Source organism: Ambystoma mexicanum, chromosome 3p (assembly GCF_040938575.1).
Source record: "Ambystoma mexicanum isolate Mex_15411 chromosome 3p, UKY_AmexF1_1, whole genome shotgun sequence".
Lineage (NCBI taxonomy): Eukaryota > Metazoa > Chordata > Amphibia > Caudata > Ambystomatidae > Ambystoma > Ambystoma mexicanum.
This window is the reverse complement of record NC_090925.1, coordinates 495,063,633-495,135,721: the sequence shown is the minus strand read 5'-3', so window position 1 is coordinate 495,135,721 and position 72,089 is coordinate 495,063,633.

The window sequence follows — 72,089 nt, the reverse complement described above, 5'->3', positions numbered from 1 at the left end:
CATGGCAAGCCCTCCTTGGTTATATCCTCCCTGCACACTCTGGCTCTCATTTTGATTATTTTGAAATCCACCTTGGTTGTTCTGAAATCCACCTCCTCTTCCCCTAAAACACATATCTCTGACTCGTGGCACAAACCCGTACCCACCTTGATCCATCGGGCGTGAATTATTCGCCTGTGATGTACCTATTGCTTCCTGCATTCCCAGTCCTCCACTTGTCAATACTGCGACTTGTATGGCAAATTTTGCCATTTTTTTGGGAACTAATTTGGCTTCCTCAATTTTTCTACTTCCATTTTTCTTTGTGTTTTTCTGTTGTAATAACCGACATTGATGTACTATAGTCAACAGTATCTCAGCCCACGTCTTCGCTACCATCCCCACTTGTTTTTGCACTGGTTCTGCTAACCCCAGGCATAAAATATGGTAGAATAGTGCCAGTGTCTTTTCCCATGGCTCACAAGTTTCCAGCTGCCATTTCCCCTGAATATCCTGAATATAAGCAATACATTTTACATGTCATAATTGCACCCATATCTGATGTGTCGGGATATTACACCCTAAGAGCCATCCAAACATATGTCCTACAGTTATTAAAAGGCGCTCGATCATGCTATGTGTTCTGTGCAGTCACACTTGAGTATTCCGCTCTCCTCCACATGTCAACAGCCCTCTCCTCAAGAATGGCTGTCAGGAGACCTTTCAGGCCTCCTATGGCTAGCGTGTTTCCTCCTGTCATTTTTCTAGCTTGTATATCCATTTCCCACCCCCCGATGTCAAACGAGTGAGCTTACATTTTAAGTTATCCTTATCCATCTGTGGTCATGGAATGTATTGCTGTCTTGCACCTCCCCTGCTCTAGCAGGGGGAACTATGTGAATCCCATCCTGTAGTCAGATCCCACTATTAGTCTATCTATGGCAGGGGTAATCGTTCCTATCTACCTTCTTGCTGGTAGCAACCTCAACCTACTTACATATGGTGGAGAATATCCCTTCTCACTATATGATTGTCCTCGAGAGAGCAGAGGATATGCAATGGGATCTGGCGTTATTTCTTTAGGATGTTCCAGATCTGTCTATCTTACTTTGTGATCTATCGGTTGGCTTCCCATGGGGGGGCCCACGCACCCTCTAGTTCTGCCTTACGACTTGATTCTTTCCCCATCTAACATTTCCAGACCCCAACTAGTGTGCCTATCGTCACCCTCACCTTTATCTAGATTTAAACTGTGCAAAGATAGTGCTCGGCATTCATCACTAAACATGTTTTCTTCCTCAATTCGTGGTTGTGATACTGGGGATCGATTACCGCTCCCTCGAGTTCCATACTCGATAGCTCTTCTTAATTGCTCATAGACCTTATTGATCCTTTCTCCAATACCTTCTGCATCATATCTTTCTTCATCTAGCACTACTCTCTGTGTTTCTGGCATTACCTTCTTTGTCTGGATAATCTCTTTTACTCTATCCCACTGTATTTCTGCGCTCGGCTTCATTTGTTCCATGAGGAGGTGGCTACCATCCAGACCTCATTGCCTCTTATTTTGTTCTATTTCTTGATGTACTTCCCTTCACCTTCTTGCATCCCTTCTAGCTTTTTCTTCCTCCTACTTTTGTTCTTCCCTCCTTACTTCTTCTCTTCATTCCTCTTCTTCTCTTGTTCTCTGTAACCTTTTGTGCTTCACTATTTGTGCTTCTTCCTCCTCTCTCCTTCTTTCCTTCCTGTTCTCTTCTTCTATCGCTCTTTGCCTATTGTTGTACTTTCTTAGTTCCTCTGCCTGTTTTTTGCCCTTTTCTCGTTCCTCCCTGTATTTCTGTTCCCGTCGATCCCTGTCTTTCCTTCCTTACTAATCCTCCTTTCATCTCTTTTCTCGTTCCCTGTCCTTCTTTTCTTGCTCATCCTTTTATTCTCTTTGCCTCACTTCCTCAACGATTTTCCCATCTAACTTGATTAGTGTCTGTCTTCCCATCCATTCATTCTTACGAGGATTACCTCATCAGCCCTGTCGGTTTCTCCTTTCCATCGCTTGATTTCTCTATCTATGTCTGTTGATAAATTCAACCTGTCACCTCTGTCTTACTTATCTTGTATAAACTTACAAGCGTCTTCCTTTATTTTACTCTCTTCTGGACTGTCGTCACTACTGTTAGTGGGTGGTTCATGTCCCGGGTTTGTATACCCCCCTGCTGCCTTCAACTCCTTTAAAGGATAAACTTTATCTCTTCTAGATTTACACTTTTACTTTCGGGCAAGGTATGAGGAGCTGAGGGCTCAACGCCCTCTCCCTTATGCTGATTAAGCATCCACTCCTCCAGTGGCAGGTCCTTTCTTTTCTCTAATTTCTTTCTTGTGTATGCAGCGTGCACATATGTGGTCATGTGTTGCAATACTGCTTTTGACAATGATCCCCCTTGTGGCCATGGCATGAACATTTTATCCGCTGTGCCCTTTACCCATTCTGCACTGTACTTTTGTCGATAGTTACCAAACCATTAACAATAGCCTTTTTAATTCAACTGAAATCCCCACCTTTATCTTTTAAAACAACACAAATGAGCATGCACCACCAATCACTGCTCAATCCTTTTCTTCATTTTTTTTACCCTCAATGATCTATCTATCTTTTAATTGGTGCCAATCATTTACTACACCTTAAATTCAAGCACTGTTAGTTCTATTACTCCTTGATACTTTATACAACAAATAATAGTTTAGACTAATCACACACTACAGATTATTAACCCCCGTGATCACCTTCTCATAATCATTAACCATTTATAATAAGGGGTATACTTCTCTCGCCTCTACTTATTTTACCCTATACAGTGTTTAAGACATCAACTTTCATGGTCCTGACTGTGCATTTTCTCTTATTATCTCTACTCCCGTTGGAATTTTAAATGTCTTCTTCCAATTCCATTCAACTAGGATTTCTAGGTGCTATCTTTGTCTACACACCAGTTCCTTTTACTCAAAATATCACAATCCCGTCCCTTTATATTGCCATATCCCTTAATCTACTTACATTTGTTAATCGACTCGAGGCCTTCGGTATCGACTCCTCCTTCAATCCGACCACTTCGCCTTCCATCCGCAGATTGCCTGCTGAAACCGAGCATGGAGTTCTTCAAAGAGGGTCTTGCCCACCGTCTCAATTCTTCCTACACGTTTATTTCTATTGGCCACTCTCAACAGGAAACTGCACAATCTTCCAGCTAATGGCAGAGGATGCCTGATCTACCGAAATTCTGGAGACAAACTGGTTTGGATCTTGAAACCACCCACACTGCTACCACGTGAGATTATGGCCCTTAGGAATGTATATATGGAATGGATGGGATCACACCAGAGTAATTCTGAATCCAAATAATGGAACCAACTCAGGAAGATGGCAAATTACTATTTTATTAACAATTATCTAAAACAGGGAGGTTACAACAAACATCAACAGACGTACGCTCAGTCTCTCAATGATCTTCACACAAAATGCAGCCCTTATACTAGGTAATGTGTCAGAATTATGTCATACTTTGTGGCAATACAAAAATAAACCTATCAAGGGCTGGGATTGTTTAAGGAAAACAGCTAAATATACATTCTGTAGGAGATAAGATTGTTATTGGCTGCCCATTATCAGGTGGACAATTTATGCCTACCTCCCAAAACATGTCATTTCAGAAACATTAAATACACCGTTTCTCATTGGTTTTCATACTATAAGGTCCTTATTTACATGGCCTGATAGAATTGGTTGGCATGCTTATGCTATGTCTGGAAAATTTGGTTCATCTAGCAGCACGGAAGTCCAGATCCAGGTGCAGGGAGATAGGACATGGAACTACCTCACCACCCAATAAGGCCAGCATCTCTCATCACCCATGACTTCTGCCATGAAAGTGTCTTTGAACTTGGCCTTGCAGAGTATCCTTGTCTTTGAGAATGCACAGGAATAAGTTTGACATCCTTTGTGGTCTATCTTACACCTTAATGTGAGAAGGTTCATCCTCTGCATACTCGTTCTTCTTCAGAATAGATAGTTGTCCTTGCTTCTTGAATCTAGACCCCAGGCCAGGCATCCTTGCCATGCAGCTTCACAAGCCTATTATTCTTGCTGCGACACAGTTTTCTATTCCAGCTCCGCAGGTTCTGGCCTACTAAATTCATGATAGCAATGTCCAGTTTCTATAAAATGGCGGCTTTGCCTACATTCTATACATTACTCACAGCTAGCTTCTATGGTGACTTAATCTTTCTTGTGTTTCAGCATCTGTACATTTGTTGAACGGTTGGTTTTCTGTGGCACTTCATGCACGTGTTATCGTCTTTCTTTATGTTGGAAAGCTCACTCAGTTCATTACTTCGTCATTCGTTTCTTTAGGATCTATACAACATCTTCAACCAGTATCACAAGACGTTGTGCGCACTTCTTTATGCCATCATCAATTCATTGGTTAGCTTTTGTTCATACTCCTTCAGGTTTTTACTACTGTATGTTATCACTTGGAGGGTACATTTGGTAGGGTTGTCTCAATTAGTATCTTCTTCCAAACATTAGCTGCGGTATTGGTATTATAGCCGGTGTTAGGCACGGCACGATTCCTTGTCTCCAATACAAGGGATGTAGGGGGGACGGAACTCCTGCAGATGCACACAGCTGCTCCTCTACAACAAAATGTTGATAATGCTGCTGATGGCATTACCACATGTGTTAATTGCACCGCTCCCTAATGCAATCCTATGTAACTTCAGAATGGTGAGTAACAAACACATGATCATTTGGGAAATTACCACTACCAGTGGCTGTAACAGTAATTCAGGCTGACAGTAGTTGAACTGCTAATAATACCAATCTCTTAATGATGCCCAAAGTCTTCCTCAATGCAATTCTCCAATGGTCGAGGAATTTGATATGATGTGGGTAAGGTTTGGATTCCATCAGGAGGTCCGTTCGCCAATGCTTAAACCTCCAACTGTTTATAAATAAGTGACTGGCTACAAAGAAGGGAAACGCACATATGACTCCATGTATCTCTGCACAAACCTAATCTCTGGGTGCACGACCGAATTGTACAATAAACTCTGATCAGTGGGCATCGAGTTAGGCTCACAGTAGTAGTGCAGCCTCATCATCATCAATCGACTTTATTTCGATGTACAAAATCATAAAAGCAACATACATAACATCAAGCAATGCAAATAGGCAGTTAATACAAATAAGCAATAAATACATGCATAATTACAACATGTTACATATAAGATAAGGAAACTATTCCAAAAATCTGTTGTCTCATATATAATTCAGTCAACCACTATATATGCTAGTCATTATTTATGCTAAAAGGAATAAAAACAGAATAAATAACAATTGTAATTCATAACAAAAATTTGACAGTCAGGAAGATGCTAAAATGTGAAAGCTAAAATCCCAGCTCTAATTTCTTGTAACCATTATATAAGTTGCCCACTGCTACGCAACACAGACCTCCTTCTGAGCCACTCTCTATGAATATACTTAGCAATATAATGTAGCATATTGTAATCTACACTTCCTCTGCAACAATCTAATGCCTCTGACACCCTCCTGTGACCCTGTTCTCTACATAATGGCAGTAGGTACCTAGCCCTAAGATCGTTATACCTCTGGCAGAGCATCATAAAATGAAGAACAGTTTAATTCTGAGCGCCATAACACCGCCAAACAGGGCTACTTGCGTTATTCCAATGTTTCGCAAAGAAGGCCACGCCCAAGGTCACTGTTGTCAAGTCGAACAGTAATGAGCGAGACAAGCACGGGCTGATATCACACAGACATCATTTAAAGCCAAGTGTACCCTTAACCTGTAGATAAGACCAGCCACTAGATAGCCTTGCACAGGATGACACCAGTGCCTGTCTATAGTGTTCTCTGCAGGCACCTTTCATTTCTTCCTTGCTGTGAGGGTTAAGACGTGTTTGTTGCTCCCAATAATGTTCAAGGCCCAGGGTTGTAAACATACTTTTAACATGCCTAATCCAAGGAGTCGTACGGCTTCCTTCTATAGCCAAGAAGTTATCTAATAACTCCTTAAACATGCGCATCCCGGATGTTGACCGTATAAGTGACCATAAAAACAGAGGTTTGAATACGGAAATATATATATATATATATATATCAGATCCTATACTTTATCCACTGTTATAGGCCCTCATTACAACACCGGCGGTAACCAATGGCGCTATTAGCACCATGGTTGCTGCCGGTATTGTAACGAGTCCGCCAATGGTAAATGGGGAAATACCGCCCCATTCCAAGGTTGGCGGGGCGGTAATTCCCCATTTACCATTGGCCCTTCCCTATTCCCATTTTTGCCCCATAGGGCTCAATGGGACTGGGGAAGGCGGTAATTACGGTACTGCAAATTGAGGTACCGTAATTACCTCAAAAGTCCCTTTGCAGGTCCCTACTTTAACGGCTGGTCCAAACCAGCCGTTAAGGTCGGGAGCAGCAAAGGGACCTCGTAATCAGGCGTTAAGGGTTTAACGGCGCCGACACCTTTTACGGCGCCGTTAACCCCTTAACGCCAGGGTGCTAATGAGGGCCATAATGTAGTTATAGTACCCGAGGAGAAATGTTTGTTGCAGGCTAGCTACATATGGTGTAACTTTATTTCCTTTTATTGGAGTTGTTTATTTTGTATCCTACAGTGGTTCCACGTGCTTTCCACAATCTAATTTTTCAGACAGAACACAAATTCTTATGTTTGCCACAATTACTCTTTAAATACAACACAACTCCCTCAGCACGTGTTTTGTTTGTTTGCCTGCAGCATCTCTAGCCCCTGCTCTTAAACTCAAATTGAGCGCAGTAATATCAGCCTGGTTCAAGCACTGGCGACTCCAGGTAGAAGCACGGAATCTGTTGCCTGTTTACCCTGGCACAGTCATTGCTTCTCTTCACGCAGAATCTGGCATAGCACTTGAAAATTAAATACAATATAAGCCCTCCTGCTGTGGATGTGGATGTGTGCCTGCGACTGTGACACATTACTTAAACATTGCAAGATGTTCTTCCCTCAGAATACAGACAAACAACCTTCGTTACATAATCTTCCAATTGCATAGCATTTGCTTAATTTAGAGCATTATTGGCTGCACCCAAACTTATTAAACTGTGGGCAAAAGTACGGTGCAGATGAAACACAAAACTGCTAGAAAGGCTAAGTACAACATTGCAAAATATGAACATATGTAAGGTAGGTATTAGGTTCATTGGTGCGTGTCTGTATGCATGCAAACATACAATTCATATTTAAACAAGTTGGCTGGGCACTATGTATTGCCTCACCACAGAGTCAAACAGATCTGACTTGCAACATGTATTTCAGATTAGCGCATGGGTAGAGGGGCTGCCCAATGCTGGCCCGAAACGGAGGTGCAAATCCACGAGTAACTGCCCACTTTTTCTCTTGACCACCTGTGCATCTGGCCTTGTCTGCCATTTTCTGTTCAGCCTGAGTCCTGGGCCTGCCTTCTCCTCTCGTCATGACCCTCCCCGGAACTTCGCATTCACTGTCCACACACATGGCTCTCTCTCCACCACCATCTCACTTAGCTGGCCACCATGCTCTGGAGCCCAGCGCTGCATCCCAGCTGCTGGTGTCCCGCCAATGGTAAAGGGACTAGCTCACCTTTTTATTTCTTCGTCCATTTTTTGGTACTTTTTTATTTTAGGGAAATCGGGTATGCACGATAAGTGAGCTGCTGACTTCACTAAAAAAGACACCATTTGCATGTCGGATGAGCGCCGGAATGCAGAGCAGCAACAACTCCCAGTTATTAAACAAAGATTGAGAGATTTGGCTTAGGGCAGCTCAGGTCTCAACAATACTACACCCCTGTCCCGAACCCCCTTTATTTGTATTTTAAAGGGCAGGCTGCTGATGCGTCTGTACTAAGTGAAGGGTCAAACGCCTTGGCTTGGAATCAGCAGGTTCGCCGGGTCCATTGGAGACAATAGCCACACCACTTTTCCTAAGCGTTGCTCTTAATCCGTATATGATTGTTTTTATTGAAGTTAGTGTAAGGCCGGGTGTTTGTGTATTGGGCTAACTGAAGTAAAGTAACAACGAAAACCTCTGCACAATTTAGATGCAACCTCTCACCAAACTAATTCCATATTTGAAAGATTCATATCAAAATATGTGCAACTTCTAAATGTATTTACGGTCTACCACTCTGGTATTCTGAAAACGACCCCTTTCGAACCCCCCGCCCCCGCTACACACACACAGATAGAGGAGCACACAGATGGAGGAGCACACACACACAGATGGAGAACAGCCAGATGGACGACCCTCTCAAGCCCAAAGTAACGAGGACAGTGACAGCAAATCCATTTCATAATGTCTGTATGTGTCAGGCACACCCTACTGCTTCTGGGACCCTGACCTCCGAAAAATGTTTGGGGTGACCAAACATTTACTTTTGTATCCTGCACCCTCCCAATCCTAACTCTTAGTCACCCCTTCCCATGCACCCACATTCCTCTCGCCTGTGGTAGTAACGGAAACTGTTTAAGCCCTCAGCAGTGTTTTGACTTTCAGCGCCTATATATGGGGCTCCAGTGATGGTGCCTAACATCAATACTCTGACAAGGCTTCTCAGCCATCATGTAGTGTTTCTTCCCTCTCTCCAAAGACCACACCAAGGTCCACGAAGGGTCTTTCACAGATGTTAGGCAACAGAGCAGACTTGATACTTTAGCAGAGTATGCTGTTCAGAGTCGTGTAAACTGGATTAGGAACTGTGCACTATACTGAGGTCTGCACAGCCCATTTGTATAGTATTCTCAACCATATGCATGTACATTGCATGTGAAGTATAGCAGAGCCCTCACGTGCAGACAGGTGTCCTAGGGCTTTATACACGTCTAGTTCCGGTATATTCCCCTGATAGCGTGATGACCTAGAGCATACAATTCAGCTGTCAAAGAGTCTCTGTCATCATCAGTACATTCTCTGCCTCTTCTCTATCACCTCTTCGGCTTCCAACGTCTCTACACTAAAGATCTTTGCTTTCCATATAGTGCCTAAATTACAATTTCTGCTGAATGCACTGTGGTGTTCCTCCCGCTCGTCTTTCAGACCACCGTCTGCTGAAGGGCCTTGCATCCTACAGCATGTCGAAGCCATTGCAAATGTCAGGAGGCGCTATACAATTATAACATAACTATGCCGTGGCAGTGTTGGACCTAAGGAAGGTGGAAATTAATTTCCTAAACAAGGCTGTGTTTATGCCTTAACTACATTTGCACTGCACAAGTATTTTCAAGTACCTCCACTTTTTGAGAGAGCATGGAGGGCGCAGTAGCCTTGATATGATATGGCATTTGTAACGTGCCTATACACAAGTGTTTCAAGGCGCGAGACCTTCCTTCTGACTAGTATAGTCCGTGGCAAGAGCTGGGCAGGAGCCCTTTAAATTTGGATGAGCCCTCTGTTGCAGCGACAGTATTGGAGGGTGGAACTAAGAAAGGTAGAACTGCATCCCCTTACTGGCGCTGTGTTCATCCTCAAAATAGATTTGGATTCCTCAAGAAATGTAAATGACCAAGAGTTGGGGAGTGTTACCCGGGTGAGAGAGGACCCGTGGCCTTGTAGCACCGCAGACATCAGCTTGGCAGAAGGCCTTTCCATTTGCGAGAATGTACTGCCACAGCAGCAGCGTTGCTCCGGAAGTGGGAACTGAATTCCCAAACCAATGCTATGTTTATACTCAAACTATATTGGTACTCCGCAAGCTCCCCTGACTAGCGCCACCTGTGGCATCAGCTGGGCTGGACTCCTTAATATTTTGAAAGAAAATCTGGCTACTTTGTGATGGCGGTTTGCCCGGCACGCATGATCTGACCTCATGCCATCTGGCCAGTGGGAAGGTGTTCGTGTAAAGCTACTCTGTCTGCTGGTGATTGAATGAAAAATCATTGGGCACGCAGCTTATCTTATATATATATATTGCTGTTTGATTTTATTATATTTGTGATTTTGTAGCTGTGACTGGAGAGTCAAATCCCTGATGTAAGAAGGTATTGGCTTGCATCTGTATTTCTTAAAGAGGTCAAGCTTCAACTTTTCCTTTAAGGAAAAAAGAACAAAGTGCCCACTCCATTGCCGGGCTGTTGGATCAAAATCAACCGATATATTATTGCTTAATGTGGTGGGGGCTGAAGGGAATAAAATGAGCCATGTTATGAGCAACTTGAATGAAGAAAGGCGTCATGGCAGAGCATTCAAGATCAACATCAACACTGTTGAACTAGTAGGAGTCAATCAATTTGATTATTTGGCGTGCATATTTCGTTCACTTGTTCATGGAAATACCAAATTCAAAAGTCCATTTTGCAGAAGACCCATTTTAATCGAGGCATTTGCAGATTTTCCAGTCAATATTGGAGGCGTCTGATTCAATAGATTATGAACATGTCCTGGCTCAAACTGAAACTTACAACCATGTTTATATGCAGCCAGCTTCTGGAGACTATGGAAATTCAGAATGTAGAACATATATTCCTAGAATTGATCCTGTAGATCCGAGAGGTGCCAAGTGTAGGTATAGTTCACAAAGGATTGGGTATTATGTATGTGACTTTGCTGAATCCCCTAAATTTATGGGGTTCAGTATGGCTCAATCCCGAAACCAAATTAAACCAGGTCATTCTACGTAATTTAACAAATCACAATACTTTGCTCATCATCCCATTATCATTATTCATAAAACAGGGACTGACCAGTTTGGGCCATGTGATTTGGTATGCACTCCATGTTTTTATGCTGATAGGGGCCAAACATAAATGAAAAACCTATATAAGAAACACACAGATTTTATGTTGGGTCTGGATGCAAAGGTGAAGAAACTTTACATAGAATTCCTAACATATACGTCTATGAATACTATGGGGAATTTACCTTTAGGTTGTTGCTGGTCTGATGAGGAGATTAATAACTAAATTGAGGTTTCAGCAACTGTCTCTGGCCCACAAAGTTTCTAGATGGGTAGTGGGCATAGGGATGGGGTGTTATTCTAGCAACAGCCCTAACCAAGTATAGTGGGTATATTATGTTGGCTGGAAACCAATCACATCAATCGCATCATATTGTCAAATGAGAAATTATATCGTGCCTCCTATCGCAATAAATATATGTATATTGGCCTACGCCAAGCTGCTCACAAGTCGCTTGCGAAGGAATCCATGTTGCAAGGTCCTGACCTTAGAATCAATGTAAGCCGCCATTTTAGATCAATCCGCCATTTTAGGTTCACTTTGTAAAGTCACCCTGTGAGTTAAAATGGTGGACGATGTCATTCCAAAATACAACATGGCCGTCTTGATCTCTGTATGGAGCTAATATGTAACTTGCCTCCAGGCCACTTGTTGAGGTCGTGAACTGAGACCTTGTCCTTCGTTGACCTATGTATGAAGGATTACTCGTGCAATGAAACTAATCCACGAGCATACGATAAGAACAATGTATCCAAATACTGAACGTAGAACACCTGTTTAACTACATTTTATTAATGTTTGAGAAGACCTGCATGGAAATTCTTAGAATACACAGTTGCTGTATAGGCTTGTTGATATATTAATTAAAAGCAAACCAGTTATATGCGGATGTGCGAGACTTGGCATGAACCCTAGATCGGTGATGTATTAATGGAATATTAACCGGAAGTGGGGCGGGACATCGTGCTCACAAAAAGTATAAAAACCAATGCATTCTAATGTATAGTGTCTCTCACTGAATACACTGAACCACGCTGGAGTTCGTTCTGTTTCACTGAGAACCGATAGCTATCTGATTTTTGCTCTGTTCTTAGTAACTGGATTCAGTATAAAATAAAGTACTTTGTATGTTCCTTTGTAACCCGTGTTCAGTGTATTTCCTTTTGGGGTACTCAGCCTCAATATTTTGATTTTGTTTTAACAATATGATCAACATCGCAAACACAGATTCATCAAGCACAACTACAGTATAACCACATGGCATCCATCTTGTGTAACATCTGCCATTTTGCTTCTTTTTCCTTTCTGTCAAAATGCTTTGCAAAGTGTATTATATTTTGAAAGGTCATACACGGTGCAAGGCCACAGCCTACATGTTGAAAGACCAAACCCAGACAGGAATGCCAAACAGTACAGAAATACATTGTTTTCCTCCCTCACAAAGTCTTTGGAAGCTAGCTGAAATGGCATTTAATCAGTGACCCAGGTGCCGGCCTGTCTCACTAGAACTGTAGCACAGGGCAGCTAAAGCATGAATTATACTTTTCTAGTGGCCCTCCTTTGTGGATCTTCCTTAGAACAGGCTGACCCCTAGTTCAGGAATAGAAACTGATAGATAATGTGCTTTGGAATGTGCCTCTCCGGCGAACACGATATCCTAGCTAAACGAGTGCTTTATGTTCTCTATAACAAAGAACTAAGTCTGCAACTGTTGCAAAATATAATAGAGTAAGAAACTTGTCATAATCTGTCATATTTGTCATAATTGTCAATCACCGAACCCTAGCTCAAGAAGATGCATTATGGGTGGTTTTGATATGCCTTAAAAGATTGCATGTTTGTATATATATTACTGCTTGACTGATGTTCACTCTCTTGCATCTCACGAGTTCTGGGTGACACGCACGTTGCTAGACGTTAGACCCAGTCGGCAGACTGAGCATATTTTGTAATAAACCATAATACTTGGAAAATCGAACCTCGCGTCTGTCGTATCATTGGTATATGGTGATTGTGCCTTAGTTTCCATATGCGCAGGGTCTTCAGGGCCTAGCAAAAAATGGCGCCCGAATAGGGACCCTCCCCCTTTTTGCTCCATTGTATACGTTAAGTTTGAAGAAGGCCAAAATGAATCGAGGACGAAGCTGTCGAGCCGGGATCGAAAGGTGTTCGGCGCGCCCCTGTATATGTGATGAGAGACTCCTTTGCAGATCTGTACACAGCCGGTCCCTGATCGACGAGCAGCATCCAGAGAGCATCGAGGTGAGGGTCCCTCAACGAGGCAGATTGAGCCAGAATCGCAGTCACAACTATTCTTGGTTGCGTCTGTATATGGATGAATTGCGTCTTGTGTGACAAATTGATTGATCAGGTGAGTCGTGCCCCGATTCTTAATCATCCTGATATTGATTGAGTGTTGCTCTTGCAAGATCAAATGCCCAGGGTAAGAAACAAGTAAGGATCAATTATGCCTGTGAGACTGTCTTCCTGCCTAGTGGGATTTTTCCGCTGCGGTAGACAATCTTTGGAAACTGGCTAGGTCGCGCCACCCGTAGGGCCACCGGCATTTGAAATGTATGTGAAGAATGGAATAGGGGCAGTAATGTTCAATGCAATTTGGCATAGGCAGACCAGACATGTATCAGACTTGCAGTGGTCAAATGATGGGACTTTTGAATTATAACATATAAAACACTTAGAATCGGTATTGTTATGCAAGAAAGCATGCCCAGTGACATCCGATGTCATGAGAGACTGGAGGAAGGAAGCTAATCTCCGTCTGAGGAGTAGGGAGAAACATGCACGTAGACACAAATCAAACACAGAGAAAGCACTAGAACTTGATGAGCTCAAAGTGACAGAGGATCTTAGAAGAATGGACAGGGCTTTTTAAGTAGGCGTACCAAAAATATATCCACAAAAAGATTTGCATACACCAGATGAACAAATAAACACAATTCTGAATGAACAAAGAAATGAACGTCCTCAAAATAGTATTGATCCTCCCTATTGCACCTCTACCCATTGCTCCTTCACCTCAGTTGGCACCTCCCACTCATGTTGTTCCATTTGCACCATTTCCTCCACTGCCGACAGAGAGAGAGTTAGCAGCAACCACAGGAGGCAGTTCTATAGAGGCGGGGCCTGCACTAAAAGAAGCACTCGTTCATTGAAGGTAACGATGAGGTAGCCATGCAGAGTTCCATGTATGACTACAAGAAGCTTGGCGAACAACAGGTATTGTTTGAATGCATGGGGGAATATTTTGTGGAGAAATGGAAAAAAGTGACCGGTACTTTGGCACTGCAGGAGTTGCAGGATTTAAATGTCTTTTCTCGGTTGCAGGATAAGGCGTCGGAAGTGCAAGAACATATAGGCAGGCTATTCGTGTTTAAATATGAGCTTGATCGTTTGAATGAAGAAATGAGAAAAAGGAAACAGCAAGTAGTGCCGCATGTCCAGCAACGATTCCTGCCGTCATGAAAACCTGTTAGTGAAGAGATGAAAATTTGTATGCGAGAGCCGCTTAGATGGATTACGGATGTCACCATTTCCCCAATAGACATGCATGATATGTTTAGTGAATATACACTAGAGATGCAGAGAAAGGTATTGCAGGTAATTGTTGAGTATTTGCAAGATGAGTGTTTAAAGAATAAAGTTGTTGATCCCAATGTCCATTAGTCCCAGATGTGACTACAATTTTGACTATGATTCCAGCATCAGCATCATATTTTAGTGTTGTAGATTTGAAAAATGTGTTTTTTAGCATTCCAGTACATCCAGATAGCAGATATTTGTTTGCTTTTACTCTAGGAGGACGTTCATTCACATTCACACGAAATCCACAGGGTTACACTGAAATCCTGAGTATTTACAGTAGAGCATTGAATGAACAACTAGACATGCTAGAACTACCAGCAAGCTGTGTATTATTGCAGTACACTGATGACTTACTGATTGCAGCAGATATAGAAGAAATTTGTAAAGAGAGTACAGTTACATTATTGACACATTTAGCAGCACATGGGAACAAAGCTTAATTAAAGAAAATCCAGTATTGTCAAAAGGAAGTGGCCTACTTAGGCTACCTCCTTTCAAAGGAGGGAGGAAGACTGACACCAGAAAGAATATAAAGTATCTCTGGTATGCCTATTCCAAAAACGCAGAAGGACGTCAGAGCCATAATTGGCATGGCTTCATATTGTAGGCAGTGGATCGCGAACTTCGCCATGATTGTGAAACCATTGGTGGCATTGACAAAAAAGGATGTTGCTCTGCCCTTGCCATGGGACATGGAATGTCAAGAAGCATTTGACCTGCTCAAAGCTGCATTGTGTTCAGCTCCAGGTTTGGGCACACCAAATTATGACAAGAATTTTAAGTTATTCGTGCATGAAAACAATGGTTGTGCTTCGGCTGTCCTGACGCAGGAACAGGGAGGGAGAAATAGACCATGCAGTTATTTTTCTTCCACGCTGGATCCTGTTGCATGCGCTTGGCTGCGCTGTTTGCTAGCTGTTGCTGCGGCTGCCGTGTCAGTAAAACAAACAGAGGGGATGGGTTTTGGTCACCCTTTAACCATCATGGTGCCTCACCCAGTAGACGTTCTTTTAACAGAACGCAGACTCAACACCTTACATCAGCCAGGCTGATGAGATATGAAATAGTTCTATTTGCACTGCATATTCAAATTAAGAGGTATTGTGCTTTGAATCCGGCTGAGTTAATGCCTCCTCCTAATGAAAGAATGGGTGAGAAAGAATTCCCCGATGATTGTTTAATGGTTACTGAACAAGAGACAAAAGGAAGAATTGATCTGACGGATAACCCTCAGAAAGAGCCAGATGGAGAGCTGTTTTGTGTTGGTTATTGTTTTAAATTACCCGATGGTACATCAACTGCTGCATATGCCATCATGACACTAAAGACTATTGTAGAAAGCAAAAGGATCCTATACAATTCAGCACAGGCTGCAGAAATAATAGCGTTAACAAGAACATGTAAAATTTCTGAAAACCTAAATGTAAACATATATACTGACAGTCAGTACGCATTTGGGGTGGTACACAATTTTGGTCGACTATGGGCTGAAAGGGGTTTTCTGACATCACACGGAACCAAGATCCAACATGGCACTTTGATAGTAAAATTGTTGTCCGCCCTTGTGCTCCCCAAACAATTAGCAATAATGTAATGCGAAGCACATAAAAAGGTAACATTTAATGTCGGGAAGGGAAACGCATTTGTGGACAAAATTGTGAAACAAACTTCCACTGATGTGCATGCAAAAATGTATATTGAGAAGTAAAGAGTGGTGCCCTGCACGATCGAAAATGGAATTGCCACAGTTAAAGAGATGCAAGCAGAAGCAACTGCAGACGAAATAAAAGCTTGGTCTGAGAGCACAGCAGAATTAGACGTAGACAGTTGCTGGGTGGACAAGAAAAATAAGAAATGGATGTTGTCAAATGCCTATGTAACAGCGATGGTCACTATGGCCCATAGCCCAAAACTCATATGTGCTAAGAAAATGATTCAGCATCTAGGCACTGTATGGCAGAATCCACACATTAAAAAGACTGCTGAGAGACAAGTACAAAATTGCATGACTTGTTTACAACATAACATTGGAAAAGGAACAGCGACTCTAGTGGGTAGTTTTGGCCCCCCTTCAATGCCATTTGAAGTGATCCATTTTGATTTCATAGAAATGGAAAGGTGTCAGAATTATAAATACGTACTTGTAGTGGTCTGCGCATTCAGCATATGGGTGGAGACATATCCCCTACAGAACTGTACAGCAATGAGCACAGCGAAAGTCATGTTAAAGGAGTATTTTTCCCGTTTTGGCTTGCCACGTGTCATATGGTCAGATAATGGCCAGCATTTTATTGCAGCTGTGATACTACAGATTTGTGCAGGCTTTCAGATTGATAAGAGATTCCACTCGGCCAGACACCCGATGAGTGCCGGTCTTGTGGAACGCCAAAACTGTATTCTGAAAAATAAACTTAGCAAAATATGCACAGGAAGTCAGTTGAAGTGGCCTGATGCATTGCCATTAGCCTTATTATGCATGAGAACGTCAATGCAGGCAAAGACTGGACTCTCCCCATATGAGATTGTGATGGGGAGACCAGCAAATGTTTGGAGCGCTCCTCAGCCTAAGCGTCTAAGAGAGATCGAACACCCTGTGCTCATCACTTACTGTAAACTGTTAACTCAGAACTTGCATTTAATTCATCAGCAGGTGCAGGAGGCTCTTCCTGTCAGATATAACTGTCCAGGGAATTGTGTGCAGCCTGGAGATTGGGTCCTGATCAAGAATTTCAAGCCGAGGTGGAGAGGGCCTTACCAGGTCCTCCTAGCAACACAGACTGCAGTCCGAGTGGATGTTTGCAAGTAATGGATCCATGCCACTCATACGAAAAGAATTCTGTTCCCTTTAAAAGAACTGCCTGATCTGAATGTCGAAAGGGAGACAGCTGCACACAATCACAAAGACACCATCACCAGTCCTCTGCCAGAATTGCTTCCTAAGCATGAGAAAGGGCCGGGGGAGATTGCAACTAAGGTTGAAAATCCAATTGTGTCCCAGCAAGTTCTGTGTCCAACTACAGCCGCATTATCACTCATTGCATCACAGGCTGGCACTGATCCTGCTTCCGGAAATGAGAATACGTTGTTCATCGATCATACAGTACCTGGAGCAATGAGGTACAACATACATTCTCAAAGCAGGAAATAATTTGCGTACTTGTTTTGCCTCTGTTCCCAATACGGATGAAGTGGGAACCGGAGGCCTAGGGAAGTGGAGCATGTGAGCTGTATCAATCTGCATCAAACTCAAAGCTCTGAAACGTGGCTTCCCGGTGCTACCTTTGGAAAGTGAATGGCCAATGCGAACCCGTGGGGACAAGCGGGAAGGCCTATGGTACAAACACAATTGATGCTTGCTCTGGCCTTTCGGAACACTGTGCAAGAACACATAAGCTTGCTATCATTTATTAAGCAGGCTAACCTGAACTGGCCTGAATGCTTTGCTCCTTCCTGAACATTTTGCTGTTTCCCGTGTGTTGCTGTGAAGAAGTTTTCCTCAACGAACATTGAGACTTTGTCTGAAATAAACTTCACTAGAAGAATGCCTACATGCACTCCTGCTCCCTCCTGCACCAACGCTGATGATATTATAGAGATAGAGACTAAACAAGTACCTCCAAGAATCTATTGCGGGAAACGTACGTTAATAATTGTAACACCACTTTGCCTCATTTTGATTACACTGGTCCCAATACTGTGGTATTTGGAAACTGTGCATCCTTTAAGCTCGTTTTTCCCTGCTACCAATGCTCCTGCCACAAGCAGTCCGGTACATGTGCTCTCGTATACTCTCCCCTCATTAGAAATGAGACACAGAAGAGGGTACAATAATAACACATTGCATTTGATTATGAATATGACTCATACTATCCTGAATAGGATGAATTGTTGGATCTGCTCCCATTTACCCCAGCATGACGGAAAAGGAGTGAGTTGGTATGTACAGCCATTACCGCTTAATACAGCATGTTATGCATCATTGAGTGCACTATTTTATGGCAAATGGTATAAGAGTGATACTGGTCAATTGGATGGAACAAACATGGATGAGTTTGAAAGAGTGGTGATGGAACCAGAGGGTTGTTCCATATTTAATAGGATAAGAATAATAAAACCAATGGCAAAGCAAGTAGATAGGCTCTTTGTGCCTTACCAATCATCTGTAATCACTTTCCACATGACACATGTAGGGAATAAGGATGTTGTGCCTCCCTCCTATACTATCAATTACAGTCCACACACTGTCCCATTTTGTTTAGAGAAAAAGGGATCCTATTCGGTAGGAACATTTACTAGATGTATGAATACTGCAATACTTGAGAAAGAAGAAGAACCAAAATATCTGGGTGATCCCATTTATTTTATATGTGGAGAACAGGCTTATCCCTGGTTACCCAGAAATTGGGGAGGGACCTGTTACTTAGGAATTCTTTTTCCTAGTGTATTCCTTTCCAAAACTTCAGACATATCCAAACTATCCAGATCTAGGCCATGGTGGGATGATACAGGACTAATTGCAGACGACATAGCAAAATCATTTATACCATTTTGGGGGCAAGCAATACATTCATGGAATATAAGGAAACTATCCAGGGTGTTAGAAAAAATGATAAATGGAACTACCGATATGCTCTATAACATGACACTAGAAGAGAAAGCAGTTAGATTAATGACACTTCAGAATAGAATGGCTCTTGATATAATTTTGGCTGACCGTGGGTGTGTGTGCAAAATTGTGGGGTCAGCGTGCTGTGTATTCGTAAGTGACTCCTCCCCTACGATTTTTGAAGCAATCAAGAAATTACATGTTCTAAGTTCCGATGTTCGTGTCCCCACAGGTGGTTGGAATCTGAACATACGCACATGGTTTTGGGAACTATTGCGTTCATGGGGATGGAAACTAATTGCAGTTTTGGTCACGATACTTGGGATCCGCATATTCTGTTGTTGTTGCATGCACTGCCTACTAATCTTTTGCTCTGAAATTACAAATGAATGTGTACACACAATGAAAGCGAAAGACACCCCTGTATTGCATAAGGGTACAAATCATGAAATTGAAACAAATAATTCATGTCAATAAATGTTGAAGTTGACAATTACAGTAGCATGCATAGTTCAGAATTAGATACATGGTCAGATGAAGATGAGATGTATGGAAGATGCTCTTGGTTTATGGCCAAAAGGAGGGTTTTGTTAGTCTAGCAACGACCCTAACCAAGTATAGTAGGTTTATTATGTTGGCCGGAAACCAATCACATCAATCGCATCATATGATCAACATCGCAAACACAGATTCATCAAGTACAACTACATTATAACCACAGGGTGTCCATCTCGTGTAACATCTGCCATTTTGCTTCTTTTTCCTTTCTATCAAAATGCTTTGCAAAATGTATTATATTCTGAAAGCTCATACACGGTGTGAGGCCACAGCCTACATGTTGAACGACCAAACCCAGACAGGAATGCCAAACAGTACAGAAATACATTGTTTTCCTCCCTCACAAAGTCCTTGGAGGCAAGCTGAAACAGCATTTAATCAGTGGCCCAGGTGCCGGCCTGTCTCACTAGAACTGTAGCACAGGACAGCTAAAGCATGAATTATACTTTTCTAGCGGTCCTCGTTCGCGGATCTTCCTTAGAACAGGCTGACCCCTAGTTCAGGAATAGAAACTCATAGATAACGTGCTTTGGAATGTGGCTCTCCCGCGAACACGATATCCTAGCTGAACGAGTGCTTTATGTTCTCTATAACAAAGAACTATGCCTGCAACTGTTGCAAAATATAATAGATAGAGTGAGAAACGTGTCATAATGTGTCATATTTGTCATAATTTTCAATCACCGATCCCTAGCTCAAGAAGATACATTATGGGCAATTTTGATATGCCTTAAAAGATTGCATGTTTGTATATATATTACTGCTTGACTGATGTTCGCTCTCTTGCATCTCACGAGGTCTGGGTAACAAACGTTGCGAGACGTTAGACCCAGTCGGCCGACTGAGCATATTTTGCAATAAACCATAATACTTGGAAAATCGAACCTCACGTCTGTTGTATCACTGGCATATGGTGATTGTGCCTTAGTTTCCATATGTGCAGGGTCTTCAGGGCCTAGCAGGGGAGCTGGACTCCTTCAGATACATGTGCTCGGAAACTGAATTGGAAACCAAAATGTATTTACTATGTTTCCCCCCTCAGCAGAAGAAATGTTCTCTCCTTGCGGCACGGGGAAATGAAGCTTTGTCACCACTGTGGCCTGGGAAGTTAAAGATTCACTGCTGCGGTCTGGGCTCCCTCCTACCGCCTGCATGGGAGAATGGCAAGGCAGCTTTCCAGTGGAAATCCTTGTGGCTGCCTACAAGCATGGCACACGTGGTTCCGAGTTCCAATCACAAGCACTGGATAGCACACGCCGCCCGCTTTACAGGACCTGCAGTATGTGACCTCTCCCTTGAGGGCCCCTGAGAAATGTAGTTCCGTGCCAGAGCCTCCACTTCCCCCTTGCTCCAAAAAACTCAGTCACGGGCTGCTCCCACTCTTTTCCCTACCCATTTCCTGACATAGACCAACATGCACAAAGGTGGTGCACACAACCTCTGCAGATACCTGAACATACCCAAGGACAACGTAAATCCCAGAGCCGAGAATGGTCGTGGCCGAGAACCCCTTAAACAATACAGCCTTGCACCTTATCCTGAGTTCTTGTCCAAAACACATGATGCACTCATGTTCTTAATATACATTTTCCGTCTAGGACAAGAACAGCTAGAGGTAAATATGTGTTCATCAGATCCTGAAATGCCAACGCTTGAGGGGCAGAAGGGGAGCAGCCCACCACAGTTGTAGATGTCCAGCATCAATGTGAGCCAACTAGGGTGCTAACCGCTGCCCAACTTGCACCACAGATAGAAACTGAGGACCATGACCCCTACACACAGGCAGGACAACCAAGCACACCAACCTCCGAAGCAAACACAACACGGTATGTAATCCAAATGGCAAGAACCATAGTACAAAAGATTTTTCTTCTTTTACTGTACTTGTAAAAATCTTATTGATTAAACAAAAGATAATAAAACATTTTTTTTACAAAAATGGCAAGAACCAAAAGACCTGGCAATAACATGTACACCACTTGGGAAGAAGATATGTGTGCATATAAGCATACACTGTGCAATCCATTAGCATTCATACGCAGTACACTGAGAGAAGGCCCAGTTGGATTGACAAGAGAGTTTGCAGACTGCCACAGTTTGACAGCAAAGGAAGCAGGGGCCAGCAGAGATAAGGTGAGAGCAATAAGTGAGGCGTTGGGGGTAGACTGCAATTGCAGTGCACCACCAAAAGGCAAATGAGGCTGTAGATGAGGCAGCATCGGAGACGATAGCTGCCCCGAAAAAGGAAGCAAAAGCTCTTCAGGCATATGTTACCCATCCTGGCCTCCTAATGTATATACATTCTGTGGGTAAGTGCACGTCAGTTCTGCCCATCTGTTCATCATACATGCACTTGGTTCACATGAGGGGGCCAGAACAGCACTCATGGCAGCTTCTGTGAAATATCTGACAACCACACCATCACGTTACACACATGCCACATATCTTTGGCATTCAGCAGCATTGTGGGATCAGGTGGCTGTGGCCACAACATGGGACAGATGTCAATGTGCAGACCACATCGGAGGTGATGTATGTAGGACTGCACATGCCACACTGATGTTTCATGCAATATGGGGTTTGGAAAGTAGCATTCCTCCCAGAAGTGGTCAAGTCACCTGGAGCATGAGGTGAGTATCCCAAATGTGCATTCAATTGGAATACTGGTGCAAATGTGGGCTGCATTGTACTGCTGCTGCCCTCGGGACACAGGGCTCCGGGAAGGAGTGAGCAGATGATTTTTTAGGTGGTACCTGCTATCACCTGTGGAGAAAAGTTGAATCAGGGTCATTTTGTGACATTTTATCCAGATGCATTTCTGGGCAAAGATGTGAGTGAAGACTTACCTAGCAACAAGGACTCCTCATATATTCTATATGAAAATTGATGTTCTATGGCTGTTCTACGGTTAAGTAACAGTATATGCAGCTACCATGAGTTGATCCAGGCTAGTTCATATTTACATTCAAGATGATGTTGCATCAAACACCATCTGCACATTGACCGAGTGCCAGGGTCTACTGTTTCTGTAGATGTGTTTTATGGCAGCCAGAGGTCTGAGGGCCACATGAGAACACCCAATGGCTCCTCACATCACAGCAAACCCTGCTAATCATAGAATGCTCACACTATGTTAGCCCTTGTGCATGCATCAAGTGCCATTGCCATGTGTTGCCTGGTAGTTGAGATGATCACATTGAATACCTGATCAAATGCCTTTGACTGTGATGAGTGGGAGATGCCTGAGGTTATGCCACTGTTTCTCGGAGAAGGGCCAGTGGCAAAGTAATTCATGCACTCACAATGTTAACTAATGGTGATAAGGCATGCCCTCGCATTATTGGCGAGGTGAGATCCTCCTACCACAGTTGTGTCATCTTAAGTATTAGATGCGGTTGGAAAATAATCATCCTCCTCATGCATAACCTTGCCCTCATCGCCTCCGTATACTGTTTTAGAGATGTACATGTTGCTCAGTGTGGTGGTCTTTTAAACTATGAGGTTTGCTCTGATTGGGTGTGCCCTTAGCCTGTGTTTTGTATGGACGAATCAGTTTCCCTCTTCTATGTGCCCACTTTCTTCACATTTGGATTGGAGCAAATCTAAATGGGTATTTATTGGAGCAGGTCTGCTCTGGCTCAGAGAAGCAATGATTTGGGGCAATTGGTACAATTTTGGTGGAAACCCCCCACTCGCATGCTTAATTTGGTGCATTCCCATGCTTTCCACCCACTTGGAGCATCTTTTGCACTCATTTTGCACTCCTTTTAGAAACTGTCACATCTATGGTATGCACACTTTTGAGAATGTAGCGCATCAATTTTGGGTGCTTTTCTGTGCATCGCAGAATTGCCAATTTCTATTTTTATTTTTATTTTTCAGGAATCTGGCCAACAATGTTATATTATGATATGTTATTGGGATGTACACTGAGCCTCTCTGCCATTTCCTTTTGCATGCCATCCAGGTACTCTGGCACATCGGAAAGAGAGTGGGTGGGGTTGATTGTTTGTGAGACGAAGGAACATTTAAGATAGCTTTGCTCTTGTGTTGGGACTTGCAGACCAGTAGAACCCTGAGCACTGCATACAGGTGAGATACTAGGGATTTTATGTTAAAAGCATCAAGGTACTCGGGTCCTGACAGGACACATCACATATATATAGTGCTAGGGTGCATTGGCTAGTGACTGTGGTGTTTAAGTTGATTGTGGAGGTTTAGTGATCTGTTGCTTGCCATGTGGTGGGATGGTTATTATGAAGCCATGTGTGAGTGACTTGTTTGGTTTTAGTGTGCTTGAATGTAGAAATTGAGTAGTTAGTGGGCAGGTTTAGCACAGAATACAGTGTGACATTAGTGAGTAGAAACAGTGGATGTAGTTTCTTTGACTATATTTCATTGGAATGTGGTCACTAGCAAACTCTGATGTATATGGTGTTTCCTTTGGATGTGGCTGGCATGTAAAACAATGAAGTGATATGTTTGAACCTGTTGAGGAGTGACTGATGTCTGATTTTTTGCGGGAGCAGCCAGGAGCATGAGTCACAACGTGGGATTAATTTAATTATGGTGGGGGTGGTGGTATGGTATTCACTTCATGTTTGTTTGAGTCTTAGAGTTGGGTAGATACTGTGTTCTTTGGTTGTGGTGCAGAGCTGTGATAACCATTCTCTTGAACTTTGGTTGAGGATCAGAAAAGTGGTAGATATCATCTGCTTAGGTCTGTGTTCCTGGTTGGCCTCAAATTCTGACAAGCTTCCGGTTGCTGTGTGGTTGATAAGCTTATCATGCATTGAAAAGTTAGGTGTATAGGGTTTTCCAGAATCAAAAGTGATCCGTGATTGTGTGAAGTTCCTTCAGAAGCGTGTTCCAGAGTTTGGCCAACATGTTGATTTCCTTCCTGTCTCCCTCACAAAGCAGTTTGGGTATGATGCCAGAAGGCAAATAACACTTGTCTCAAGAAAATGGATCGGAGCCCTTAAAACAGGCTTGCTCCTGTTCAATCAGCTCTGGAATGTTGCCTATATTATAATGATGTGTTATTTATGTAGTGTTTTACAGAGAACGTATTTACATACATATCAATCAACTGAAGTTGGTACTCATTTATCAACCTGGGATGGATGAAAGGCTGAGTTGGGCTTGCCAGAATTGGAATCTGTGACCGGCAGATCCCTGTCATGATCTCTGCTTCCAAAAGGTCAGGGTTTTCCCAACTCCCTTGGAAACAGATCCATAACCCAGGTTCCGAGTGCCAACCAGTCCCAATTGGGACCTTTTGGACCCAGTCCTGGCGCCAGTGGCACCAGGCTCATAAATATGCCCAGTCCCAGCGCTGGAAGCGCCGGGCTCATAATGCTTGGGTGGACTTACCTGCAGCAGACCATGCTGCTTACTTGCCTGCCAGTTGAGCCTCTGATCCTCTTCTGTTTGGAACTACTTTTCCTGTTGGGTGGGGCAGGAGCCACTCCCTAGATTCAGAACACTGGAACTCTTCTGGAAAGCAGGAACTCTTTTCTTACCTAGGCGTGGCTGTGGAAGGAAACACCTAAGCACTACAGGAGGCTATTTAAACCACACCCGATGGATGAATCTTGCTTTGCGTTATTCTGCATCCTCTGCAGCAGAACGCTCATCGTGTCTTCTGCATCTGATCCTGGGCCTAAGGAAAAAGGCTTACCATCCTGAATCCAGTCTTCAGCAACACCTATAAAGACAAGAAAGAACAGGTTAGCATTACGGTCTTCAGTGACAGCTCTTCACTTACCTGGTCCATCGGCTGTCACCAACGCCTCGCGCTGCATTCCGGCATCTGAAAGACAAAGGCTTACCTACTCTTCGTGCGCTCCGGAGGTCTTCACACTGCATTCCGGCATCTGAAAGACAAAAGCTTACCAACTCTTCGCACGCTCCGGAGGCCTTCGGCGCTGCATCCCACATCTGAAAGACAAAACAAGGTGCGTTTAAAGACATTGGGGAACTTTAATACTCACGTGCCATTACTCCTTTCCACATCTAACCCAGTGGGTATTCCGGCACCCTGCAGCCGCTCCGAACTTGTACCTGCAAAATAAAGACAGTTAGAGCGCATCGTGAAGCAGGCAACAAGCGCTTACTTACGTGCTTCCAGGCGCTTCTATTCATCACACGGGCTCCATCTTCAACTCACTTCAGCCCGTCATCCGCCATCGCCGGAACCCTGCAAAACAAGAGACATCATTACTAAAGACTTTAAAGACATTAGAATGACTCGAAACTTACCGTTCGTGCAGTAAACGACGGACAGCAGTCCTCTGAAGTCAAGAGGCCTGCGCTACCTATCCAGTGAAGAAACTGGTTCCAGCACCCTGCCCCGAGGCAGATGGAGAGCTCGGCATTCACTTACCTAAGGTGAGAGCGTTAACCTTTGGGGTTCTACAGGAGAGGAGAAAAGGAAAGAGATAGGGACACCACAATAACCCCAGTTCATTAATCCCATATTTTCTATCTGCAGACATCTTACTCTTCAAGTCAGGCATACAGTGCACAGAGGTCCAGCCCAAAGAGCCAACCGGGTGCTACACATCACCTTTGAAGATACGGTAGTCGCCCAGTCAAGACCGGCGCCTCTGCGAGAATCAGGTGAGCGTTACAGAACGCAAAGCCTACCGCAAAACTCTCGCCCAGGCATTATGGAAACCTCGGATACTGACCACCTAGCCCGGTTTCTTGGGGAACTAAGGGCAGAAGTCCATGCAGCTCGTCAGGAAACGAATGCTCTAAGAAGGGAACTAATTATTTCCAAGGAGAGAACAGACGATCTTGCTAGACAATTGCTACAGTCACAAGCCGGACAGACCCCGTTACCCGCATCAGGGGCAAATCTTCCTTCAACATCCTCTATGAATCCAGTGCAGATCAACCTACCTGGGAATGTACCTCTGGCTCCGCCCGAACGATTTTCTGGTGACCCAAAGAGGTTTGCAGTATTTATCAATCAGTGCCGGTTGCATTTTTTATGCCGGCCAGCAGCCTTTCCAACTGATCAAGCTAAAGTAGCTTTTGTACTTTCGTACCTTAGTGGCAATGCGGCAGACTGGTCGATCCCTCTAGTTAATCAAGATGATCCGGTTCTCCATGATTTTCAAGCCTTTCAGCTTAGTATGGAAAAACTGTTCGCAAGACATTCACAGGGGCAGGCCTTGGACAATGAGCTTCTTTCGTTGCGACAGGGTAATCAAGACCTTTTGGCTTATATTGCATCTTTCAATAGACTAATAGTGGAAACTCAATGGCCTGAGGACAAAAGGATTACGCTGTTTTATAGAGGTCTACGTGGAGAGCTCAAAGACGTTTTAGCCCAAGTAGTGAATCCCCCACAAGACTGTTCGGATTATATAGACTTGGTCGTTCAAATAGATCACAGACTGCAGAACAGGAAGGCCGATCGTTCCAAGTTTGATGCTCGAGTATTTTCCAAACCGCCAACTCCTTCCAAAGGAGTAGACTCCGGGGAACCCATGCAAATAGGGGGTCTGAAAGGTCCTCTAACACAAAAGGAGCGGGAAAGGAGAAAACAGTTGCAATTATGCCTCTATTGCGGAAACTCAGGGCACTTTCTTCGAGACTGTCCGGTGAAACCTGCCAAGAAGGCAGTAGGAGCTGCAGTTACCAAAGTTACAAACTCTGAGCAGGGAAACGACCTCGCCCGACAAGAATAGAGGTCCTCTTGCCGAGCGTGAAAACCAGTTCCATGACCTCGCATTTCGTGATACCTATGGTCCTCATTAGCCCTGATAATCCGGATCGATTACATGCAATTGAAGCTTACGTCGACAGCGGTGCCATCGGCAATTATGTGGATCATGAAATGGTTTTGAGGATGAATCTAACTCTTTGTCCCACGGCTGTAAAGGACGTCATTACTACGGTGGATGGTACGGAGATAGCCTCCGGGCCAGTAACGCATACCACTCAAGAGGTGACGCTAGTAAGTCAAGATGGACACCATGAGAAGATCGTGTTCGATGTGATCAAGGCCCCTCAGTTTCAGATTATTCTAGGAATACCTTGGTTAGAGAAACACAATCCTCTGATCGATTGGCGAGCAAGAACGGTCCAGTTTCCAGAATGTGTCTCTACTTGTCACCCTCCACCTGGTGTTGCACTGGCAGCAATTTCTTCAGAGACTCCCCAGTTACCTCCCGAATACCTAGAATACCAAGATGTTTTCCGGAAGGATCAGGCTAACTCTCTACCTCCTCATAGGTCTTATGACTGCCAGATAGACCTGATACCTGGATCTACTCCTCCTTGTAGTAGAATTTATGCCCTCACCGAGCCTGAGAACCTTCACCTTCGACAATACCTGGATCAATACCTGGCAAATGGGTTTATTCGTCCTTCCAAGTTCCCTGCTTCTTCAGCTTTGTTCTTCGTTCCAAAAAAGGAAGGAGACCTTAGAACTTGTATAGATTATCGCTCCCTGAACCAGATCACCGTTAAGAATAGATATCCGTTACCTTTGATCCCTGAACTCCTGGACCAAGTCAGAAAAGCATGCATATATACAAAGCTGGATCTTAGAGGAGCTTACCACTTGGTACGAGTAAAAGAGGGCAATGAATGGAAGACGGCCTTCCGCACCAAGTATGGGCTATTTGAATATCAGGTCATGCCCTTCGGACTTTGCAATGCCCCGGCCGCCTTTCAATATTTTATGAACGATGTCCTCAGAGAGCTCATAGATGTGTGTGTTGTTGTTTACATTGACGACATCCTCGTTTATTCTTCATCGGAATCTAAACATCGGAAACACGTGAAAATGGTCCTCGAAAGATTGCGTCAACACAAACTTTTCGCTAAGTTGGAAAAATGTGTTTTCAACGTGACTGAAGTTGAATTCTTGGGATTCATATTATCACCTGGCGGAGTGCGTATGGATTCAAAGAAGGTCGATGCAGTTCTCAAATGGCCATCACCATCCTCCGTAAAAGGTGTGCAAAGCATGTTAGGCTTCGCTAACTTTTACCGCAGGTTTATCCCCGAATTCTCTCGAATAGTCCAGCCCATCACTGCCTTGTTAAAGAAAAACAAACGTTTTGAATGGTCTACCGAGGCGGAACAAGCTTTCCAGGATTTGAAGACTAAATTTATCTCTGCACCAATCTTAAAACACCCTCGCCCCGAACTCCCCTACATCGTGGAAACTGATGCTTCAAGCCTTGCCATGGGGGCAGTTCTATCACAAAAGGACCCGGTAACCAATCAGTTGCATCCCGTGGCATTTTGGTCCCGCAAATTCTCGCCTCCTGAAATCAATTACACGATTACTGACAAGGAACTTCTGGCTATCAAGTCTGCCTTTAAGGCTTGGCGGCATTATCTGCTGGGGGCCCGACACACCGTTAATGTGATTACGGATCACCGAAACCTGCAATATTTGAAAACCGCAAAAGCCCAATCCTCTAGACAACTCCGTTGGGCATTATTCTTTGCCGAGTTTGACTTCATAATTACCTATCGACCTGGTACAAAGAATTGTAAAGCTGATGCCCTTTCTCGGATGGGAGTGGAAGAACACTTGATCAACCCTAAACCTGTACCAATCATTCCCGAACAAAGAATTCTGGGTGTAATCGCCACAGAATCCATAGAGGAAGTTAAGGATAAAGCCAGGCAACTTGTAACTCCAGCAGACATACAGAATTGGCATCTGCAGGGAAAGGACTTTGCAGTAAAGGACAACTTATTGTATTTCCAAGAACGATTATACCTACCCAGCACAGATTTACAGAAAAAAGTAATCTCTTGTTATCACGATTCTTTAATGGAAGGTCATCCCGGTATGGCCAAGACCTCAGAAAAGATCAAGCGCTACTTCTGGTGGCCGTCTTGGAAAAAAGATATCAGAGACTTTATAATGTCCTGTGGAGTATGCGCCCAAAACAAGAGTCAAAAGGAAAGACCAGCAGGCCTCTTACGCCCTATTGACATCCCACCTCGCCCTTGGCATACGCTTTCTATGGACTTCATCACCGATCTACCTCCATGCTCCGGATACAATACGATTCTAGTAATCGTGGACTTATTCTCCAAGATGGCGCATTTCTTTCCGCTCAAAGGCTTGCCAACAGCAGCAACTCTGGCCCGAGAATTTCTCGAAAACATCGTCCGACTGCACGGTTTTCCTTCGGTTCTAATTTCGGATCGAGGTAGTCAATTTATTTCTCATTTTTGGCGAAGTTGCTGTCGGTCGGCTCAAATTGATGTGAGACTATCGACCAGTCACCACCCTCAGACCGACGGACAAACCGAGAGGACCAATCAAACTCTGGAACAGTATTTACGCTGCATGCTGCAACAAACTGAAAAAACTTGGAAAGACATCCTTTGGATAGCCGAATATGCCTACAATAACTCTGTCCATTCGGGAACTGGGAAAACCCCGTTTTTTCTTTTGTACGGCAGTCACCCTCGAACCTCGGAGTTGGATCCCCTCCAAGATCTTGAAACACCAGCAGTAGACTACCTGCATTCTACAATCACCCAAGCCTTTAAGGAAGCTGTTTCTCACCTTCAAAGGGCTAAAGAACAATACAAGAAAGGAGCAGATCAACATCGGAAGGAAGCCCCTCAATATCAAGTAGGGGATCAAGTCTGGTTATCCACCAAATATCTACCTCTAAAAGGGCCATGCACATTCAACCCAAGATACCTTGGTCCCTATTCCATCACTACCATAGTAAACCCAGTAGCGGTCAAGTTGGACTTGCCCCCGCACATGAAGATACATCAGGTCTTCCACGTCTCTCTATTAAAACCCGTGCAACCTCAAACCCGACTAACTAAATCTCCAAAACCTATCCTAGTTGATGGAGAACTCGAGTTTGAAGTCAAAAGCATTCTGGACTCCAAGATCTCCAAATCTAAACTATTTTACCTAATTGACTGGAAAGGCTACGGCCCCCAAGAGAGATCCTGGGAACCTGCTGAATATGTCCACGCTCCTCGCCTAATGAAAAGATTTCACCGAACATTTCCTGACGAGCCAAAACCCCTGGAGAAGCCCGGTTTGGGAGGGGCCTTGAGGGGGGGTACTGTCATGATCTCTGCTTCCAAAAGGTCAGGGTTTTCCCAACTCCCTTGGAAACAGATCCATAACCCAGGTTCCGAGTGCCAACCAGTCCCAATTGGGACCTTTTGGACCCAGTCCTGGCGCCAGTGGCACCAGGCTCATAAATATGCCCAGTCCCAGAGCTGGAAGCGCCGGGCTCATAATGCTTGGGTGGACTTACCTGCAGCAGACCATGCTGCTTACTTGCCTGCCAGTTGAGCCTCTGATCCTCTTCTGTTTGGAACTACTTTTCCTGTTGGGTGAGGCAGGAGCCACTCCCTAGATTCAGAACACTGGAACTCTTCTGGAAAGCAGGAACTCTTTTCTTACCTAGGCGTGGCTGTGGAAGGAGACACCTAAGCACTACAGGAGGCTATTTAAACCACACCCGATGGATGAATCTTGCTTTGCGTTATTCTGCATCCTCTGCAGCAGAACGCTCATCGTGTCTTCTGCATCTGATCCTGGGCCTAAGGAAAAAGGCTTACCATCCTGAATCCAGTCTTCAGCAACACCTATAAAGACAAGAAAGAACAGGTTAGCATTACGGTCTTCAGTGACAGCTCTTCACTTACCTGGTCCATCGGCTGTCACCAACGCCTCGCGCTGCATTCCGGCATCTGGAAGACAAAGGCTTACCTACTCTTCGTGCGCTCCGGAGGTCTTCACATTGCATTCCGGCATCTGAAAGACAAAAGCTTACCAACTCTTCGCACGCTCCGGAGGCCTTCGGCGCTGCATCCCGCATCTGAAAGACAAAACAAGGTGCGTTTAAAGACATTGGGGAACTTTAATACTCACGTGCAAATTACTCCTTTCCACATCTAACCCAGTGGGTATTCCGGCACCCTGCAGCCGCTCCGAACTTGTACCTGCAAAATAAAAAGACAGTTAGAGCGCATCGTGAAGCAGGCAACAAGCGCTTACTTACGTGCTTCCAGGCGCTTCTATTCATCACACGGGCTCCATCTTCAACTCACTTCAGCCCGTCATCCGCCATCGCCGGAACCCTGCAAAACAAGAGACATCATTACTAAAGACTTTAAAGACATTAGAATGACTCGAAACTTACCGTTCGTGCAGTAAACGACGGACAGCAGTCCTCTGAAGTCAAGAGGCCTGCGCTACCTATCCAGTGAAGAAACTGGTTACAGCACCCTGCCCCGAGGCAGATGGAGAGCTCGGCATTCACTTACCTAAGGTGAGAGCGTTAACCTTTGGGGTTCTACAGGAGAGGAGAAAAGGAAAGAGATAGGGACACCCCAATAACCCCAGTTCATTAATCCCATATTTTCTATCTGCAGACATCTTACTCTTCAAGTCAGGCATACAGTGCACAGAGGTCCAGCCCAAAGAGCCAACTGGGTGCTACACATCACCTTTGAAGATACGGTAGTCGCCCAGTCAAGACCGGCGCCTCTGCGAGAATCAGGTGAGCGTTACAATCACACACAGATTGCTGCAGTGAGCTCAAAACCTGCTGAGCTGTCTGACCGGTGTTAACCTATATAAGAGGAGAGCTCTCACTCCTTCTTTGATGTACTCATGAGCAAACACCTGAGAAGGAAGTTACTTCGACCTCTTTTGGGAGAGCTGACCTTTCCAAAGCCCTCATGCATTGAAGTGAAGAATGGACAGTCCATGGCAGAGGCAAGATCAGCTCCCTATCCACTCTCAGAACACATTGGGGGAGACTATTGATGAGGACCAGAGCCTGCCACTCTGCTCCAACCATATCTAGGCTGGGAGAGAAGACCCTGAACAAACTCATTTTGTCCTAGGTAGCCTGGCATTGATCTCACAGAATCTGAAGGTCCAGATCATTGAAAGCTCCCTTTTCTGTTGCATCAAACCACTAGATCCACATTCAAACCATGTTCACTGCAATCAAAGCAAACTGACTCACCAGTGCTGCTTTTGGTACTACATCAAGCTTCAAACACGCTGCATCGCACATGTCTAACCAGCATACAGCCATTTAATTTCAAGAGAAGCCCACCACCTGTTTGTGCCTAACCACATGCTTGCTGCTGTAGACCAAACTCGAACCGCCATCTCTTCAAACCATGCATCAGAGCACTAAGGTTGCTGAATCAAACTGACAGACCTAGATTCAAACCGCTGGTGCATCGTGTCACACACCAACCCGAAGCAGCGGTTATCAACGTCTCGAGGTGTATCGACTCCTGATCCACTCTAGTCAGCCATCAGACTGTACAACCAAAATGCTGCATTTTAACCACAATGAGTTCCTGATTTGAACCGACTACATGCCTGCTCACTGCTTGCCTGAACATGACTCGTCACAACGGAACCTGGCTCAATCCACATTGCAGCAGAAATGTATTACTGACCAATAACTGCCCCCTGACCCTATAAACTGGTTAGGTGACTTTTGTATTGTTTCCACTGAAAGACATAACCTTTTTAAGAATATTGTGGTTTCCTATTGCCTTTTCACCCCTGTTTTCATTACCCAGAGTGCTGCATCTTTCTAGATATGCATATTGTTTGTTCTCCCTTACAGGGGTGGGTATATGTAGAGTTTTTAATAGTATTTGTAAAATACTTTTATAGAAAATTATTGGACCTTCCTTTTTATTTGTCTCTGTTTTCACTTTGCTGTTTGGGTTGCTATTGGATCACATTCTCACCCTTTCTCAGTGTAGAGACTTCCCTCGGCCCGCGTTACCACAAAAGGTGAATGAGATATGTCACTTGGTTGTGCCTGTTTTACCTTTATGATTGGATCAACGTTGGTTTGTAGAAGAGTGGAGGCTGAGTAGTTGGTCTAGCCACCACTCATCAGTAAAGTCCTGAAGTGCAGAAGTCATTTCTTCACAGTATGATGTGAGCTGCATGGCCTTACATACCTCTGTGCGTGATGCCCAGTGCTTTGTGGTGGAGACATCCTTCAACCGTTAGCCAGTGGGGAGTTCATAGAGTTAGATTTATTTGCTCCCTCCTCTTGAGTTTGAGTAGTAGTCTTGCTGATGTTTTTTGTATGTGTTGAAGTTCCTTCAAGAGGTAATCTGGTATGCCCTGGTATGTATTTATAGTCTAGTCAATTCCAGGTAAATACAGTGATATGACACATAGAATACTGTTCATTCATTCAGATTCACCGTTTTTGACATATTCTTGACAGAGGCTTAGAGAGGAAGCCCACTCTAGACATATACAATAGGGACTGTTCCTGTCAGTCATTATGATAATGAAAAGTAGCTGATATGACATCACTAATGTTTGGTTAATTCAGAACAGCAATCAAATCAATTGAACCACTAATCTGAGATAGAGAAAGGGATCCCAAAAGCTGATTTTGTTGGAGTACATCAGGCAATGGCTACAGTTTCCTATGAATACATGGACCAAATATGTAAGATGGAAGAACGTTCTGATGTGACCTGCCATAAATTGAATCGTACTGTTTCTAGGGAATGGGTAAGTAAGAGTGGGATAAGAAAAGTGAGAATTCTTAATTTGGTTCCGGATAAGGGTGATAGTTTTTTCTCCTGTGCCTCCATTGCCAAACTCTGATAACTGCCTCGATACTATATACTTTTGATCCCAGATTCCATATAGTGTAACCTTTTTTTTTTTAAATTAGCTTGTGGGTCGCAGTCTTAAACCAACCAGAGGGTGTGAATGGTGGGCATTACCGACAGGTAATGACTCACATTCCAAGCTCTCTCATCAGCTCAGCACATTGCCCACACCCAGACCTCTCAACTTCTCACTCTTTTGTCATTTCGATTTGTCCCAAGCCCACCCCACTGGATGTTCCCACCCCTCACACCATCAGTTCCTTCGTTACTGCCACTTATGCCATCAGAGCCCTTATCCATCTGTGCTCTAGCACCTTGAAGCATGGCAAAGTACTACGTTATTATCAATTTAATAAAGCAGGGCAAACTGGCAGACATCGGACTGATGCTTGCACACTCACACACAAACTTTATTACAAACAGGTTTAATACCCCAATATGTGTCATCTATGACATCATCCTACATGACAAACTGTAAAACCTATTATCGGGAGGGATTGGTTAGGGGAACATGTCTACTTATAGAATACATATGGGTTAGTACTTTCTTTGGCTGTCTCTTATCTGTAAGGCACGCCTTGAACCTCTGCTAAATACTTATTATACTGATTATAGTGGACAAAATGGCACCAGACTGGTCTATGCAACATTGTATAGCAGGTTGCCCCATAGACCCACTAATTGGTTGGCATTCCCAACCAATTTCGGCTTGGACTTTCGGCTCGGCTAGCAGAACATAAGCAAAACGAAACCCAGGTGCTTGAGTTACGTCAGATTACTCCCCACTTTCCCAATTGGTATGATATTATATGATATGGCATTTGTAACGTGCCTATACACAAGTGTTTAAAGGTGCAAAATTAGTCCATCATCTATCATCACTCTAACCATGAGCCAAAGTTTCCTATCTGTAGTTGACCTTGTAGTCTTCTCTCGGTTCTGAGACATTTAAGGGAGTGTAAGCACATCACTATCTTCATCCACAGTTTACTTAATAGTCCTTGTTTTCGACTCCTGAATCACATGTGAAGAGAATGAAAATGTGTCTATTTTGACCTCTTATTTACTGCTATTTGATTCAATTATGCTGGGTGTGATTGCTCCTCTTGGCCTCTAAAGACTTGCTCACCCCATCTTGTAGGAGCCTTATCCATTGTTAATTGTCCAATACTTGGCACTTGCAAATGTTTACTACTTCTTTAATGTAAGAGAGATATGTCTCACATTTATGACTTATCCATCTGCCTCCCTATTTCCTTTGCAGCTATACCTCAAATAGTATCCTTGATCCCAGGCCAATACAGATTCCTCTTTTGCACACAAACCTAATTCTCCAAAGTCTTCTGACTCTGCACCCCTGGTCTGTTTCTGAGGTAGCTGGATTGAATCCATACACAAGCCGATGTCCATTTTCCTATCATGTCCACCCTTGCCACATTATATTTTCCTCTATAGCAAGCTTCTATAAGTCTCATCTGTCTTGCGTTACTGTGTATTTACACTTATTGCTAAGAAAGTTACTTTATATTCCTTTGCATAAATGATTATTTATAATGTTGCACATGTTTCTCTTGTCACTTCAGTTACATCGCCACTCTTAAAGTATTTTCACATCCTTTCCATATGTCTTTGTACATCTTCTTCATGACAACACTCTGCCCTCATCACATTTCACTCAGCACTACATGATACTCAATGGTGCGTGCTGACATTCTTACACACGATATCCTTCCACTTTCTCAGTGCGGAGATACATTTGATACAGTTGTCTGAGTGCACATTATCTCTCATACACTCAATGCGCTATAGGGACAACATCAGGGGTCCCATATAGGGCCCTCCTCCTGCCGTTCCAGTATGATGGTGGTGAGAGGGAAGGAGGTATGGAAAGTGCTTCCACCTGCTCCTCTACACCTTGCCACCTTCCTCTCAATGGTCACCAATGGAAATAGAGAAGTAGCATTTTATGCATTTTGATTACGTTATTGTGCTTTTTGTTACTGCACAAATAACTAGCACTTTCCGCCTGCACCATTTCTCCCAAGGGACAACCTTATCAGAGACCTGCACATTATGCTGGGGTGCTAAATTATATGATCTACCCACTGTGGGGCTTTACTGAGGCGATATAAACCGAGGCGTCAGGCTGACCCTGTCGGTAACGTCCTGCTGCCCAAGTTCAGTGTCAGAGTGAAACTAGGGTCCCTTATCGAGGGCAGCAGTGCCATTACCAACAAGGTTGGCCTGCTGACATGGTTAACATCAGCATTAGTACCCGTGTAGTTTCCCTACCCGGGTGCTCAAAGTGTTGTTTTTTTTCTTTTTTAAAGGAAAGACATTTACCTTTGTGGTGCAGCTCGGCTCTGGCAGTGCTGCTCTCAGGGAATTTCTTTTTCCATGTTGATGACTGTGGGTCATCAACATAGAAAACTGACTTCCTGGAGAGCAGCTATGTGCGGCAGCGGTGGTGCAACAAAAGTATGTTTCTTTTTCTATTTTTGCTTTTTAAAAGGACATTATTAGCACCCATGTAGAAAACTACATGGGTGCTAAATGGTGAAGGGGGAGTGCGGAAGGGAAGGGAAACACTGGACACCAATGAAAATGCAATATTTCCTTAGTGATTACAACCCATTTTCCGACATTCTCATTGGTTGATGGCACCTCCCTGTGTACTAATGGTCAGTAAAAGCACTTGGGACTTTGTGAAACGCTCTCAATATTCTGGGTCCCCCTCAATTGAACCCTGGGCCATGTTAATAGTTGTTTATCTTGTGCCAGTCACCACTGAGGAGTATAAGAGCAACAAGGTCTTGTCCAGAAAGTGTGCCACCGCTAGTGGTATCCAGATATTAGTCTGTTGAGTGATGGGAAAATACATCAGACGATAGGAGGGATGAATGGGAATAGAATAAAACAGACATGAAATATATGTGCCTTTAAGTGAGGGGATGGATGGTAAGGAAGGAGTTATTGATAGTTTGCTTGCCTGTAGCATCAGTGAAGAGCAATCAAATCATAGCACTGATCAGGAAATTAAATTAGTCACACTTTTCCTAGGCACAGGTGTATAACCTGCTAGGGCATTTTCTAAGATTTTAAGAGATTACTGAAAAGTCAGTAAGTGGATAAATGATGGGCTTTATGTGTGCTCTAGCCTCCCATTGATGTCTGGGGGCTTGTTAGACCATTAGGTGTTACCATAACCGCCAGACCCCAGATAAATCAATCTGGAAGTACCAGCCTGCTGTCAGAATTGACAGAGCAAATAGTGTCCTTTGTAAAAAGGTGAATAAGTTGGACAGAAAAGAGGAATAACGAATGTGGGCCGTCCTTCAGATGTCCATGCCTGCATTGCTATGTCCTAGTGTAGAGGAGTGATTGGGAAGGAACAGTGAACTTTACTGTGAAATAAATGTTTAGATCAAAGTGGCCAAAAACACTGCTGCATAGTTTTGAAACAACTTTCAGAAGCTACACAATTGCAGATTTTAGGGAATTTGGGCACATTTTGATTGTCTGCTCACTTTCAAATTCCCCTAAAATCATGTCTACTTCTAGGAAGAATATAAAAACTTGAACAATGTCTCATTTTTTCACATGTGAAATACGTCATGTGTTGAGATTTGGACCTTTGTTTGCTAGTTTAGGCACCCATGTTAGAGGAACACACATTACATGATGTACTTTAGGCCCTTCCATGCAAGCTGAATATGGGCTGCATTTTCGGATTCCTGTTTGGAGGAAGATGAAATTTATTTTAAATCTGTATCTTCATTAATACTGCAAATTGGAAACCTCACCAAATCTCACTTTTACATGATCATTCCTCATCAATATTGTTCAGTCAGTGTTGATAAGGGCTACTTTTTAGACTGCTAAAATATTATTTTATAGAGTTTTATTCACTATTTATGTTATGTTACTCAGCTTTTATGCCAATTTTAAACTCGGGTGTCTCACACTTTTAAGGTGTCATTCTATCAGGTGCAGATGGTGTATAGGAAGCTGCAAATATGAATGCATGCGCACCAGGTGAGCCCCAGTGCAGCAATATGGAACCACTGTGCTACAGACTCCCTCATACTGGAGAAGGGTGTTGGGACAAAATTAAAAAGGTCTTGGTATTTGCTTCTGACATCTTCATACCCTTCAGTAGCACACAAGCAGACAAGTATAATCAGGTTATGATTCTTAGAGCAATACCATTCTACTCACTAGGTCCAACATTAAGCCTGCCCTGCAGACAGGGCATTCATTACCTTGAATGTCTCACAATCAATTTTCCTCAAAACGATTTTGGACTTGTATCCCTTATTTGTTTTCGCCCAAGGTAATTATGCGCTTTTGGCCTGCTAGCTTCTTTAAACCGTGTGTCACGTCTTTTGATACTTGCTATCTGGTAACTTAGGCGCCACTGGTTAACTTCTAACTCAAATGCTTCTCTATATTCTTACCACTGCGTAACCCATACACTATCTCAAACTCTTTATTAGCTTAAACAATTTGGTTACTCCTTGCAAGAAAGACATGTCACCTTAGGCATTCATAAGGTCAAATTAATGCTTTGTTTAATTATTTATTTTATTCATGTAGCAGATCATGGAAGCAACAACCTACTTCACATGGTGTGTCTGAGTCCCATAAAGCTTGTAAAAAAACAATATATGTAACTTAAAAAGCAATTAGGAGATTTGTGAAGCATTGGACAATTTCAAAAACACCTGTCTAGCGCTGAGAGAGTCACAAATTTGAGCGGTTTGAGAGGACAAGTAGTGAGCAAAGTCAGTAGAAGAAAAAGAAGTAGGTAATAGATATTGGCTTGGAAGGTGTGAGCAATTTTTGTGGTGGTTTCCAGACACCCCTCTGCAACACCCTGCCCCGGCAATTCACATAAGCGTGTCTCCCTTCCGCAGTGTTCAGGGCCTTTTGCGCTTGCCTCATGCCCATCCATCCCCCCTCCACTATCAATGGCAGTTCGCACCTGTGGCCATGCGCTCTCAAGGGGGCTAGGTGGGTGTGAACGGCCAAGGTGCCGAACACCATATACACTTCAAAAGGAATCGTCTGCATGGTGACCATTGTTCTCATGGCCTCCCTAGACCCAATGTCTCCAGACTCACCTCTGCAAGACCACAGAACAAACACGTCACACATTCACATACACACCCACTTTTCTAATCCTTTAAAAACACCTTGACATTTTACAGGAGAACATCTCTGTGTTCAGTAAGGTATCTGTACATCGTGCAACTTGTTCCACGGATAGTTGCTCCCATGCTTGCTGAATCAGCTTGTTTGTTCGTCCAGGTAAGGGTAGTAGGTCACTGATTTACTTCTCTATCTTCATGGGCTGCTGATCTCATTTTTATTTATCTCCACAAATTTTCCAGAGCATTGTAATGTTCATTTAGCCCAATGACTTCACCATTGTCTAATGTTTCAAGTATTTTGATCTAGCGAACTAGCACATTGCATCACTGTCCATTGTAATAGCATTGAATCTTTCAGGATGTTTTGATGCATGAAAGTACATTCAACTGACGAGTAACACAATACGATTCACGGTATACCAATCGTATCTGTAAGGCAGTTACTGCTGTGTTCATTCGACAAGGATAAACAGGTTTTCCCTCTTTGACAAAAACAAATATTGCATAGAGAGCTGTAATACAATTGGATCAATCACATGCATACAGTATTTTTTTTTAAATCATTTATATATTTTTATACAGGTCTAAGTGACATTTCAAGAATGCCAGCTTGCATGGTTCTCAGTTGCCCTTCTAAGAGCCATTCAAATTGTCTGGGCGTGGTCCTGCATACATTCCCGAAGGATATTGTTTTAATAAGAAAATGGGTTAAATATTGTGGTTTTCCAGTGCATGAGATTGAAACTAAATCCCAGGATGTTTTGAGGGATGTGAGGGCCAATCGATTCCGCATCTGCAGGCAGCAGTTTACCGATGATACGTACGAACGATCCGAGTACACGAAAAAATGTGGACTCTGAATTCTTTGAAAATTGCTTCCACATGCAATTCCAACTGAATGTATGCACACGCTGCCTCCCTTGAGTCCTGCATAATGAATTAGCTGTGTTTGTTGTTATATAGGATGATGGGCTGCATAAATAAGTACTATCTATTATCTCTCTATCTAAATCTGGTAGGGTACCGAAATAGTAACTTCATGAACGGATTTGAGCTTTCGCTCTATATTTACTTAAAAAGTATCTAACTAAGGTTTCCATTGCTACAAGAGTGTATTGAATTTTTACTATACTAGGTTTGATATGATATGATATGGCATTTTTAATGCGCCTATGTACAAGTCTTTCAAGATGTGACGAGGCAAGGGAGGGGGATCAGAGGGAAGACGGACAGCGATCCTACTAGGCCAGGTGTCATTCAGATCGCGCAATTGCATGGGAGGGGGGAGTGGGAAAGTGCGGGGGTGTGGGAAAAGTGCAGTACATGGGATAAATAAATAGCAAAAATTAAAGGTACGGCCAGCAGGTGGCAAGTGCACGGGTAAGTGCTGAAAACAGGTGTCAAGTGCTGGTAGTGGGACTTGTAGGGATACAGAAACAGTCCTGAAGCACAGGGGTTGCCAGGAAGGCAGTGCAGGTGTGCAGCTGGCAGGGAAGGGTACCTGTGCCATAGATCAGAAGGTAGCCAGGTAACCAGTGCACTGTCAGATACAACCATGAATTCAGCACGGGTTGAGGAGGAGAAAAAGCAAATAGAAAGAGAAAGGTATGGAGGTGTCTCCGGAACCAGAGATGATTCTCCTCGAGTTTCAGGGAGGCAGGGAGGCTGTTCCAGAGGGAGACCCCAGCAGAGGAAACAGATCTACCACCAACTCGTTGCTTGGAGAAGCGACTGACCCTTAGGGAGTTGGAGGCGGCTGAGTGAAGGGCTTGAGAAGGAAGATATTTAGGAAAAGAGAGCTGCAAGGATTGAAGCGCCAGGCCCCAGAAGGCCTTGTGGAGAATGCAGAGGGTTTTGAACTTAATCCTCGTAGCCACTGGGAGCCAGTGCAGAAATTTCAGTCCTAGAGAGATACGATCCCTGGACTTGAGGCCAATGACAAGTCTCACTGTCTCACTGTCCTGTTTTGGATAAGTTGCAGCGGGCGGAGAATAGAGGCTAGGTAGATTTAGAAAGAGGCTGTTGCAATAGTCCAGCCAGGAGAGAACCAGAGCTCTGGAGATGATGAGCTTCTGGGGGAAGGATAGGAAAGGATAAATACCTCTGAGGAGGTGCAGCTCTTAGTGCGGCTTTTTAGATATGTCAGAGATTCAGAGATGTGAGGAGAGAAGGAGAGTGTGGAGTCAAAGATGACCCCGAGGTTTTTTGCCTCACAGGTAGGAGCAGAGGGAGGGCCAAGAGAGGCTGGCCAGAGAGTGACAGGAAAGGAGGGAGTGGGTGTGCCGATGAGGAGAATCTCAGTCTTACTGGAATTAAGGCAGAGATCATTGGATGCACACCATTCCTGGATGACAGGACAGACAGTCAGAGATGAGAGAGGGTGAAGAGGTGGCTGAGGGTAGCCTGAAGATGAGCTGGGTGTCATCCACATTGCACTGGAATTTGGGGCAGACTGCGGCAATGCGGTGGGCAAGAAGTGCCAGATATTGGCTGAACTGCCAGGGGAGAGAGGTTAGACCCCTGGGGAACACCACAGGTAGAGAGATAGAGATAGATGAGAGGAAGGACCCAAGTTGAACCTGGGAGGTTTGATCAGAGAGGAAAGAAGTCAGCCATGCCAGGGCCTGACTGGTGATACCCAGGATATCACAGAGATGGTTGAGCCATATGGCATGGTTGACCGTGTCAAAGGCAGAAGAGAGATCAAGTAAGATGAGGACACATGGTGTGTTGGACTCAAGGTTGGAGAGCAGGTCTTCAGAGATGTTCAGGAGAGCAGTTGCTATGCTCCGGGAAGACCTTAAGCCAGACGGATGATTATGGAGACAACCAACAGATTCAGTGTGAAGATTGAGCTGGGAGATGGCAAGCTTTTCCAAAGGTTTGCCCAGGAAAGGAGTGATGGAGATTCAGTGATAGTTGGCCTGGCAGGAAGGGTCGGCAGACAGTTTCTTGAGATGAGGGTCCACCAGTTAGTGCTTCAGGGGGGAGGGGAAGGCTCCAGTGGTGAAGGAATGGTTGCAGATGTCAGCCAGAGCAAGAGCCAGGGAGTCAATGTGGTGCTTAATGTTTTGGAGGAACAGGGATGAACCTGTTTTGATGAGACTTTCATAGATCGTACTTGTCTAGCAACCTTGTCTGGTGAGAACAGGGGAAAGGAATAAAAGGTGGCAGGAGAGGTGGCCGAAGAAGGGCCAGGGGAGGAGCAGAAGTAAGGGGAGAGGAGGAGAGTGAGGACGGGATGTCCTGAGTTTTAGAGATGAAATGAGAAGCCAGTGCCGTGCAGAGGGCCTGGGAAGGGACAGGAGAGGTACAGATTGCGGCAGGATTGGCCAGTTCCCTGTAGATTTTAAAGAGTTCAGCCGAGTTCTTTGAAGCCGCAGACATATAGGCTTGGATGTGAACTCTCTTCTTGGTGAAGACAGAGAGCAGGTACTGCCTTTGGAGCAGGCGGTAGGCCAGTTTGTCAGAGGATGTATCTGAAGCACGCCATTTCCTCTCAGCCACCCTGCACTTGCATTTAAGGGTGACAAGGTCTGAATCATACCAGGAGTTGCACTTGACTTTGGCCTTCAGGCAGATCCTCATGACACGGGCCAGAGCATCTAGAGTTTCAGATATAGCAGAGTGGAGCATGGAAAGGGCTGTGTCAGGCTGTGAGTCAGCCATAGGGGAAGGGCAGGATGTGAAATGAGCGGGGAAAGCTTCAACTGACACGCGCTTCATGGTTACGATGACTGAGAAGGTGGGTGGCAGTGCTTTAGATGGCTTGGCCTGAGGGGTAGAGAGGGCAAGCTGGGAGGACAGGAGAAAGTGATCACACCAGGAGAAAGGAGTGGTAAGAGGGATAGAAAGGGGAAGGTCTGAGGAGATCAGAACATCCAGAGTGTGCCCTGCATAGTGGGTCAGGCCAGAGGATAGAGTAGAGAGTGAAAGAGAGTCACAAAGGTCGCATGAAGAGTCCAGAGGAAGGACATGAAGCATCAAGGTGGATATTGAAGTCTCCAAGAAGGAGGAGTTGAGTGGTCGAGACCAGGAGGGAAGAGGAGAGGTCCGCCCACTCTGAGAGGAAGGAGGAGATCTGACCAGGTGGCCGATAGATAGTAGCCACAGTAAGGGAATGGCTAGGAGTGAGAGACAGCCTGCAGACGAGGCATTCGAAAGAGGAGTAGGCCTCCATAGGAATGGCAGAGGCATAAATCCACTCAGGGAAGATCAGGGCTACACCCCCACTGGAGTGGTTGGAACTGGATGCAGAGAGGATCTTATAGCCGTCAGTTGAGACCAAGGACATCAAGGTTACGTTCATCCAGAAGGTAGCAGATGTCAGAGGAGTGATTGAAAACTGAGCGAGAGATAATAGTGGCAATATGGAGAAGGTTGCCACCCTTGAAAGACTTCTGGGGAGGGGTACAAATCAGAGGTATGCCCTGTGGAGGTGTAGAAGCAGCCCGAGGGGGGGCAGAAGAGGACAGAGGAGTGGGCAAGGTAGTCAAGGAATAGGCAGCAGGTGAAGGCGAGTAGTCCGTGGAGGGGGAAGAGGGGACAGCAGGAGAAGAAAGGAAATTGATGAGGCGCAGGAAGTGTCTATCGAAAAGGAGAAGGTTGGCCTAAGGGCCTTGGACCAAGATGGTGCCATTCAAGTAAACATTAATGATGACCTTAGAGGAGTGGAAGGAGGCCAGGAGGGCCTTACACAGTTTACCACCATTAATGGGAGAAGAAGAGAAGGGAAAGAGCACAGAGATCATATGTCAAGTCCATGCGTCTGGTGAGGGAACAACAAAGAGGATGTCAGTGACAGTTTGCCTGGAGGAGTTGTTAGAGAAGCAGTTAGAAAAGATAGGAGAGACAGAGAGCACTATAGTGTATGTGGGGAGAGGAGAGAAGAGGAGGGTGAGGGAGGGGACAACACTAGGCTAGGGAAGGAACAAAGGTCAGGGTGCAAGAAGACGGGACAGATGAGATGACAAGTTGTCAATTGGACAAGACGACAGACACTCTGATATAAGACTACCACAGTGCAATTTTAGAGACAGGAGAAAAACACAGCAAAGTTTGAGAGTCTTAGATAGAGGAAAAAAGGCCTAGGTTTCACAACACAGTTTTTTAAATATATTCACAGTGCAATCTTAGAGACAGGATAAAAACACAGCAGAGTTTGAGAGTCCTAGATAGAGGAAAAAAGGCCTAGGTTTCACAACACAGTTTTTTAAATATCTTCACAGTGCAATCTTAGAGACAGGAGAAAAACGCAGCAATGTTTGAGGAGGCTGCAGGTTGAACAGGGGTAGGGAAAGCAGCATGTAAGTCAACCCTAGTGGATGGCTGGCAACTGGCTACCCCCTGCGGATACCTGCAGACACAGCCAGGAGCCGCCTCTGAGGGAGCTGCCCTTTACCTATGTGCCCTTAGCCGTAGGGGCTGCCGGGCAGAGAGCTGCCCTAGGAGGGTCAGAGGTGAAGGAGAGAATGGCCAATCAGGGGGGGTGGTGGGCGAACTGAGAGCCGGGAGGGAGGAGAACAAGGAGGAAGGGGAACCAGGAAAACAACAGAGGGGCAGGAGGCACAGCAAGGCAAATAAAGAGAAGCAAACAAGAGGCAAGATATTTGTAAAGGCCCAGAAGGTCTTAACAGCAGAGAGTGGTCCAGGCAGGCACCCTTTCAGCCAAAGTGTTGAATGGTGAGCGCAGTGTGCTGCAACACACTGGACCCACACACGACAGTGGGGATAGCCAATCCGGGTGGTGGTGGGCGGCCTGCGAGTCGGAAGGGAAGGGAACAAGAAGGAAGGGGAAACTGGGAAAACAACAGAGGGACAGGGGGCACAACGAGGCAAAAAAAGAGAAGCAAGCACGAGGCAAGATAATTGTAATGGCCCACAACACTACATCGGTCCCCGCTTTCTTGAACCTCTAATAAATCTACCAATTATGACCATTATAAAACAATGCCATTGTGGCCTTTAAAAGTCGCATTATGTTTTCATAATCGTTTGCTTGACATGTCCCTTTTTTGGCGTAGAGCACAGTGATGGATGCACAGACCCTCACAAGTAACGAAACCACTTACACGTCCCAATGCAGAGTCCTACCGGCATGAACAAAGTCATATTCTCAAGCATTGGATTTTCCATCATATCTAATGTAACTTTTATTTTACCTTATGCCACTTTATGACAATGCTCGGAAACTGGGGGAACAAGATTCTGAATCAATTTAATTTCCGAACGCTCGCCTATCAAGTGATTTTATTATACTTGTCCTTTATGAGAATGTGTTATGCTTGCAATTTCAACTGAAATGAAAATGTTTATGTGTGCCATCAGTTAGTAACACTAATTGGCATGTATGGGTGTCCCTCTATATGTACCGTTGTCTGCATCTCATTGTCTCAGTTCCATTTCGCTGTTTTCATCCGCACTAAAACAAGTATTGTGTTAGAGGGGGATGCTGGAACTCCCGCTACAATTACCTCCTCCTTTGCAAGTGGTCCACAGTATGATGTATGCTTACTTACAGTTCCCTTGCAAGAATGAAAGTCAATCCTATAATGGATATTATTAGAGAGTGAAATGCATGTAACCGTGCACTGTTCAAACTTTTCTGATTTCGGTTCTAATATTACACTTCCTCCCTAATGCAGAATAGATTACAAAAAACTTGAGGGCAACATTAATATCAGTATGTTTTGCATAGTGATCTCTGATCAAGTACATGTGTCATCTTAGTAGGTTATCAGATGAAATGTGAAATGTATATTATGACTGTTTGCAAGGGTATGTTCATACAAATGGTCTCTTGGTGTTGCGACAACAAAACTTGTAGTATACGGTTCGTATTAATTTAATACTTTCTGTGTAAGTGCTCTGTGCGATGAAAGATATTAATTTCCAGTACGATTGACTTTTTATTTTTTTAATGAATATTCTATTCAAGGAATGTGGAATTAGAAGAGGAGGCACGTGGACCAGAGGTGAACATAACCTACTATTGAATACAATAAGACATCACATTGCATTTGGAATACATTTTAATGTTGTACATTTTTCTATTCAATCAAGTTGGTTCTCTTTGTAGATACATACATATGTTTGTTTGCAAGGAAATGAAATGTGCTTGATGTGCACCATATAAATACGCTAATCTTTTCAGATTTCTCGTGCACTGGGAAAAGAGAAGCCCACGGTTTCAAAGTAAACAAAGAAAACAAGGGTAAGGAACAAAGTGTGTTTTGTAGAAGTTTTTAGGCTGGTGTTTTATTCATATCATGTTTTTGTTTTTAAAGTGGTATCTGCTGTATGTGTGCAATACATTGAGCATGTTAACACATCTCTTAAAGGCCCAGAAGGAAGAGAAGTATAAAGACACAGACAACAAATGAAACCAAAGATGTCAGTTGCCAAACAGATTTCACAATGTAGCAACTTCTATTTGGGGTGCAGCGTGGTCCAGTCAATAAGCAGACTCATGATGATTATGCCCAATGACCAGAAACTGAATGGAATCTGACCGGGGATCTGTGCAAATTGTCCATGGACCATTGCTACCATGTGAGAACTCGACAAGATGAGACTGAATGCAATGAAGATGCATTGCAAATCCTCGCAGAACCCTTGACACAATCTACACCTGCCATAAAGGTTCCACCCAAGAAACATTTGATTTGATCTGTTTCTCCAATTCGTGTGCAAATATCACAACCTGAATTAACAGAGACTGAAGCTTCAATGAAATTGAATCTACTTTTAGTGATTTGTCCACCACAGCCGACTCGCAAACCACATTCATGCCGGACGAATGGCTATTGAAAGAGCAAAAATACACTGTATTTGACAGCTACTTGCTAGAGATTGTACAGATGATGAAATGTGCCCATACATTAAGGGGGAACATATGCAGTGAGCCATTGGTGAATGTATCTTGTGTATTACAAGGCACTAACCTGAAAATCCAAGCCAGCTATGTTCACCTCCATAGAACATTTTCATGGTCCACTCAACCGATGCAGCGCAAAGTGCCAGCTGGATATCTACTCTGTTCCACAGCTTTGCTTTTCAGTGAGTCAACTTTCGATGAGAATTCCAGTTTCTGTCAATTTGTGGGATTTGAGTTCTTTGCTAAAACCCATGTAAGTGGTTTCAACCCAGCACTCCACCTAAGTCAATGCCTAGCATGAGATGCCCAGCTGGAACCCTTATTTATATATTTTTTATGTCTAAAGTTCTTTTATTTCTGAATGATGTACCCTTATATCACACCCCTCTCTTGGAATCCCCCCGGTCTCACTGAACCAAGAAGAAGGTTGTTTTGCAAAGTTAAAGATTTATTTGATGAATTGAACGATTTATATATATATAAACTTTTATGAATATGAATATCTAAATATCATCCTATTAATATTTATCCAATTATCAGCAATGGGGGATATTACAATAATCAACAATCTGTTTAATCAATAGGAGTTTGGGTGAGAAGAATAATGTAGCATAGAATAAAACTTTGTGTGGGTTCAATGAAATGCAATGATAGGAAATTATGCAGCACAGAAATAATACTTTTGTGTGTTCAATCAAATGCAATGTAATCACTCTTTCCCCCTGATACTACTCAACCCCCCCCCTAATATGCAATATAGAGATGGAAGGAGAGAAACAGCTTTCAGGAAGAAACACTCTACAAATGCAGTTTCAATCCCAATTCCCCCAGCAAGCTTAGAGAGAAACAGGAATGATTTTAAAACAGTTTAATTGCTTTTGAATGTGATTTTAAATGAATAGGAAAAATACTGAAAATTGATTTAATTCTCTAAATTGGATTTAGAACTAGTGGGAGCCGCTTTGGGTAGTTCCAGGTAGACACTAGCAATGATGGTTTGATGACTGGCAGATAGGAAACTGAATTCAGAGGTTAAATGCAAGAAATAGCTATTTTACATGTGTTGAAATTGAGCCAAATGCAGAATCGCGGCAAACTTTTCAGCGCGCGAGAAACGCGATTACAGAAAAACTATGAGGAGTTGGAATGCGGATTTGTTTGAAAGCTGAGGATGTTAGCTTCATTCTGACACTCATATTTTGTTTCTAGCATGTACGGTTGAAAGGTTACAGAGGTTTTAGTAAAGGTCGATTTTTCTCAAAAAGAGTCAAGATTTTCAAATGAAGATACACTTTTGAATATTACCAACAAGGATTTCTTAACACTAGGGGAGGCTATGAAGATGCAAGATACCCAACGGACAACCACCAGAACAGCAGCACCTCCGCTCTGACTTTTGCCCGCCAAGACACTTGTCCTTCTTCAGCAAAAATATTAGCACAAAGATGATATTATCACTACAATTATCAAAGGAACATATGAATGAGGGAAAGATTCAGAAAAGACAAAAGAGAACCTACACTGCAGTTCTGGATATGATAGACTGGTTTGGATAGGATTTCTTAAGGCTAAGAGATTGGCTATGGACAATTCTATGCTAGATACTCAAAACTATGGTTTTGGAATAGGCCCGTCAAAGATCTGGTCAAGGGTTTTGGACTGGAATATGTTAGCCACCGGTCAGGATTCAGGCGCTTGGTTCTGCAGTCAGCAAGGCACTCTGGTCTCTGCACGGCCTCTGGTTCTGGATCGGATGAGTTGGTTCTGGGTTACAGCTCTGCTCTACTGGTTTGGATCTTTGGGTTCTGGCAAGAGTTCTTGGCAAGAAGCAGAAAACAGCACAGCCAGGCTGTTCAATGTTGATGTGCCCCCTGGAGGTCTGGGGTTAAAATCAGGTTGCAAGATTTTTAAAGGCCATGCTGAGAAGGGTTCAGCTTTGGAATTAGGCCTTCTGCTTTTCAGAGTTCTGGAGTCTTGATCTGGGTTCTCCTGCAGAGCGCTTCGCCAGTAAATCAGTTGATGGGTAAATGTGTGTCTCTAGGTCCTTAACAGTCCCTATTTATATATTTTCCAAAGGGGTGGGTAGGCTGATTATACTAAGCCCACCCTCTAGGGATCGAATTGGTCAAAGTATTCCCTCTCTCCTGATTTGAGAAAGAAATCAAGTGTCATAGTGATGCTGCAATTTACAATCCAGGGAAAAACCTCCCCTTTGTTCCTACACAGAAAATCTATTTTTCCTAGAAAGCATATCTACAATATCACCAACTTGCTAATAACGCATATTCACATCACATATTTAATAAAGCACGTCTCTGTCCGAGTCCCATCTTCTTGAGAGTTTCGGTTCAAAACTGACAGTTTTTCGCACTTTTGGTTGGTTACCCAGTGTCAGATCTGTACACATTTTTCCACATACGTGCACATGACCTCTGGGCATAATCATGTAAATGTTCATATTCCTAGCATTATCACAATTGCTACAATATCAAAATGTTGATAGTCCGGTCTCTGAATATAACACAGGGTTCAGAGTAGTTTTAAACTGTGAGCAGCGTTTTTATATTAACAGCCTATAAAACACAGATTTTTCCAACTTTTACACAGTCTTCTATGAGTTTTATTCCAAAAACATATTTCCTTGAAATTTCAGATACACATATCAGTCTAGCTCCGCCTCCAAGGTTTGGCTTGGCCAGAGCAACCTGAGCCTCTCTTCCTTAGCAGTTGGTTTATATTGAGGCTCAAATTTGCATTTCCTTTCAGTCAAGGGAGCCTTTTTTCCCTACTCAGAGCAACAGGCCAAAATCTCCTCGCACTTCCCATAACAACTCAATGCCAGTTCCTGAGCAGAGGGCAGGAGGAAAATTCCTTTGTTTGGGGAGAAGCTCTGGAATGTCCTTGAAGTCCAGAGTAGCTGCCTAGAGTTCACTTTAAAACACTGTTAAAAAATGGGCTTTTCTAAAATACAATTTACATTTTCTACAAATATACACACACATCTCTTCATTCCAGTCTTTTTAAACCATAGAAATTGAATTGTAGCAATCCATATTGCTATTGATGGCAATTCTCTTCTTTTCTACAATTTGATTTTAAGACACAAGTTTTAAATTGACAGTATAAGTAATGAGAGCTTCTGACACAGGCGAGCGGCGGTACTGCGGCCATATCTGACATATTTTTCCAAGGCAAGCACCTTTTTAATATGGATTTTTTATGATGAAAGGTGTTTCTCTTGACATTGTGCTTATGGGGATTCCTTAAATAAGGTGATGGTGAACACCCCACAAGGATGTTGGATCTTCTCTGCTGTTTGAGAATCATTATTTTGCAAATTTAACAGCCAGACTATTTTTCAGGTTTTCCTGCGCACTTCCCAGAGATTTTTAGTGCACTTTTTGGTGGCTTTTCTGTTGTTCTTGATGAAAGCAGTGCACAGTGATGTTGCAGGGCAGAGCCAGTGGGTCAGAACATCCCACACCCAGTACTTCAAATATCAAAGGGAATTCTTATTCCCCACCATTAGTGAAGCCTGGAAAATGTAACAGATGGTAATCGAATGCACATCCTCGGGCAAATGTTTCTGGATAGCTGGCGACGGAGAATGTGACAGAACAGGATTTTCAGCAAAGTATGGCACATGCCACTTTCAAGACATTGAAAGTAAAAATATTGGGATTTCGGAGATAATGCTGGTGTACAAATGTACATCTTCTGTGCCCATGGAGAAACATTGTTTCATCAAATCCGTCGAATGTCTTCAATCGAGGGGAATGCAAATAGTGCTGATAGCCACTGACTGGCATTTTTCAATAGGCAAGGGCATGCGAGAGCAGGTTTCACACATTCGTCATCTATTCAGTGTATGGCACGTTGCCAAATCAGTCAATAGAAACATGACATCTGCTGGTAGAAAAAAGGGATCTGAAGAAATCTTACAGTGGTGTCAGTCTATCAGCAACCATCTTTGGTGGAGCTCCAAAACTTGTGATGGGTCTGTTGAAATGCTACTTGAAAAATGGCATTGATGCACCATTGGTCCAACGTACACTCACTTACTTTTTCACAAATGTGCACATGGACCTTTATCGGAGGAGCAGAAATGCAAAAAGAAGTGGTTGGTGCCATGTTCACCTCCACACATATCTCTTGAGAAGATCGTGTGCGATAAAACGCTTTTAAGAGACATAAAGGGACTCACAGATTTCTGTCATACCCGATATTTGGAGATGTTTCACAATATGTGCCTAAAGTACAGGCCCAAAAGGTTGCATTTTGCCATAGACGGTATGGCGGCCAGAACAAGATTAGCTGTATGTGCGCACAATCAGAACGTTTGGAGGGAACAAGCGAAAACTGTAGGACATTTCAGGATGCTTCATTACATCAAGGCCTTCACAAGACGAAGGTAACAATGGGTGGCTAAGCCAATATACCAGGAAATGGAATTCAATTTTTTGAAGGATTTGACATTGGATGTGTTGGCCATGCATAATCCTGGAATCGATCCAGATTTTGTTCCTAGTACACATACAATGTCACAAAACATTGCAAACAAGCCCTGTCCACCAAAAGAGGTACTTGTGAAACACTTGACTCCCAGATATAAATAATTAGTAGCTCTGGTCACAATCTGCCCACAATAACATTTTTGATATGTTCCCCAAAGTTTATACATTGTACATGAATAATTGAATGTTGTTACACTCAATTGCAATGCTACTAAGTATTCAACTATGCAGATTAAATTTGGTGTATGATTCATAAATGTATTTCTTTCACCTTTCCTTCATTGATATCAATGTTCCTCGAACGATAGGACACATGTCTGCGATTGCTATTCATTATCTATTTGAAAATGGAATTGCCTTAGCACATCGTTGCTGCACTACCCATTTCGTTTGCTGAAATAATGATGGGCAAATGGATATTTGCCATCAGTCAACGGGACACTTATACTTGGTGTATGCCAAACCCTAATTCTAGAGCCAAACCACATACACATATGCAGTGCTTGGCACTGGTATTGAAAGCCTATGATGGCTCAGATTTACATAGCACTGATCAATCGACTTACCTGTGTCAACCCCATAATTTCCAAAATGTTCTGCCTTAGCGTTTTTAAGTTTTTCAAACACCTCGGCGAGTGGGCCCCTTTCTACTGTCTCATAGACTGTTTCAGTCTTTTGATGTGTGTGTGTTTTCTGGGTTTCTCCATAGCTCTACATAGCACATCATTGCGTCCAAAATGTCATTTTCCAATGTATCCTCTTTATCAACATTTTGGCAATAAGTGCCTGTTGTTGCTAGGTTTCCATACAGTGTGACTAAGTGTTTTGCTTTGCATGCACACCTCACTGTGTACTTCCCTTGTGTTTTTCCCAGCCCCGTCCAACACCATTCCTCTTCTTCCCTCTGCCTACCAACTCTATGGTGCTCTCTGTCTCTCTTATCTTTTCTAACTGTTTCTTTATAAACTATCCTGCTCTCTTCACTAAATCTGGTAGGAAGAGGTTTATAAAGGACATCCTGGTCTCCAACCTAGGGCTCCCTATCTCTGATACCTAAACCTGTGCTACCTCCAAGCAAACCCTCATCAACTTCCTCTTTGTCGTTTTCTCGCCACACCTATGGACTCTACATATGGTCTCTTTGATCTCTCCTTTCCCTTCTTTTCCAATTAATGGTGGCACCCGGTGGGAGGCCCTAGTGGCCTCCTTCCACTCTTTCCAAAGTCATCATTAATGTTTACTTAATGCCTCTTAATTAACAAGTCTCCTTGTTAAAGTCTGCTTCATGGAAACTTTAACATCCAACTGGATGCTCTGTGTACTTTCTCAGGACTCACAGAAAACTGCTCTCCTGAACATCCCTGTGGACATGCTCTCCTAACTTGATTCCTTCACCCCGTGTCCTCATCTTACTCGATTGCTACTCTGACTTTGACATGGTGAACCCTACCATCCTTTTCAACCATCTCCGTGATAACCAGGGTATCATCCATCATGCCCTGGCTTGGCTGACTTTTTTGCTCTCCGATCGACCCTCCCTGTTCCAACTTGGGCCCTTCCTCTCCTCTATCTCTATTTGCTATTCCTCCTCCTATCACCTGCTGATCTGCTGACTGAAACTGAAACTGTGCTGTTTGCCAGGATACCGTCTGTCCTGGGTACCCTTTGATCTCGGGCCTGGGTCCCTTCCCCTCCAGTTGCTCACATGCACTACCCCCCTGGCAACACTCAGGGACTGTTGCTGTATCCCTACAGCCCGATACCAGCAATTGACACCTGCTGTCTGCACTTACCCTTGCACTTTCCACCTGCTGGCCGTGCTTGTTATTTATTGCCTTCCTTTATTTATTTCAACTGTTTATCCTATGAACTCCACTGCCCCCTTCCCTTTCCCACAATACTTTTACCCTTCCCCCTTCCTTTTGCACTTTCGTGATATAAATGTCACCTGCCCTAGTAAGATTTTTGTCTTTGTCTTCCCTCTTTCTCCCCTCCCTTGCGTTGTCGCACCTTGAAGCACTTGTGCATTTGTGCATTATAAATTCCATATCATAACATCATATGAGATTGTGGTCTGTTTTGTACAGACACAAAAGGAATCCTAGGTTGTACAAGACTTTGAGGGGCCGATTCATGGAACAAACGTGCGCCGAAAATCTTCGCGCAAGCAGGCCCAAGCGGAAAAAAACAGGCGCACGCGTGCGATTCATGGAAGTCCCTGCGCGTGTACACCTCGGGATGTACGCCAAACCCGTGCATGGCGCACAAGTCACTGCAACATCCCGAAAGGCGTGCGCGACGCGCACAGTGAAAGTGCACAACCTCGGCGCATACACCAGAAAGTGGGCGGGACATGGGGCGTAACGCGCGGAATGGGGAACAACGCGCGAAAATAAGGGCGTAACTGGGGATGTACTGCAGGGAAGCAGACGGAACACCCACACGCACTCGAACCACACGTATTCATGGAATCGAATAGGGCAAAGCCACGCACAGCCAAAGACACGCACAAGCTGAAACACGTCCGCCACACGAAGGCAGGCGGTAGAGTCCCAGCGCATCACAAAAGTGGCAACATACAGCAATTGGGCCTGTGCAAGCGGGGTACGTGTATTTCGGGGGCGCGCGGGAAGTTACACACGCGATTGAGCGGGGTACGTGTATTTCGGGGGTGCGCGGGAAGTTACACACGTGATTGAGCGGGGTACATGTATTTCGGGGGCGCGCGGGAAGTTACACACGCGATTGAGTGGGGTACGTGTATTTCGGGGGCGCGCGGGAAGTTACACACGCGATTGAGCGGGGTACGTGTATTTCGGGGGTGCGCGGGAAGTTACACACGCGATTGAGCGGGGTACGTGTATTTCGGGGGTGCGCGGGAAGTCACACACGTGATTGAGCGGGGTACGTGTATTCCAGGGGTGCGAGGGAAGTTTCACACGCGATCTCATCAGGGTACGTGTATTACAGGGGTGCGCTGGGAGCAGCACACGTGAATTGCACGTGTGGGTCCTCCCAGGTGTTCCCTCTACACCCTCCACAGCCCCTGCAGGTGGCTCACACCACAGGGGCCTACCCAGCACATGTCCTGCAGGCACCCCATCCACCATGGCCATGCCCACCAGCCAACCCACATGTCAACTTGCACTACTGCCCACCAACGCATGTCCCCCTGCACCCCCAGCCACAAGGGGCACCCACCACCAGGCCCCCACCCATGTCTCCCAGCACCCCCACCCCCCAGCAGTGCAGGGGCAGCCTCCACCAGGCCCCCACCCATGTCTCCCAGCACCCCCACTCCCCAGCACTGTGGGGCACCTGCCAGCAGGCCCCCACCCATGTCCAACTCATGTCTCCCACCACCCCCACCCCCCAGCACTGTGGGGCACCTGCCAGCAGGCCCCCACCCATGTCCAACTCATGTTCCCCACCATCCTCACCCCCCGGCACTGTGGGGCACCTGACAGCAGGCCCCCACCCATGTCCAACTCATGTTCCCCACCACCGCCACCCCTCAGCAGTGCAGGGGCAGCCACCACCAGGCCCCCTTCCATGTCTCCCAGCACCCCCACCCCCCAGCCACCAGGGGCAGCCTCCACCAGGCCCCCAACCATGTCTCCTGCCACCCCCACCCCCAGCAGTGCAGGGGCAGCCTCCACCAGGCCCCCACCCATGTCTCCCACCACCCCCACCCCTCAGCACTGTGGGACAACTGCCAGCAGGCCCCCACCCATGTCCAACTCATGTTCCCCACCAACCCCACCCCCCAGCACTGTGGGGCACCTGCCAACAGGCCCCCACCCATGTCCAACTCATGTTCCCCACCACCCCCACCCCCCAGCACTGTGGGGCACGTGCCAGCAGGCCCCCACCCATGTCCAACTCATGTTCCCCACCACCCCCACCCCCCAGCAGTGCAGGGGCAGCCACCACCAGGCCCCCACCCATGTCTCCCAGCACCCCCACCCCCCAGCCACCAGGGGCAGCCTCCACCAGGCCCCCACCCATGTCTCCCACCACCCCCACCCCCCAGCACTGTGGGGCACCTGCCAGCAGGCCCCACCCATGTCTCCCACCACCCCCACTCCCCAGCCACCAGGGGCAGCCTCCACCAGGCCCCCACCCATGTCTCCCAGCACCCCCACACCCCCAGTCACCAAGGAAAGCCTCCACCAAGGCCCCACCCATGTCTCCCAGCACCCCACCCCCAGCCACCAGGGGCAGCCTCCACCAGGCCCCCACCCATGTCTCCCACCACCCCCACCCCCAAGCAGTGCAGGGGCAGCCTCCACCAGGCCCCCACCCATGTCTCCCAGCACCCCCACCCCCCAGCACTGTGGGGCACCTGCCAGCAGGCCCCCACCCATGTCCAACTCATGTCTCCCACCACCCCCACCGACCAGCACTGTGGGGCACCTGCCAGCAGGCCCCCACCCATGTCCAACTCATGTTCCCCACCACCCCCACCCTCCAGCACTGTGGGGCACCTGCCAGCAGGCCCCCACCAATGTCCAACTCATGTTCCCCACCACCCCCACCCCCCAGCAGTGCAGGGGCAGCCACCACCAGGTCCCACCCATGTCTCCCAGCACCCCCACCCCCCAGCCACCAGGGGCAGCCTCCACCAGGCCCCCACCCATGTCTCCCACCACCCCCACCCCCCAGCAGTGCAGGGGCAGCCTCCACCTTGCCCCCACCCATGTCTCCCAGCACCCCCACCCCCCAGCACTGTGGGGCACCTGCCAGCAGGCCCCCACCCATGTCCAAGTCATGTTCCCCACCACCCCCACCCCCCAGCACTGTGGGGCACCTGCCAGCAGGCCCCCACCCATGTCCAACTCATGTTCCCCACCACCCCCACCCCCCAGCAGTGCAGGGGCAGCCACCACCAGGCCCCCACCCATGTCTCCCAGCACCCCCAACCCCCAGCCACCAGGGGCAGCCTCCACCAGGCCCCCACCCATGTCTCCCACCCCCCCCACCCCCAGCAGTGCAGGGGCAGCCTCCACCAGGCCCCCACCCATGTCTCCCACCACCCCCACCCCCAGCACTGTGGGGCACCTGCCAGCAGGCCCCCACCCATGTCCAACTCATGTTCCCCACCAACCCCACCCCCCAGCACTGTGGGGCACCTGCCAGCAGGCCCCCACCCATGTCCAACTCATGTTCCCCACCACCCCCACCCCCCAGCACTATGGGGCACCTGCCAGCAGGCCCCCACCCATGTCCAACTCATGTTCCCCACCACCCCCACCCCCCAGCAGTGCAGGGGCAGCCACCACCAGGCCCCCACCCATGTCTCCCAGCACCCTCACCCCCCAGCCACCAGGGGCAGCCTCCACCAGGCCCCCACCCATGTCTCCCACCACCCCCACCCCCCAGCACCACCCCCCAGCAGTGCAGGGGCAGCCTCCACCAGGCCCCCACCCATGTCTCCCAGCACCTCCACCCCCCAACACTGTGGGGCACCTGCCAGCAGGCCCCCACCCATGTCCAACTCATGTTCCCCACCACCCCCACCCCCCAGCACTGTGGGGCACCTGCCAGCAGGCCCCCACCCATGTCTAACTCATGTTCCCCACCACCCCCACCCCCCAGCACTGTGGGGAACCTGCCAGCAGGCCCCACCCATGTCTCCGACCACCCCCACCCCCCAGCAACCAGGGGCAGCCTCCACCAGGCCCCCACCCACGTCTCCCAGCACCCCCACCCCCTCAGTCACCAGGGACAGCATCCACCAGGACCCCACCCATGTCTCCCAGCACCCCCACCCCCCAGCCACCAGGGGCAGCCTCCACCAGGCCCCCACCCATGTCTCCCACCACCCCCACCCCCCAGCAGTGCAGGGGCAGCCTCCACTAGGCCCCCACCCATGTCTCCCACCCCCCCACCCCCCCAGTCACCAGGGGCAGCCTCCACCAGGCCCCCACCCATGTCTCCCACCACCCCCACCCCCACCCCCCAGGGGCAGCCTCCACCAGGCCCCCACCCATGTCTCCCACCACCCCCACCCCCCAGCAGTGCAGGGGCACCCACCACCAGGCCCCCACCCATGTCTCCCACCACCCCCACCCCCCCAGTCACCAGGGGCAGCCTCCACCAGGCCCCCACCCATGTCTCCCACCACCCCCACCCCCCAGCAGTGCAGGGGCAGCCTCCACCAGGCCCCCACTCATGTCTCCCAGCACCCCCACCCCCCAGCCACCAGGGGCAGCCTCAACCAGGCCCCCACCCATGTCACCCACCAACCCCACCCCCCAGCCACCAGGGGCAGCCTCCACCAGGCCCCCACCCATGTCTCCCAGCACCCCCACCCCCCGCCACCAGGGGCAGCCTCCACCAGGCCCCCACCCATGTCTCCCACCACCCCCACCACCCCAGTCACCAGGGGCAGCCTCCACCAGGCCCCCACCCATGTCGCCCACCACCCCCACCCGCCAGCCACCAGGGGCAGCCTCCACCAGGCCCCGACCCATGTCTCCCACCACCCCCACCCACTAGCAGTGCAGGGGCAGCCTCCACCAGGCCCCCACACATGTCTCCCAGCACCCCCACCCCCCAGCCACCAGGGGCAGCCTCCACCAGGCCCCCACCCATGTGTCCCACCACCCCCACCCCCCCAGCACTGTGGGGCACCTGCCAGCAGGCCCCCATCCATGTCCAACTCTTTTTCCCCACCACCTCCACCCCCCAGCACTGTGGGGCACCTGCCAGCAGGCCCCCACCCATGTCCAACTCATGTTCCCCACCACCCCCACCCCCCAGCAGTGCAGGGGCACCCACCACCAGGCTCCCACCCATGTCTCCCACCACCCCCACCCCCCAGCAGTGCAGGGGCAGCCTCCACCAGGCCCCCACCCATGTCTCCCAGCACCCCCACCCCCCAGCACTGTGGGGCACCTGCCAGCAGGCCCCCACCCATGTCCAACTCATGTTCCCCACCACCCCCACCCCCCAGCAGTGCTGGGGCACCCACCACCAGGCCCCCACCCATGTCTCCCAACACCCCCACCCCCCAGCAGTGCAGGGGCAGCCTCCACCAGGCCCCCACCCATGTCTCCCAGCACCCCCAACCCCCAGCCACCAAGGGCAGCCTCCAACAGGCCCCCACCCATGTCTCCCAGCACCCCCACTCCCCCGCCACCAGGGGCAGCCTCCACCAGGCCCCCACCCATGTCTCCCACCACCCCCAACCCCCAGTCACCAGGGGAAGCCTCCACCAGGCCCCCACCCATGTCTCCCACCACCCCCACCCCCCAGCCACCAGGGGCAGCCTCCACCAGGCCCCCACCCATGTCTCCCACCACCCCCACCCCCCAGCAGTGCAGGGGCACCCACCACCAGCCCCCCACCCATGTCTCCCACCACCCCCACCCCCCAGCAGTGCAGGGGCAGCCTCCACCAGGCCCCCACCCATGTCTCCCAGCACCCCCACCCCCCACCCACATGGGGCAGCCTCCACCAGGCCCCCACCCATGTCTCCCACCACCCCCACCCCCCAGCCACCAAGGGCAGCCTCCACCAGGCCCCCACCCATGTCTCCCAGCACCCCCATCCCCCCCGCCACCAGGGGCAGCCTCCACCAGGCCCCCACCCATGTCTCCCACCACCCCCACCCCCAGTCACCAGGGGCAGCCTCCACCAGGCCCCCACCCATGTCTCCCACCACCCCCACCCCCCAGCCACCAGGGGCAGCCTCCACCAGGCCCCCACCCATGTCTCCCACCACCCCCACCCCCCAGCAGTGCAGGGGCAGCCTCCACCAGGCCCCCACCCATGTCTCCCAGCACCCCCACCCCCCAGCACTTTGGGGCAGCCTCCACCAGGCCCCCACCCATGTCTCCCAGCACCCCCACCCCCCGGCCACCAGGGGCAGCCTCCACCAGGCCCCCACCCATGTCTCCCAGCACCCACACCCCCAGCAGTGCAGGGGCAGCCTCCACCAGGCCCCCACCCATGTCCCCCAGCACCCCCACCCCCCAGCACTGTGGGGCACCTGCCAGCAGGCCCCACCCATGTCCAACTCATGTCTCCCACCCCCCCCCCAACCCCCACCACTGTGGGGCACCTGCCAGTAGGCACCCACCCATGTCCAACTCATGTTCCCCACCACCCCCACCCCCCAGCACTGTGGGGCACCTGCCAGCAGGCCCCCACCCATGTCCAACTCATGTTCCCCACCACCCCCACCCCCCAGCACTGTGGGGCACCTGCCAGCAGGCCCCCACCCATGTCCAACTCATGTTCCCCACCACCCCCACCCCCCAGCATTGTGGGGCACCTGCCAGCAGGCCCCCACCCATGTCCAACTCATGTTCCCCACCACCCCCACCACCCAGCACTGTGGGGCACCTGCCAGCAGGCCCCACCCATGTCTCCCACCACCCCCACCCCCCAGCCACCAGGGGCAGCCTCCACCAGGCCCCCACCCATGTCTCCCAGCACCCCTCCAGTCACCAGGGACAGCCTCCACCAGGCCCCCACCCATGTCTCCCAGCACCCCCACCCCCCAGCCACCAGGGGCAGCCTCCACCAGGCCCCCAACCATGTCTCCCACCACCCCCACCCCCCAGCAGTGCAGGGGCAGCCTCCACCAGGCCCCCACCCATGTCTCCCAGCACCCCCACCCCCCAGCACTGTGGGGCACCTGCCAGCAGGCCCCCACCCATGTCCAACTCATGTCTCCCACCACCCCCACCCCCCAGCACTGTGGGGCACCTGCCAGCAGGCCCCCACCCATGTCCAACTCATGTTCCCCACCACCCCCACCCCCAGCAGTGCAGGGGCAGCCACCACCAGGCCCCCACCCATGTCTCCCAGCACCCCCACCCCCCAGCCACCAGGGGCAGCCTCCACCAGGCCCCCACCCATGTCTCCCACCACCCCCACCCCCCAGCAGTGCAGGGGCAGCCTCCACCATGCCCCCACCCATGTCTCCCAGCACCCCCACCCCCCAGCATTGTGGGGCACCTGCCAGCAGGCCCAAACCCATGTCCAAGTCATGTTCCCCACCACCCCCACCCCCCAGCACTGTGGGGCACCTGCCAGCAGGCCCCCACCCATGTCCAACTCATGTTCCCCACCACCCCCCAGCACTGTGGGGCACCTGCCAGCAGGCCCCCACCCATGTCCAACTCATGTTCCCCACCACCCCCACCCCCCAGCAGTGCAGGGGCAGCCACCACCAGGCCCCCACCCATGTCTCCCAGCACCCCCACCCCCCAGCCACCAGGGGCAGCCTTCACCAGGCCCCCAACCATGTCTCCCGCCACCCCCACCCCACAGCAGTGCAGGGGCAGCCTCCACCAGGCCCCCACCCATGTCTCCCACCACCCCCACCCCCCAGCACTGTGGGGCACCTGCCAGCAGGCCCCCACCCATGTCCAACTCATGTTCCCCACCAACCCCACCCCCCAGCACTGTGGGGCACCTGCCAGCAGGCCCCCACCCATGTCCAACTCATGTTCCCCACCACCCCCACCCCCCAGCACTATGGGGCACCTGCCAGCAGGCCCCCACACATGTCCAATTCATGTTCCCTACCACCCCCACCCCCCAGCAGTGCAGGGGCAGCCACCACTAGGCCCCCACCCATGTCTCCCAGCACCCCCACCCCCCAGCCACCAGGGGCAGCCTCCACCAGGCCCCCACCCATGTCTCCCACCACCCCCACCCCCCAGCAGTGCAGGGGCAGCCTCCACCAGGCCCCCACCCATGTCTCCCAGCACCCCCACCCCCAGCACTGTGGGGCACCTGCCAGCAGGCCCCACCCATGTCCAACTCATGTTGCCCACCACCCCCACCCCCCCAGCACTGTGGGGCACCTGCCAGCAGGCCCCCACCCATGTCCAACTCATGTTCCCCACCACCCCCACCCCCAGCACTGTGGGGCACCTGCCAGCAGGCCCCACCCATGTCTCCCACCACCCCCACCCCCCAGCCACCAGGGGCAGCCTCCACCAGGCCCCCACCCATGTCTCCCAGCATCCCCACCCCCCCAGTCACCAGGGACAGCCTCCACCAGGCCCCCTCCCATGTCTCCCAGCACCCCCACCCCCCAGCCACCAGGGGCAGCCTCCACCAGGCCCCAACCCATGTCTCCCACCACCCCCACCCCCCAGCAGTGCAGGGGCAGCCTCCACCAGGCCCCCACCCATGTCTCCCACCACCCCCACCCCCCCAGTCACCAGGGGCAGCCTCCACCAGGCCCCCACCCATGTCTCCCACCACCCCCACCCCCCACCCCCCAGGGGCAGCCTCCACCAGGCCCCCACCCATGTCTCCCACCACCCCCACCCCCCAGCAGTGCAGGGGCACCCACCACCAGGCCCCCACCCATGTCTCCCACCACCCCCACCCCCCCAGTCACCAGGGGCAGCCTCCACCAGGGCCCCACCCATGTCTCCCACCACCCCCACCCCCCGGCAGTGCAGGGGCAGCCTCCACCAGGCCCCCACCCATGTCTCCCAGCACCCCCACCCCCCAGCCACCAGGGGCAGCCTCCACCAGGCCCCCAGCCATGTCTCCCACCACCCCCACCCCCAGCCACCAGGGGCAGCCTCCACCAGGCCCCCACCCATGTCTCCCAGCCCCCCCACCCCCCCCGCCACCAGGGGCAGCCTCCACCAGGCCCCCACCCATGTCTCCCACCACCCCCACCACCCCAGTCACCAGGGGCAGCCTCCACCAGGCCCCCACCCATGTCTCCCACCACCCCCACCCGCCAGCCACCAGGGGCAGCCTCCACCAGGCCCCCACCCATGTCTCCCACCACCCCTGCCCCCCAGCAGTGCAGGGGCAGCCTCCACCAGACCCCCACCCATGTCTCCCAGCACCCCCACCCCCCAGCCACCAGGGGCAGCCTCCACCAGGCCCCCACCCATGTGTCCCACCACCCCCACCCCCCCAGCACTGTGGGGCACCTGCCAGCAGGCCCCCACCCATGTCCAACTCTTGTTCCCCACCACCCCCACCCCCCAGCACTGTGGGGCACCTGCCAGCAGGCCCCCACCCATGTCCAACTCATGTCTCCCATCACCCCCACCCCCAGCACTGTGGGGCACCTGCCAGCAGGCCCCCACATATGTCCAACTCATGTTCCCCACCACCCCCACCCCCCAGCAGTGCAGGGGCACCCACCACCAGGCCCCCACCCATGTCTCCCACCACCCCCACCCCCCAGCAGTGCAGGGGCAGCCTCCACCAGGCCCCCACCCATGTCTCCCAGCACCCCCACCCCCCAGCACTGTGGGGCACCTGCCAGCAGGCCCCCACCCAGGTCCAACTCATGTTCCCGACCACCCCCACCCCCCAGCAGTGCAGGGGAACCCACCACCAGGCCCCCACCCATTTCTCCCACCACCCCCACCCCCCCAGTCACCAGGGGCAGCCTGCACCAGGCCCCCACCCATGTCTCCCACCATCCCCACCCCCCAGCAGTGCAGGGGCAGCCTCCACCAGGCCCCCACCCATGTCTCCCAGCACCCCCACCCCCACCTACCAGGGGCAGCCTCCACCAGGCCCCCACCCATGTCTCCAACCACCCCCACCCCCCAGCCACCAAGGGCAGCCTCCACCAGGCCCCCACCCATGTCTCCCAGCACCCCCGGCCCCCCGCCACCAGGGGCAGCCTCCACCAGGCCCCCACCCATGTCTCCCACCACCCCCCAGTCACCAGGGGCAGCCTCCACCAGGCCCCCACCCATGTCTCCCACCACCCCCACCCCCCAGCCACCAGGGGCAGCCTCCACCAGGCCCCCACCCATGTCTCCCACCACCCCCACCCCCCAGCAGTGCAGGGGCAGCCTCCACCAGGCCCCCACCCATGTCTCCCAGCACCCCCACCCCCCAGCCACCAGGGGCAGCCTCCACCAGCCCCCACCCATGTCTCCCACCCCCCCCACCCCCCAGCACTGTGGGGCACCTGCCTGCAGGCCCCCACCCATGTCCAACTCATGTTCCCCACCACCCCCACCCCCCAGCACTGTGGGGCACCTGCCAGCAGGCCCCCACCCATGTCCAACTGTTGTCTCACCCCACCCCCACCCCCCAGCACTGTGGGGCACCTGCCAGCAGGCTCCCACCCATGTCCAACTTATGTTCCCCACCACCCCCACCCTCCAGCAGTGCAGGGGCACCCACCACCAGGCCCCCACCCATGTCTCCCACCACCCCCAGCAGTGCAGGGGCAGCCTCCACCAGGCCCCCACCCATGTCTCCCAGCACCCCCACCCCCACCCACCAGGGGCAGCCTCCACCAGGCCCCCACCCATGTCTCCAACCACCCCCACCCCCCAGCCACCAAGGGCAGCCTCCACCAGGCCCCCACCCATGTCTCCCAGCACCCCCGGCCCCCCGCCACCAGGGGCAGCCTCCACCAGGCCCCCACCCATGTCTCCCACCACCCCCCAGTCACCAGGGGCAGCCTCCACCAGGCCCCCACCCATGTCTCCCACCACCCCCGGCCCCCCGCCACCAGGGGCAGCCTCCACCAGGCCCCCACCCATGTCTCCCACCACCCCCACCCCCCAGCAGTGCAGGGGCAGCCTCCACCAGGCCCCCACCCATGTCTCCCAGCACCCCCACCCCCCAGCCACCAGGGGCAGCCTCCACCAGCCCCCACCCATGTCTCCCACCCCCCCCACCCCCCAGCACTGTGGGGCACCTGCCTGCAGGCCCCCACCCATGTCCAACTCATGTTCCCCACCACCCCCACCCCCCAGCACTGTGGGGCACCTGCCAGCAGGCCCCCACCCATGTCCAACTGTTGTCTCACCCCACCCCCACCCCCCAGCACTGTGGGGCACCTGCCAGCAGGCTCCCACCCATGTCCAACTTATGTTCCCCACCACCCCCACCCTCCAGCAGTGCAGGGGCACCCACCACCAGGCCCCCACCCATGTCTCCCACCACCCCCAGCAGTGCAGGGGCAGCCTCCACCAGGCCCCCACCCATGTCTCCCAGCACCCCCACCCCCCAGCACTGTGGGGCACCTGCCAGCAGGCCCCCACCCATGTCCAACTCATGTTCCCCACCACCCCCACCCCCCAGCACTGTGGGGCACCTGCCAGCAGGCCCCCACCCATGTCTCCCACCACCCCCACCCGCCAGCAGTGCAGGGGCAGCCTCCACCAGGCCCCCACCCATGTCTCCCAGCACCCCTACCCCCAGCCACCAGGGGCAGCCTCCACCAGGCCCCCACCCATGTCTCCCAGCACCCCCACCCCCCAGCAGTGCAGGGGCAGCCTCCACCAGACCCACACCCATGTCCCCCAGCACCCCCACCCCCCAGCACTGTGGGGCACCTGCCAGCAGGCCCCCACCCATGTCCAACTCATGTTCCCCATCCCCCCACCCCCCAGCACTGTGGGGCACCTGCCAGCAGGCTCCCACCCATGTCCAACTCATGTTCCCCACCACCCCCACCCCCCAGCACTGTGGGGCACCTGCCAGCAGGCCCCCACCCATGTCCAACTCATGTTCCCCACCACCCCCACTCCCCAGCACTGTGGGGCACCTGCCAGCAGGCCCCCACCCATGTCCAACTCATGTTCCCCACCCCCCCACCCCCCAGCACTGTGGGGCACCTGCCAGCAGGCCCCCACCCATGTCCAACTCATGTTCCCCACCACCCCCACCCCCCAGCACTGTGGGGCACCTGCCAACAGGCCCCCACCCATGTGCAACTCATGTTCCCCAGCCAACATGTCATCACAATCTAGATCCCTGGGCCCTATGGTCAGCCTCCAAATGCAAAACACCCACCCGAGTATTGCATCCACCCACTCATAATTTGCAATTACATCACAGAACACCAATTGCAAGTTCCGAAATAAACACATTTCCCTCACATACACCCAATGGGTGTCAGTGAATCTCAAAACACATATCATGAAATGGATGAAACCAATGAGATACCACACATTGAAGTTCACCAAAAAAAATATGTATTAAAGGAAACATAATAGAATAAAAAATGAAGAAACAGAAATGTGAATGTACAAAAATGAAAAGAAGCATGTCCGTGAAAAAAAGCAAAACCAAAAATAAAATTCCAAAGTAATGTTGTCCAAAGTCAATGTCCACAAAACAAAATCCAATGGGAAATAAAAAAGAAAGCCATTGCTCCATGGTTAAAAAGTGAAAAAAAAAATACAATCCAACTGTGAACTATGTACATGGGAACAAGCCAGGGACCATTATCCCAACAAAATAAAGGAAACCTATCTAACTACACTAACTAATAAAATAAACTATATACAAAAATGTGGCCAATGTCCGAAAGGTCCAAATAAAATAAAAACAAAAATAAAACCTAACACTACCTACATAACTATGTACAAGGGCAGCGGGCTAGTTTCACGGCTCACTTGTGGATGTCCCGGGCCAGGGCATCATCGAACTCCTCCTCAATGTCCCGGAGGCGGTCCTCCTCCATGGCCCGAGGGTCCGCAGGGCCGTCGACGTCTCCACCTCCAAACCCCTGCGGATTGCCTCGAGGCACTCGGCCCGCCTCAGGGCCCTCCACATGGAGTTCTCCGCCCTGACCATTGTGAGCCGTGCTTCTTCCGCCCGCTGCCGCTCCGCATCTATGGCGTGGCCCAACCGCTGCCACACGGAAGACACTCTCTGTCCTGGGTCCTCCTGCCCTCCGGCCGATGCCTGCCCCTCCGATGTTGTAGGCCCCGAGCCTTCATGGCTCCCACCACGTTGCTGCTGCTGCTGTGCCTCTGCCAGTGCACTGCCTTCTGCTGCCTGCACATCCTCTGCCGGCTGGGGTGCAGTCGTAGATGAGGCCACCCCTGCTGGACGTCCGACTCCCGACTGTGGCAGGGATGCCTCCTCCACCAGCCTGGCCGCACCGTCAGAGGCAGCTCCACAGGGCACCCAGGTGACTGATGGGTGGGAAGATGGCACAGAGGATGACTGGCGCGTAGGGGGTCCAGTTGAGGAGGGGGTCGTAAGCCCCATCAGACGGAGGAATCCGGCCTGGGTGACCTGTCCCAGCAGGCTGACGTGGTCAACGAGCCAATCGAGATGACGTGCAGTCTCTTCATGAAAAGACTGCAGGTCACCTCGCATGGCCCGTTGACGCAACGCCACACCAGCCAGGACAGGCTCAACCCGGACCTGGATAGCCACGTCCGCAGGCAGAGGAAGGCCAGTTGACGTGAACTCATCCCCTGCCTGAAAACGGGTCTGGACGTAGGCATCCCTGCTGGTGCAAAATGATGCAGGGACAGGATCAGGGACAGGATTGCACACAGGCACCTCCGCGGCGGCCTGTGCTGCCTCCTGTCCCTGGTCCTGCACTGCACCATTAGCACCAGTGGGATCCCCACCTCCAGACCCCGTCTCTGGTGCTTGCACGGCCTCCTCCTCCACCAAACCCCCCACCAACCTGGATGACTCCGTGCCATCTTCCCCTGTTGGGCCCTGTGGGCTCCCAGCTGCCCCTTCTGCTGCCGAGGAGTCCAACTCCAACCTCCGCCTCTTGGACCTCCCCCCGGCAGCTGTGGGCTGGGACGCGGCACCAAACTCCTCACTCCCCGACGAGATGACAACATGGGAGGGGAGCCGGGCCTTGCGTCTCCGGCTGGCGGTGGGATCCTCCACAGCACCTTCTCCGCCCTCTTCATCAGTTGACGCTGCAGACAGGGAGAAACAAAACACAGGCATCAGGGCACTGTACAATGCACACATACACACATGACAGTTGTGCATGAGTGGCATTGGCAAACCTCAGACATGTCATCACAATCCCCAACACACATGTCATTACAACTCGCACACATGAGCCATACCACAGCCATATCGCAACTGCCACCACCATCCATACACATACAACAGCATCACATGCAACACAGGAAGTGCACCACACAAGTACACACACCACCACACTTGCATGCATGTGTACACCTCTGCCAAGTGTCGCAGTGTTCAGGCGGGCATCCATGCCACATCTGCCAATCAGGCTTCCACATACCGCTGTCACATGCATCCATGTTGCATCACTGTTGCACCCTTGTCAAATACACACACATGCACATGTACACAGTGCTGATATATGCAGCCAAAAACAACATACATGCGTGACATCACGGACATGTCTACTTACATACACATTCATCCAAACATGTGTACCCACACAACTGCATTTGGCATGCAAGCCTGCACACACAAGCACCATCCATGTCTCACACATTACAGCCCTCGCATGTGTCAGCCCCACGGCCCTGTACACCCCCACCCATACTCGACCCCATACAAACAGATGTGCAACCTGCACACTACTGAATAATCACCACACGCACTGCTCACAATCAGGATGCATGTACACTCACCGCTCGACTCCAGACGGGTCTGCTTCTCAAGGACCTGGACGTGGAGCACTGGGGATATGCGTTGCAGGACCCTCATCTGTACTTTCAACAAGTGGCCTTTGCGCCCCTTGGCATCCGCTGCCTTCAAGAGGCGCCGGGCCTTGTTCAGGGTCCTGGACCTGAAGTCCTCCCAGCGCTTCTTGACATGTTCACCCTCTCCGCGTTGATGGCAGTCACGATGTCAGTCCAGATCCGAGTCCGTCCTTCCTTGTCGGCGCGGGAACTTCCGAAGAGGGCATCATACTGCCCCAGGACTTGCTCCACCAGGACACCAACTTCGGTGGCACTGAAGCTGGTGCCCCTCTGCCTCTCTGGCCGGGGGTTGTCAGTGGTCCCAGATGGTGTTTGCCCCGACATGACAACCCCAGAGGCAGGAGTGGGTGGGCAACTGGGTCCTGGAGCTGGGCTGTGGAGCGATGGAATCCCAGTTGGGAGTCTAAGGTTCCAGCAGGGGTGGTCACAGCAACAGCACCCCTGGCTGATGTGCAGGCAGCAAATGGCAGGGCACGTGGGCAGCAGGCAGTCAGGCAGCAGCAGATGGCAGGTTGGAGCGTGCTTGGGGCTCTGGGGGGCAGTAGTTCGGCCTTCTGGGCAGGAGCGTGGTCTTCCGTGTGCTTACGCGTGGCCAGCTTGATACGGAGTGATTTGGCACGTGAAAAATCTGCACGTCAGCGTGTAATTCGAGGAAAGGCCCTTAGCATGTAAGCGTGTCTGCACGCATACGCATTTTCATTGGACAGAAGGCCCCTCAAGCGCAAGCGTCCCTGTGACGTGACGCGTACAGACGTGCATGGGCATTTCAGCGCGCGTGAAAAACTGCACGTCCGCATGTAATACGAGGAAAGGGCCCATGCGCGTAAGCGCGCGTGGAAAACTGCACGTCCGCGTGTAATACAAGGAAAGGCCCTTAGCGCGTATGCACGGCAGCACGCATATGCGATTTCATTGGACCAAAGGCCCTTAGCGCGTGAGCGCGTCTGTGACGTGACGCGCACAGGTGTTTCCCTCATTGCACGTGATGACAGAACACACGTGGATTTCCACCAATCGCGTGTGAAAGTTCCCGGCACCCCGGAACACACGTACCCAGGCTAATCGGGTGTGGAACTTCCCGCGCACCCCGAAACACTCGTACCCAGGCAAATTGCGTGTACGCTCATTCCCCTCCGATCACACACGATGACACTCGGACCGTATCCGAATACGGGAAACCCGCGCACGGCAAAAGACGTGCACAGGCGTCAACGCGTCCGCCCACATGAAGGCAGGCGGAGCCGTCCCCGCGCACAGCATAAAAGTGCGCGCAAACAACAAACGCGTATATACAGCTATAATGAATGCCCCATTTGTCGCTGCACTGATCGTGGGACACCGCAGGAGGAGGACAATAGCTAGGGCACGCATTTTCGCACCACGGACAAGCCTTTTTGGGATGCCTGATGACCAGGTCTACGGCAGGTATAGGTTTCCACCCCATATCATCCTAGACCTGGTCAGGGAGTGGGAAGATGACCTCACATCCCCCACCCTTTGCTCCCAAACATTGAGCCCCTTGGAGAAGCTGCTCAATGTCCTGCATTTTTTGGCCACTGGGTCATTTCAGCAGACCACTGCCATAGTGGGGGGATCTCACAGGCCACGCAGTCACGCTGCCTACACCAGGTACTGGCAATCATGACAGCGCGCCCCTCAGTCCGCAGGCACATATACATGCCCAGAACACCCGCAGAAAGGCAGGCCGTTGTCCTGGATTTTTTCAGGGTGGCACACTTCCCCAAAGTGCTCGGTGCCATAGATTGCACCCATGTGGCCCTACGTCCACCTAGGGCCATTGAGCACATCTACCGAAACCGCAAGCACTGGCATTCCATCAATGTACAGGTGGTATGTGATGCAAAGGGAATCATCACCTCTGTCTATGCAAACTACCCTGGCTCCACCCATGACAGTTTCATATACAGAATGTCCGCCCTGAGCCGGGCCCTGGAAGCTGGGCAGCATGGCGACACATGGCTCCTAGGTCAGTACAAATGCCCTTGCACATGCATGCAAGTCACACACAGACAAATATCCAAACCCTAATAATCTCAACTATTATCACCTCCCCAGGGGACAGTGCCTACCCTCTGAGCAACCACATGATGACGCCAATCCGGAACCCCACCACACCACCCCAGGTAAGATACATCGCCGCCCATATTGCAACCAGGGGCATAGTGGAGTGCACATTCGGAGTGCTCAAGTCACGTTTCCGCTCCCTTGACCGCTCTGGTGGGCAACTACTCTATGCACCACCAGTAGTGTGCAGGATCATTGTGGCAGCATGTGTCCTGCACAATGTTGCAACACGGAAGGGCATCCCGGTGGACATGGTGGTGCCCCCACATCCCCAACCACAGGCACAGGCGCTGCCTATGGGAGGGGACAGGGCACGTGGCGAGGAAGCCCGTACCCAGCTTGTGGCCACATTTTTCACCTAAACTCCCACCCCTGCGGAGTGCACACAGGCCTGGCACATACCAGGTGACAATCGATGATGACAAAGAGACAGTCAACTGTCACAACCCTACCACCCTGAGATAGTTTCCATGGAAGTGCCACATCGTCTGCATCCCTAGCTACTTAAACACAAGCTATCCTGTGTGACCAAAAGGCACACATATGACATATGACATGATATGGGCCACACACAAGTATTCCAAGGCGCAATGAGGCAGGGAGGGGGGAACAAGGGAACACAGAGAACTGTACTACTAGACCAGGTGTCATTGAGATCGTGCAAGTGCAGGGGTAGGGGGAATGGGAAAAGTGCAAGGGGAAGGGTGGGGGGCAGTCCAGTACAGGGGAAGTAGCCCAAAAAATAATACATAGGTCGCCTGGTGGCAACTACAAAGGTAAGTGCAGACAAGTGCTGGGAAGGGAGGGTTGTAGGGATAGAGAGACAGTACTGCAGTGAAGGGGTTGCCAGGGAGGCAGTGCAAGTGGAGAGTGGCTGGGCCAGGGACCGAGGTCGGTGAGAGTGGCCCAGTTGCAGCTCCTGTGCAGTTCCAGTGGAGAATTCTGCAAGGGAGAGGCAGAGAGTAAGCAGAAGCAAAGAGGAAGGTCTTGAGGTGCTTCCAGAACTGGAGATGGTTCCCCTCAAGTTCAAGGCAGGCCGGAAGCCTGTTCCAGGGGGAGGGCCCTGCTGCGGAGAGAAATCTACCCCCAGCTAGTTGCTCTGAGAAGCGGATGACCCGGACATGCAAGGTGTGCATCACACACACCTGCAAAACAGGCCATGGCCATCACTGTCATGTCACTCAAACCCTCCCAAACATCAACATGACATGGCAAGCAATACCCATACACCAATGCAGTAATGATAAGGTACACATTGCCATGTCCTAAATGTACAGTGGCATCGGACACTGCTGCCTGACCCGGAATCAGATGAAATGACAGACCAAGAAAATCTCCCACCCAAAATAAGTCATTTCCAAAAGCATTACAACAGTCGTAGACGTAACATCACAATGAATGCCTGTCTACATGCACATTATGCATTGCAAAATCAACACTGCAGCTCATGTGTGCAGTGTACTACTCCTGCATCACACTGCTCAGCGCACAGCACAGTGAACAGCCATTGTGTGTGATGCACACCCTGAGCATCACATCTAAGTGACAGACCACGTCAAACATCAAATTAGGCATGTACTGGATCCATGATCGGTCACAGAACATGTGCTGCCAGGACACAGTGGGCACCAGAAGGCAAACAGTGTACACGTGGATATGCAAGGGTGGGAGTACATGTAGTGCATCAGAGTGCAAGTGTGTGGTTCTGCAAGGACATGCACTCCACATATGCATGTGCACTCAAGTGACCATCAGTGTTCCCTACACATCACATGTGAACATCCACCATGTGTACACCCCAGCATGTCAAACCACAACTATCCCCTCGCACCTGAAAGGAAAACACAACACATGAACAGGCATTGATCAGCAGA